The following is a 72,089-nucleotide window of genomic DNA, read 5'->3' on the forward strand; positions in this document are numbered from 1 at the left end:
AAATTACGTCGTCGATTAAACTCATTGTATAAAAGCATGAAAGCAAAGGAAAAATTAGGTCATTCTTCGTCGAATCAACCTCCTATTGAAGGAGAGAAACCAACTTCAACTAATGAAGTGGTAAGTGAAGATGAAGAGGAATTGAATGAAGGAGATGGACCAGCCTCCCAGACTCCTGAGATAACAACAATAAGGTATAAATCGAAATATCCACTCTTTAGTTAAGCTTTTTATCGATCTTTCATTAAGTTTCGAAGATTTTAGGTCTGAAAAAACAGTTTCAGAAACTGTTTACGACTGGGAGTTCTTTGTTTCCCAGCCGTAAATAAGTATCACGGTTAGGATATGTTTGTTTCCCAGCCGTTTATATGTATCACGGTTGGGATATCTAAGAACTCCCAGCCGTTTATATTCTCACGGTTGGGAAATCTAAGAACTCCCAACCGTAATTTAGTCGATGCGTACGAGATAGAATAATCCCATCCGCAACAACTTAATCACGGCTGGGACATTCCTAGCCGTATATATCTCTGTGTTCGAATTCATGTTTCAGCGGTAGTGGTTACGTCTAGGTTTTACTATCCGTAATATGAGTAAGAAATGAGAAAATAAAACTCCCCAGCCGTTATTGTTTTTACGGCTTGGTCGATAAATCAAAATACCATCCGTTATTTTTTTTGCGACTGGGACTTTTCACTTTTCCTAGACTTTTTTTGATTACGTGTTGGTCGTTTGATAAGTAACCCATCCGTAACTGTGTTTTCGTCTGGAACTTTGCATACATCCTAGCCGTTTTTATGTTGTCGGTTGGGTTTTGTCAAGATTTCTCAGCCGTTGTGACTTATCTTCTTTTGCATTCTTGTCTGGTTTGTCTTTGAACAGAAACAAAAAGAGGAAGAAAAGATCAACAGAAGTAACACCTTCTAGTGAGCCCACTCCGCAACCTCGTCACGGAAAACCATTGGGTGCAAACGCGAGGAATACAAGTGAAGTTTGAGTAAGTGAATTTGTGCTTGCTGTTAGTGGAGGAAATGAATGTGGAGTTGCAGGAGGAAATGATGGTCTTGCTGTTACTGAAGGAAATGAAGGTGAAGTTGTTGTAGCAAATCAAGGTGAAGTTGTTTTAGGAAATCAAGGTGGAGTTGCTGTAGGAAATCAAGATGTAGATGTTGTTGCTGTAGGAAATTAAGGTGTAGATACTGTTGTTGTAGGAAATGAAGGTGGACTTGCTGTTACTGAAGTTTCCACTTCTAGTGCTGCTCTTGATCAAGGTGTAGTTGTTACTGAAGTTGGTAGTTCTAGTGGTGCTGCTCTTGATAAAGGTAAAGCAGTGGTTGAGGAGGACAAGAAGGATGGAAAGAAGAAGTATCCACCAAAGAATAATGCAAGACACATCATTGATGCTATGAAGTTTTTACCTAAAAAGAAGAATGGGAGACTTTGGGGTTTGCCAAGAGATCGTTCCGTCTTGATTGGTTACGAGTCATCATGTGCTGATAGAGTCTGTGCCACAAAGGTAATAAATCAAACTTAATATATGTTGTTTTCATTTTATTACGGATATTCAATCGTAACAACCAAAATTTTATATTATTTGTAGTTTCCCGATAAAACGGTTCCTAAATTAAAGCACCAACAACCAAGGTTTTGGACGTTGGAGGGTGAGAATCCAGAGCATCCATATGTGGTAGCTTCGGGGTTATGGTCCGGAATCGAGGCGCTGCAGAAGTCGTATGATGTTGTGACAGTTTGTAATTTTAAAGAAAGATTCTGGGCCGAAACCATGACTTTCCAACTCCCATTCGGCGAGATGACTATGACTTCGGATGATGCAAAGGAAATCACCAGTCTTGCTTCGGAAGATGGTGGTACGTATACTACTAATTATGTTTATAAATATTTATTTTTGTTGATTAGCTATGAATAAGTGTATTTGATATGAAAAATAGGTTGAACGAGTTAATTGGGTGTCCAAGGATATCACCCGTATGATTGATTCGGGAGAGAAGTTAACCGTCACTGAACTAAGATTACTTCGGAATCGAGTCCAAGGCATAATACTCCCTGAGAAAGGAGGTTTATATCCTCAATAATATGACCGATCAAGGAGAAATAAGAGGGCTAGGTCTCCTTCTTCTAGCGACGACTCGGATACTCCCCCCCGTGAGCAAGCTTCATCAAATCAAGGAAGGGGCGACAAAAAAGGAGGTCGTGCTGTAACAAGTGCTCGAGGTGGATCAAGTGCTCGAGGTGGAAAAAAAGAAGGCCGTGGTGGAACAAGTGCTGCTCGAGGTGGACGTGGTGGAGGTAAAAAGACTCCCACTCAAGATGGTAAGGGAAAATGAGGTAAAAAAGTTAGAGTTGTAGAACCAGTTGTTGAACGGGATCAAGAGGACGATTTGGATTCGTTTTTACTAGAGTCTTCTGGGGAGGAATCAAGTGAATGACAATCTACTCGCTTTTTAGTATTTTACTTCATGAATATTTTGTTATCTAAGCCTTTGACATTTTACTGTTTTCGTTATTTGGTTAAGAATTGAGATGGATGGATTTTTATAACTTTGCATTTATGAATTAATGTTAGTCTTTCAATGTGTTTAATCTAAGAAAAATGAGGAAAAAAACAACACCATTGTTTTTTTCAGGCATTTTCGGCTAGGTCGTTGCTTCACAAAACCTAGCCGAAAATGCTTTTAAATGTTGAAAAATAAACTTTCATAGCCGTAAAAATGAAAACGGTTAGAAAATTCCAGCTGTAAAATGCACCACGGTTAGGAAACCCGTCCGTGTCCTGTTCACAGTTGGGAAAAACCTAGCCGTTGTTTGGTCTAAATTCCCTGAACTACAATGAGTCTTGCTTACGGCTAGATACCCAAGCCGTGTTCAAATCACGGTTAGGTCTTGTATCCGTAAATAAATTTACGTCTTGGTCGACCTAGATACTTCCTAGCCGTTACGTTGGAAACTGTTCGGAAACCCATCCGTGACAGTTTGCGGTTGGGACATTCCTAGTCATATAGTACTATGGTAAACCAAAAAAAAAGGACTCCTAGAAACGACTACATATCCAAGACGTAATTTCCAGCACAGAAAGGAATCCCAGCCATTGTTCTGGCTAAAAGTAAAAAATCAGGGTTACGACCAGGAATCCCAGCCGTAACTCTGACAGACCACCAACTCTGCATGTCATACAAAATTACGGCTTGGTATGCCTAGCATTTCCCAGCCGTAATGCTCTATAATTTCACTTGTACCACTTTAAATCAGCTAGTTTTTTGAATTTTGAAAAATATATCCGTTTGAAGACTAATCTATAGAAGGTTCTAGCTGTTCAACCACCTATTTAAACTTGAAATAACTTGTTCTCCTTATCTCTTTGACAAAATTTTGTGCTATGCTATCCAAAGAAGGGAGAAGAACGAAGGAATGGTGATGTACCAAGTCAATCTTATTGGAAGAAGATTTTTGAAAATTTTTGTAGTGAAACAGGTAACCCTAACAACCACGATGGGATTGAATTGTATCTTCGATTCTCAAACATACGCAAAAAAGTGGAAGAGTATATGGATTTACTTCGTATGTGCAAGCAACTTCGACTTAGAGGTGAGACTGATGAAGAAGTCGTAGCTCAAGCTAACAAGGATGGAGAAATGGAAATGTTATAATTTCAACTTCGAAGCTCAAATGACCATCATCAAAGATTTCTTGATACATTAGAAGGGATGTTATTAAAACCAACTTTGTAATGGGGATATATTAAGCATGTAATGAGTTTCATTATGGTCTAGTTAATGAAAGTATTAGCAATTTTCAATCGTATTAAGAATTCATGATGAATCAAAAAAATTCTCAACTTTCAAATCTAATTACGCCGAGAGTGTTTTCTAAACCCAGCCGTTTTGCAGACTCGGGTTATTCAGGAAAGAATAATGGCAAGAAGTTCGTAAATTCCTGTCCGTTTTCTATAATCACGGCTGGGAGTTCCTAATTTCCCAACCGTTTTGTGGTGTTACGTTTGGGAATTTCTAATATCCCAACCGTTGTGTTGATTTTCGGCCGGGTCGACAAGTTTACCCAGCCGTTACTGCAGAAAATTCCATATATTTTTCAGACTTTCGACGGATTTGAACTGATAAAATTGATGTTGGGAGTTGATTATAAGGTTATCTTGAGTTTTGTGATGAAGGGTTTCGTCATTTGTCAAAAAAATTTGTCAAAAAAATTTCACCAAAATCACCATTTTTCCTTCTTCAAAACTCAAAAAAATCAAATTTAGATTTACAAAAAATTAATGTTTGGATTAGTATAATCGATTCACTAAGAATGATTAGTTAGCTTAATCAATTTAATTAGCACTAATCAAATTAAGGGTAAATTAGACATTAGAAAAAAATATAGATAAGGGGTCAAATAGATTGTTATTTCATGACCCAAAAAGCCCTAAAAACCCACCATTTTTAAGCCCAGTAATAGGATTCAAAAGAAAAGTTATAAATCTTAGTCTAAACAGAGATCAAACAACTAATTGAAGGTCATACCGTACACCATATATGACATCTATTCTATGCATCAAAAAAGAAAATACTCGTTTTGAGACATGCACATCAAGAGCTAAATGTCCACTGTACTAGTTAGGCTAACCCACTTAATGAACGAGAAGACGCATGATGTGGGACCAAACACCCACCCCTATAGTTCTTTGGTGGGTCCCAGGGGCTCGTGTGAGCCGAGAAATCCCGATCAGTCTATCATCACTCCTAAGTGAATAAGTTTTTTTTTTTTTTTTTTTTTTTTTTTTTTTTTTTGCTTATAAAAAAAACAAAAATAACAGGGGTGTTTTTTCCCGGGGAGTGAATTAAAGTTTGGTGCAACTTGGTTTTTGAGTTGGGTGAAAATCTTATGGACATTTAATTGGCCACATCTCCCGCCCAATTCAGTCCGTATAGAAAGCAATAACGGTGGAGCTATGATAGACCTATCGAGGTTGTGCGCCGTGATGTGCACTGAGAGGGGATTGGTCGGTTGTCAGCCAAGCAAAAATAATTTAAGTTCTTTCACTTCGTAATTATATATAATAGTATAGTTATAAGAAAAGATTCGTTCCACAGGGAGATATGGGATGCTTAATTGTTTTTGAAAACATAAGTAACCTGTGGGGTTTTGTTGTTTTTAAAAACGAAAGATAAAAGTGTTTAAGAAGTATCAGAGGAAAAAGTTGGTTAAGGAATTCGCCATCCATCACTACACATGTTACTCAATCAAGCATTCATATTATCATTCACACACTCATATGTCACCAATAACCCTAAAGTATACCCAATCGGTGTATATACTTCGTTACGTCTCCACAAATCAACAAATAATGCAATCGCAATTATATGAATTCTTTTCCAACAAATAACCTAATGCTTATCGCTAGAAGATTCAACTTGAAGAAAGCTTTAAAATCTATGAAACGAGTTATTCATAGGCAATACAAACACAATCGTGGTATATTCAACCTAGGCCATGTTCTACTTGTGACTTCCTTCACGATTCACACTGCTAGCGATCACAAATTACTACTAGTTATTAGAATTTTTGATAAAATTACCTAAGACTTCTAATTAGCGATAAACTAATTATTATGATATTTAATTCGCGACTTAAATATGCAAAACAACTAATCATATTATATGAACAAAATCATATAATTTTTATGCTTAGTAAAACTTGAACGATAAATAAAAAAGTGAATGAAAAATCAATACACTAATCAAATAACAAGTCTGTGATTTTAGGTTACATCCCTAACCAATTAAAAAAATTAGCTACTCATACTTTTTAGCAATCAAAGTAGAGAAAAGATAGAAATCAAACTACGGTCGCAGAACGGTATTAGCCGCTGCCGCTATAGTTGTTGGATCTTCAGCTACTGCGATGATGTTGCAAGAGACATCCAGCTACTACTGCATAGGATGAATTTCTAAAGCTTCTGTTTTTCTCTTGGGACTTTCTGCGAACAGGTAATGGGCGTGAAAACTAGGGTGAGGAGGTGACTTCTGAGGGTTATTCGACCCTCTATTTATATATGTTTGCTCCTCCAAATTCGAATCTGATAAACACCCAAGTCCAGTAAACTGACCTAAACCCTAATATCGTGTTTATCCTCCACCGTTCATCTCATAAATCAACGGCAACAAGGTCACTTGGTGACTACTTTGCCGACTGCAACCTTATCAAAACTCTTTCTCCAGCTGAATTATCTCGCAAGTCTTCAGTTTAGATAACTACGCAAGCTTCCTTAATCAACATAGACTCTTATTAGCACCTCTTAATCCTCACCAGTCATCTCCATTCAATAGCAGCAACGAGTTATTTATTCCCTGGATTTTCGTTGTAATACTCTGCCAAAACCAGATCAGCTTGAGCTCGAGCTTCAGCAGCCATTATCCACAACAGCATCTTCTGCCTCGTAATCCTCTATCAACCACAATCGTAAAACCACAGCACCATTACCGTTACACGATCATTCATCATGACTTCAGTGCCAAAGTCGAGCTCAAGCTTCCATCATCACTATTGCCAATAACAGCAACCCATTAATGGCAGCAATCACCTTCAACTTACGTACTCTTTCGTCAACCACTCACTCTCTCCATTTCTGTCATCGATCACGATCATCATCTTCAATAGTTCATGGCTAACCTTCCTCGAGTTCTTCTTTTATCATCCGATAATGGAAGCACAGCAAACTCGGACTCCAATGGTTATCAGTACACTCCATCGCGGACAATATGATCACTGCCATCTCCATTAATACCAATTGCCATTAACAGCTCCAACTCCATCGTCATTAGCAGCATCATCACTGAACCATGACCATCGTGATCATCATTACAACCGGTGGAACTGGCATCATCAACAACACCCCTCCTTGTATTTTCTCGGCCACACTGTGTCCCCATACTTCCACCATCTTACTTGATAATGCAGCGTCATTATTTCACGTACATCTCCTCCAAGCTTCATCGTCGTCACTGCCATCAAACTTATTGGCCATCTCTGATCATCCATCAGTTCACCTCTGTCTCCATTTCTTCCATCAATCCTCCCGTGATCATCAGCAGCACTTGAGCAACAGATATCCATGCAGAAGTCTCGTCGGGAAGGAGAAGAAATACGCGCGCCTCTTTTGAATTTGAAGATGGCAGCCCCGAGTACATCCGTGACTGCCCTTAACAATATTTAGAATCCAGGTTTCCCCTTAACAGAGTGGATTCCCCTTAACGAACGATGGTGGTGTCATTAGCCTTTTCCACTAAAATGATTATCTTGCCCTTTTCTTTCGGATTCTTATTTTGCTCGTAACTTTTTCATACGAATTCGGAATGACTTCGTTCTTTCGCCATTGGTTTCGTCCTTTCGTCCTCTTCACTGAGAAATAGAAATCTTGTACTTTGAACGTGTTCCAGTTGGTCTTTGGCCCTTCTCCTCTTGTAGCTAGCTTCTTTTATTGCACAATTAAGTGCCAGTTCACTTCTTTTGGATGATTCACCTAACAAAACACAAATAAGAGAAAACAGGCGTAATATACAATAATTTGCAAGAAAACCAACAAATACTAACATGGAATTGACACCAAATATATGTGAAATATGCACTTATCAGGGATCGGATAGTCCAGGATTCCCTCTCAACATTGGGATAGGAAGTGGGGCAGGAGTGAGCTCCACCCTCCTCTCACACGGTGCACAAATCATTTTCATATACGGTGCATAATAACTAATTAAAAATATCTATTTTTACAATCGTTCACAAATATTTTTAAGAGTTATCATTTAAATTTTAAAGGGAAGGATCCGTTGACATGGTTATAATTACATAATCTTGGCATTTTGGCGTCATTTTCTCTACCAAACCCTACCAGCAATAAATTTGAAGCAAAAATTTTGGTGACATGTTCCTCGTATAAAATCTACATTCCCATAAAAAATGAGAGTATTCCAAAATACGAAACTTCACCATCCACAAATTTTAATTTTAACCGTTAATCTTCAACAGTTGATATTTAAAATGGTAGATGGTGACCTTATACATCTCGAAATGCTCTCATTTTTGATGGGAGTGTAGAGATTTATGTGAAGAACATGTCATCAAAAAATTAGTTTCAAATTCATTGTCGGTTGAGTTTAACAGGAAAAATGGCGCCAAAATATCAAAATTATGTTATCGTGACCATGTCAACCGATTCTATTCCTACCCCAATTTTAAGATTCAGTTTTTGGTCAAGTCAACTACAGAACATTCTAGTATATAACTAATTGGTAGAAAAGTATTTACATGTTTAGAAAACGATTTTCCTTACAATTTTGCGCGTTCCATCTGTGGCTATTACAATTTATTTGAACAAATTAAAGAAAGACTACAGGTAGGAGCAGTATGTGCTTAATGCCTTTTAAGTAAGTGTCCGTGGAAAACGGTGTATTGTACTGTAAACAACAAAGACTTTAGGCGCCGTGTGAGAAATGTGTAGTCCACGTCCACTTAGTGGGAATAGTATACAGTGATTTTGGGGGAGACTCGCTCAACAACCAAATGCGACTGTGTACGTTTCCATATTCTATAAAAACTAACGAACATCTAAAGCTCTAATAGCCATCATTGAAATTTCAATCTGTGTATCTGGATTATACTTTTCCAATCAGGATTGTATTTTCAGCTTCTTCTCTAGTTTGAATTTCTTCATCTTCTTCATTTCATATATATCACTTCAGTTCATTAAATTTCTGTATCAACTCAAGTCCTTCTTTAAGTAAAGCTTCTCTGGTATATATCCCAAATGCCTCTTGCTTAAGGTTTCACTTCATGTTCACTCCATACACTTACTCAAATTAATATCTTATTCATCTTCTTCATTTCAGGTCACTGCATTAAAATTTGTTTTTAAGAAAAGGGTAGATGCTGTGGTTTCATTTGCTGTGGGGAAATTGGGTTATTGGTGAAACATTTTTCTTACTTGGTGTCCGAAGGCAAGTAGAGGAGCTACGTGATGAACTAATAAGGATGAAGTGTTTCTTAAGAGATGCAGATGAAAGGAACAACAAGGAGATGAACGTGTTCGGAATTGGGTGAAGGAAATTAGAGACGTTGCTTACGATGCTGAAGATGTTATCGACACCTTCATAGTTAAAGTTCATTCCACCCGGAAAACTAAAGGAATAAAAACCTTTCTTACTAGGAAGGCTTTGATGGTTAGGAATTCGGGACATCTCCAAAGGGTTGGCAATGAGATCCTAGCCATCCAAGCTAGACTCAAGGCTATATCTAAAAGTACGACCACATATGGTATTAAGGACTTGCACAGCAACAAAGCTTCAAGTTCTTACATAGATCAAAGGATAATTCAGCATCCGCTAAGAAATCGCTATCCTCGTGTTGAGGATAATAATGTTATCGGCTCCAAAAAACGTACAAAGACACTACTGGCTGAGTTGATGAAAGATGATGAAGAGCGTCGTGTCGTGTCGATTATCGGTGTTGGAGGTCTAGGAAAAACCACTCTGTCCAAGAAGATATATAGGCACCACACAGTTAAGAGTCATTTTGATTGTTGGGGTTGGAGTTCTATATCTCAACACCTTAACCTGAAAGATGTTTTGGTTGAAATTATGAAAAACTGCATGTCATTAACGGCTGATGAGTTGCAGATGAGTGAGGTAGATCTTATGGCAAAACTTTACAGCTACCTCCAAAATAAGCGATACTTTGTAGTCTTGGATGATGTATGGAAAGTCGATCACTGGCATACTATAAGTCCTGCCTTTCCAAATGGAAAGAGTGGAAGCAAAGTACTATTAACAACTCGGAACAAAGGAGTTGCTTTGCACGCAGATCCATGCATGGAGCCTTCACTTCCAACCAGAACTGTTAAATGATGAGGAGAGCTGGGAGTTGCTTTGCAAGAAAGCATTTCCCAGGAATATGGTAAATGTCAGCTGCTACCCAGCAGGTTTTGAGAAGTTGGGAAGGGAGATGGTGAGTAAATGTGGTGGTCTTCCTTTGACGATATGTGTGCTTGGAGGGTTATTAGCAACCAAAATGTCAGAAATCAAGCAATGGGAACTTGTCCATAGAGATGTTGTTTCTTACATTAATAAAGCCGAAAATGGAGGTGTCAATGCAATATTAGCATTGAGCTACCACGATTTATCATCTTACCTAAAACCATGTTTTCTCTATCTAGGTCTCTTCCCTGAAGACTGTGCAATTCCGGTAAAGAAACTGATACAGTTGTGGATCTCCGAGGGGTTCATACCACATACAAACTAAAAAATACTTGGAACAATGGAGGATATTGGGAAGCACCAACATTTAGCTGAGTTAACTCAAAGGTGTATGATTCAACTCGGCAGGGAATATGTTTCAGATAAGGGCAAAATCGGAAATATACTTCGAGTGCATGATCTTCCTTTTTTTGAAAAAGGAAGGATATATATTAAAAAGAAAAGGATATGTACGGAATTTACAAGAGATCATATGATTTCTAGAGAATCCACAAAAAATCTAAAGGAACCTATTACAGAGAAGCTATAGTGTCCCATTGAAACAAAACTTGATTAACAGAGTAATCTTTGAAAATATCCTTTACTGAACCCCACAAATAAGACATATTTCTTCCCCCATGAACTCGCACATTCCTCTCCTTCCAAACCTCCCAAAAAGATTGCGTAGGGAGTTAGGTGCCAAATAGTTGATCCCCTCTTACTGACTTTGTAAAGTTTCCGGCTCTCCAACACGGTTTTAAACATCTCTGGGATAGTCCAGTTTACCTTTAAAGAAGATAAGAAAAAAAATCCCAGAAGCGTTTTGTCCACTTACAATGAATAAAGAGATGCTTTAAGTCTTCCTCCTCCTCGTTGCGTAACACACACATGGTGGAAGGGATATCCATTCTTCTTTGTCTTAGCATACATCTAGTAGGTAAAGACTCATGAAGTGAAGCCCACGTCAGAAACAAAACTTTTGGCGGAATGAGTTTGTTCTCTAACAAACCTGCAAAGTCCACATCCTGTGTATCCTCAATAAGCTTTTCATACGCCAACTTTGTCGTATAGTCCCCTGCAATAGCATCTTCTACCCCTTCAGTTAAAGCAATATTCCTCAGATCATGTCTTAACTCCAGAAAGTCAATCCTTTCTGTCGGGTTTAAAGGTCTTGTCATGTTACTACCCAAAATATCTTCCACCATCACAGTCTTTTGTGTGCTTAACTTGTACAATCTTGCATACTTATTCTTTAACTCATGATTCCCAATCCAGCAATCATGCCAAAACCGTAAATTTCTTCCATTCCCCACTTTAATATCAACCACGGCAAGGAAATCTTTACTAGCTTTCTCAATAGTAAGCCATATACTTTTCCCAACAACCTCATTAGTAATTGCAGGAATGATACAGCTTTCACTAGAATTAGTCTTTTCAGCCATAACTTTTCTCCAATAGGAATCCTTTTCTCTAGCATACCTCCAATGCCATTTCGACAGCAAAGATCTATTAACGTGTCTCAAACTTCTTATTCCAAGCCCTCCACACTTCTTTGGTTTACAGACTTTCTTAAAACCTACCCAGCTCATCTTTTTTCTGTTTTCATCTTCCCCGCACGAGAATTTTCTCATAATACTATTGAGTTTCTTCTCGACTGTAACCGGCAACTCAATCAGAGACATAAAATATGTAGCCAGACTTTCCAGAGAGGTTCTAATCAACGTAATCCTCCCAGCTTTATTCAAGAATCTTCGTTTCCATGGAGACAATTTCTTCTTCATTCTTTGAACAACCACATCCCAGATAACAATACTTCTTCTGTTTATTCCAATTGGAATTCCTAGATAAGTTATAGGAAGAGATTCTACCCTACACCCCAGCTCTGCAGCTAAATCATTGACAATCCCATGTGCCCCTATGCTCACTATCGAACTCTTCTCCAAGTTTAATTTTAGACCTGTTAACACTTCAAACACCATCAACAACACATGTAATCTCCTCACCTCAATTCTATCTGCATTCATTAAGATGATTGTATCGTCTGCGAATTGCAAGTGTGAAATAATAGAACCGTTTTCAGCAACTTGAAAACCACCTAATCTCCTATCCTCTACAACACCTTTCAACAAAATGGATAAATCTTCCACCACTAAGAGGAAAAGTAAAGGCTACAAAGGATCGCCTTGTCTGATGCCCTTAGAAGGTCTAATTCTTTCCGAAGCAGCTCCATTGATAAGCATAGAGAATTGTGCCTCTGTAACACACCACTGTATCCATTTTATCCATCTTTCTCCAAAACCATTTTTTCGTAAAATTGTGAAGAGTGTCTGACGTTGTCAAACGCCTTCTCCATATCAACATTACATAAGATGCCTGGTTTCTTTTGCTTAATCCTGCTGTCAATGCATTCGTTAGCAATCAAAATTCCATCTAAAATTTGTTTACCTTTAACAAAAGCACCTTGAGCATTCGAAATAAGGGTTGGCATCACAGTCTTCATCCTCTCTGCCAATAACTTTAAGATTATTTTGTAGAAACTACTAATCAAACTTAAGGGTCTGTAATCCTCCGGAGTTGCTGTATCTTCTTTTTTAGGAATAAGTCTCATGAATGACATATTGAGCCGCCAATATGCCTTACCATTGGAGTGGAACGTTTGAATAGCCTTCATCAGATCCTCCTTCACAATATTCCAGCAAAGCTTATATAATTCTAGAGTGAATCCATCAGGCCCCGGTGCCTTGTTAACTCCAAACTTTTTAATCGCATCATGCACTTCCTGCTCCTCAAAATCTCTCTCAAGCCAAAAGCTTTGTTGCGCATCAATCTTCCTGAAATCCATATTTTCAAAGCTGGGAGAAATATTTTCTGTAGCAGTGAAAAGAGTCGAGTAATAACTTTGTATTTCATGCCTTATCATATCCTGATTAAACACATATGTTCCTTCCACAACCAACTTAGATATAGTGTTCTTCTTTCTTTTATAATTAGCTATTCTGTTGAAATACCTTGTATTTTTATCCCCCTCCTTGAAACCTTGAATTTTTGCCCTTTGATAACTCATTCTCGCCCTTGTTACCTTCAGCCGATTAAGATTTACCAAAAGTTCAGTTCTTGCTGCTTTTTTCACTTCTGTGAGAGAAGTGTTTTCCTCCAAAAGATTCAACTGCCTGATCTTCTCTTTCAGTTCCTCCTCGTTTTCTTTATATTTCCAAAAGTTTCTTTGCTCCACTTCTTGAGAAAAACTTAAGATTTTGTAATTTCCTAAACAGGACGTAGTTAGGAGTACCAAAAAATGTCATTGAATTCCACCACAGCTCCACCTTCTTACAGAACTCTGGGTGTTTTAACCAATGATGCTCAATTTTGAAATAAGATTTGAACTTCAGATCCGGCTCCAAATCCAACAGCAGTGGGTTGTGATCTGAGATTGTCCTCACCAACACGTTTTGAATGGCAGAATTAAAATGCGAATCAAAGCGTGAACAAAAAAGAAACCTATCCAACCTACAGAGTAACGGGTTGTCATGCTTGTTACTCCACGTATAAGCACCACCATTAAGCGGAATGCCAACCATTTCCAGATCAATTATAAAATCATTCAGGAATTGCATATTCCTAATATCACCACCTATCATATTTCTTTCAACATCCGACCTGACAGCATTTAAATCACCAACCACACACCAAACAGCATCATGCCAGTTCTTGACTTCTGTTAAGTCTCTCTAGAATTCCTCTTTGAGATTGTAGTCACATGGTGAATATACATTCGTGATAACAAAAGAAAAACCTGATGTCTTGCACCTTAGCAGTAAAGAAATTGAATTGTTACCCTTTTTGGTATCCAACAATTCGAAGAAAGCAGTGTCCCAAATGGTTAAAAGGCTACCGCTGTTTCCATTACTTCCTTGAGAAGGTATGAAATCCCATCCAAAATCTGAGTCAAACCAAAGTTGTCTCACAAATAAAGGAGACATATTTAACATTTTAGTTTCTTGAATTGTGAAAATAGCGCTCCTGTGTAGAGCAATTAACTCTCGAACTGCAATTTGCTTATCGTAAGCATTTAGTCTCCAAAGATTCCAGTTTAGAAACTTAGTTCCCATCAGTTACCATGTTCTCCCTTGAAGAAATTTCGTCTCCCATTGCATCATCAGTTTTGTTTGATTCGCAGCTACCTTCAGCGTTCTCGCCTGCAGCAATTGCCATGTGACGATCTCTATATTTGAAGAGAATTTCTTCAATAACTGATTTTGCTTGCCCTTCATCCTTGGAGTGAATGCCTCCCAGTTTACAAGCAAACTCAAATACCAGTTTTGACGTGGAGAAAACCACTTCATTTGAGTCTATTTTTGCAGCTTGTAAATCTCCAAGATTGATAACAATTTTGTTCTCCAAAATATGAAACAATTTAGAACCTGTATCCACTTGGAGAAGTAATGAATCCAAAATACACTATGGAGAAACACAATCTACTCTATTCACCAATTGACCATCTTGTAGAACCAATTGCAGGTCGTCAGGCATAGCTGAGGAAGTAAACCTATGGTTCTCATAAATGTTCAAAACAGACTCATTAACTCCAAAAGTGTTAGGCACCTCACCTTCACTTCCAACACTTCCATGAGTTAACGAATCCTGACTAACTGCAGCTAGAGGAATGACAGGTAAGTTGGGAACTACACCTGCACTTCCAATATTACACTGCAAACCCACAGCTTCAGCAGCCAAAATGCTGTCAATAAATTCCAGTCTATCTGTTGTGGGAACACCATCCTCACATCCACTAACAGCTAAACAATGGAATCTATTTCCAGTATAGTTGATTGTTCTATGATGAGATGGAATCCCCACACCTACATCATTCTCAAACACAGAATTATCAACTACCCTCTCAGCAGCTCGAACGATTTCACTATCATTCGCAACTCTAGAGCTAGAGATTTGACGTTCACCCTCTTGAACATATTCTCTAGGGAAAGAGCCACCATACAACATCGAATTATGCACATATGTTAACTTATCTCCCAAGTTGAGATAATCCGTACCTCGATTCGCCTGAGTCGACTCAACCGAGACCGAATCAGAGACGCGTAAATTCATCCCTGAAGAAGCTGTATTAGATACGTTTGAATTTGAAACTTTTTCAATCTGTTATCAAACTCATTAATCAGCCGAATATACTCCCCCATTGAAGCCTTATTTTCAGGATCATATTTGAAATCCCATTCAACTGATACCGCCCATTTTTGGTCTCCTTCTTCCACCGTAAGAACCGCTGGTATTGCTGAAAAGTCTCCCTTCACACAGATTCTGAAAAATCTTTTATTCGTCAGCTTCAAGGAACTTGTATCAATATCAATCAGACCTCCCAACGAATTACCAACGATCTTAAAGAGGTTATAATTCCAAAAATTATGTGGAATGTCTTTTATTTTTAACCACTTCCTAAACTTTGACAATGCCTGCAAATGAATAATATTATCCCATTTTTGAGCTTTATAAGTCTCCTCCCCGACAACAGACTGTTGTTGGACTTGAAATCTCTCCTCCCTTGCACGTGATTGAGTTAAATGTACTACAACATTATCCACCATGATCTTTTGTGGCTTCCAAAGATCCAACCAACATTCCTTGTCTAAAGTGATTTTAGCATGATGTTCATCTATTATCTCAAAATCAATAAAAGATTCCCATTGCATTTGGTTTCTTAATTCTCTCGCTACCCTCTGCCATCGAACAAACCCACCTACTTGAATAAATCCAGTAAAATGTTGTTGCACAACCTTACCAGGCAAAGTTGTTGTAAAATCTGATACTGAAGGCAATCTTTGAGCCGGCCTTTTGATCAAATTATTCTCTTTCAGCAAAGTGCTGATCTCCTTGCATAGGACCTCCCAATAATAACTGTTATCTCCCGTTGGTACACATAAAGCAAAAGATCTAGATGCATCTCCCCTTCTAACTCTTGAAATTCTGAGGTAAACCCCATCATCATTTTCCCTCACCTCACATGGAAATGAGGATTCTCCTTATCTTCTATCCACTTTTTCTTTTGACAAATCGGATCCCGCACTTCCTCTAATACCTCGACTAACCATCTTGCAATATCCACTAGAAAAGTAATCCATGAAGAAAAAACATTACTTTTCTTCTCTTCCAATCTCAAACCCTGTGAATTAATGGCTGCGAAAAAAATAATTCTCTCTAGGTAAAGCGGTTTTCTCGCTCCTTCTCTCTCCATCTTAATTATGTTATCCCTTTCGAGTGTATGATCTTATGCGAGACCTTTTCTTGTCAAAATGGAAGGATATGAAATTCCTTGATATTAATCTCCAGCAACATCGCATTGGTGATATAGCATCATCATCTACTAATGCCACCTATAGGAAACCGCGGAGGTATGCTATTCACCTTATGAATGATCCCATATGGTATTTCTGATTTCAATAATAATTCAGATAAAAAAATTCGTACTCTTCTCTTCTTGGTCCCTATGGGTGTTCTTAAAACTCCATTGAATTGCCAAAACTATAAGATGCTTAGAGTGTTAGATCTCGAGACGTTAAGAACGAGTTTAAAAAAGTGTATAACAAAAAAAGTTTCCAAATTCATTCACTTAAGGTATTTATCATTAGGGCCCGACCACGAAGTTTCAATCTCGTCCTCCTTAGGTAATTTGCGAAATTTACAGACGCTAAATTAAGTTACTTAGCTACAAAGGAAACCTACCTGAAAGTATCTCAAAGTTGGTACAACTAAGACACCTACACCTCTATGGACTAGTGGATAAGAAATTTCGATTTGAGAATCTTAAAAACCTCCAGACAATTTATGATATACAAGATGGAGAATGGATAAGAAAAGGTTCTTTTGAGAAGATTTTAAATCTTCGAAAACTGTATGTACATAGTACCTCGCGGTTGCAATCTGAAATAATTATAAATGAAGTGGCTGGGATGCGAAGTTCACTTTCTTCATCATCGTCATCAACGTTGTCCGATAACCAGTATCAGATTCCTATTCGATCTTTGTGTATCCGTACCAAAGAAGGATTTCCCAACTCTATATTTGATTCACTTTCTTGTTGTTATAATCTTCACGCATTAAGCCTGGCAGGTAAACTAGATACTCTCAACCTCCAAAAGTACCCACCAAACCTCACCAAGTTATACTTGGAAGACAACTTCTTTACAGAAGATCTGATAGCTTCTTTACAGAAGATCTGATGGCAATTCTTCAATATCACCCAAACTAAGGAATTTAAACTTAGCTGATTATGGATACGAAGGGGAGGAAATTGTATGTTCTTCAAAAGGATTTCCTCAGCTCCAATATTTATCCCTGCAGTTTTTTAAAAATGTAAGGGAGTGGAGAGTTGACGAATGCCCCAACTCAAGGAGTTACGTATATCCAACTCTCTTAAGTTGAGTATGCTTCCTGAAGGATTAAGGTTCATCACTACCCTAGAAAAATTGGAGATTATGAGAGTGCCATTGGTCATGGAAAGGGTTAAAGAAGGAGTAGGAGAAGACTGATACAAAGTTCAACATATACCCTTCATCATCACCAACTAGTAGGATAGGGAATTTTTTCCAGAGTTGCATATGGTATTATTTTGTATTAAGGTTGTAATTTTATTTTTTGATCAAGTATTTAGTAATAGTCATACGAAGGATGGAATTATTGGAGTTCAATCCAATTGAATTTATTATAAATTACTTTAAAAAAAAAATTCTCTTGGTGTGGTTTGATCTTCGGACCTAAGGGTCCTATGGATACTCACTCATTTTATTTGAGTAAATGAATCTCTTTAGTCCCACATTTGGCATACTAGAGAAGGATGTCCACTATATAACCATTGTCTTATGAATGAATTGACAACGAGAGAATATATTGACAACGAGAGTGGAACGAGCGGGATAACCAACACATGTTCCAACCCATGAAATATGGGGGTACCATGTATGTAGTAGCTTCTAGGTATATTTCGCGGCGTGTTCACTTCCGGGGTTCAGCAATGCTCATCTCGAGTGTACCGCGAACTAATGTGTTAAGGACAACTTGTTGAATCTGTGATTCTGACCTCGTCAAGTAAACATGATAGTCAGTCTTCACTTACCTTTGTTGATGAAGTTCTCGTTTATGTCGTCGTGTAATAGTTAGTCTTCAACTTCCGAGGGCGTTTGGTGTATTCTGAGATTCAACTTCCTGAATCTAATCCTAATCTGAAGCTGACTTTAATAGGATATAAATCAAGATATAGTTTTGGTCAACTAACACTGTCAACAAGCTTGACATACCAACATCTGTAGGTTCAACCGACTAGTGCTCTAACAACCACCAATTTACCTAAGATACATACTTGATATAATCAAGTTGATCATACCTAAGGTGAAAGTCGAAGTATGTTCTATTTTTGCTAGCATAACCACGAATGTTAGAATATTTAGCCTTGAGTGACGAAGGTTTCATTGGATCATGAACTTACAGATACAAGTTGCGATTTCGGGCCTCAGAAGTTTCAAAAGTGATTCCCTAATGAATTGAAAGTTATATTGATAGATTCAACTTTTAAACTCTAGGTAATACAATTCCTGAAACCTTGACAGCGAGTAAAACATGGTTGTTGGCTAACTTTCGAAATCAAATTTGCTTGGTTTCTGAAAGTATGACAGCGGGCACTAAAACACATTCATTGTCTAATTTATGAAATTTAATTGTCTTAGTTTCTGAAAACAAGGCAGTGAACATGTGTTTTACTTAGCTCATCCATTTTCGAAAGGTCATAATTTCTGCATTTAGAAGATATACAATTTCCAAAGGTTACATTCACTTGTTTATGAAAGTTTAACAGTAAGGACTAAGAATGTTTTATGTTCTCCGACTATCGGTTATTCGAATGTTAGGGAAGCCTATGTTTGAAACTCAGTGAATCACTAGAACATTAATCTTGTATTTCATTCATTAGTCAGTTAATCAATCCCGATGATCAAATCTTTTGTACTAAATCAAGATCTTTCTTTGATACTTCATTTGGTTTTGATAGACGGATAGATAGAGAGAGAATCATTGTAAAGAAACCAAATCTTCAAACACCAACCTTTGATAACGGATGATATCTCTGTGTAATTTTCACTCTTTGTCTTCAATTCTTCGGGGGTAGCTCGAAGATTCCATCCTACACCTTTACAACCTGAGTTTAAGCTAATTTGACGTCCCACTTTAGTAAGTGAAGCTTGAGTTTTTGCATCTAAACTTGATAACAAACTTGACATACCAACGTATGCGGATTCAACGAGCAATGATTTACAAGATCAATCTAAACCTCGATTGAGAAAAGAGTAATTGAGAAAAGGAAAAAAATCGACGTCCGACTTTAGCATGTGAAGCTTGAGTTTTGGCATCTAAACTTGATAACGAACTTCATATAACAAAGCCTGCAGATTCAACGAACAACTTTTTACAAGATCAATCTAAACCTAGGTTGACAAAAGAGTAACTGAGACAAGGCAAAAAAAATCAAAATTTAGAAACCAAAAAAAGTGAAAAACACAACAGAAAGAGGAACAACCACAACTTAAAAAAAGTAGATGGGAGCAGTAAAAATATTTTAGCTGAGGCAAAGATTTTCCCCCCAAGAGAAAAAATCTGAGCCAGCTAGTTAGATTTCCTGGATTTCACTTGGTCAATTATTTTTTTGAACTGTCGGCATATGTACTATTTTATTATGAATTTTATTTGTAAACCAAAAAAGTAAATAGATAAAATTTCTATGCTCAAGAGATGTACTTTAATTCTTAAAAAAAGAGATAGACTTTAATCCATAATAGAATATATAATCCCCAATATAATTATGATCAAGCATTTGGGTTACTAGTTCATTTCAATGGATTAAAAGGCTTCTAAATTTTTGAGCGGGTTAGACAACTGAGATTTATGGAGAGATTGAAAGAATTTTAGAGACTTTTGAAATCTCTTGTTAGTCAATAGAGAGTCTTTCAAAATCTCAAGCAATCTCTGTTATTGGATCATGACTTTCTTAAAGTCTTCAAAATTCTCTGTTATTGGATTTGGAATTTGAAATCAATGATTTATGGTTTTGAGAGACTTGTAGAGACTTTTATTACAAAATCTACCATAAAAGGCTAAAACAAAATCTCTCCAAAATAGTTGATATTTTGAGATATTTTTTTCATTCTTTTTTCTTTAAGGATTAAATATCAAAAAATTAAAAACAATAGCTACATTAAAAAAAATGCTATCTTCCAACAAAATAAGTTCACTAGAGATTCAAATGCATTATGTTCGTCTTATTTTGATTTTTTTATTGACAAAATGGTTACAATTTCTATTATCCATGCACGGACTAATACATTTCCATTGAATTATTCATATATTCATCGTGTAAAAAAATAAATATACTACTTGTTTTACGCGTGTAAGGTGAAATTCATATATGTTTTATTGCCTCTATGAATCACCATAATTCCTAAAAAATCATTCAAACACTTAGAGAGTCTCCCAAAATCTCTAAACTCATAAAGAATCACCTAAAATCTTTTGCATAAAAAAACCTCTCAATGTCTCTTCTAATCCTAAATGACTAACCCCTATTCAAGATGCATGTTGGTGTTGGAGGTTCAAGGAAGATAGTAACCCCATATTCTACCTACAATGAAATGGAGATGAAAATATCTTTCCACGGAATCTTGGCTGGTAGTATATAAAATTGAACACCAAAAACAACAAAACATCGTCAAAATTATCATACATACCACCTAAAATTCTCAACAATGTACAAAAGATAAGATAAATGTCAAAAATGTCAAAACAGAATAGTTGAATGCAGGGGCGGAACTACCCTTGGACTAGGGCTTGCTTAAGCCAGCCCCAACAATACAAAAAGACATTTTTTCAAAGCCCTTTTTGGGTTGGGCCATAATATGCATGTAAATTTTACCCTTAAGTCAGGCCAAAAAAGAGACAAGTCCTCCCCATAACTAAAGTCTAGTTCCGGCGCTGGTTGAAGAGTCTGACTTTGTGCACCCCGGATTTAACCGACGTGCACGTTCCTCCCCTCATGTTTTCTGAAGTTATCTAAAGGTTTCGTACTTTTCTTTTCTATTTCTTTAATAAAATAATAAATGCACCTATCCGAAATTAATTGTGGTATTATTATGTACATCTTCCAAGAGATCTCCATTATTGATAGACACATTTTTGTGTCCTATTTGTCTCGATTCTATATATTGTTAGGGCTCATTTTTGTACTTATTATGGTGTTTTATTTATTATTAGGTATTTTTGGCCAATAAAAATTTTTGGAAAAAATTGGCTCGAAAAGTTGTCATAAAGCACCCGGAGGACACTTTCTATTCGGACCCCCGGTTTGGATAAGGGGCACCCCCAGTACATCCCTTAAGGCAGCTGCTAAAGGCACCCCTACTCTGGATAGGAGGCGCCCTTCTTCTTCACGGTTTCAAATCCTCAAAATTGGCGGGAAAATTTGTGGCAGTGAAGAACAGATTAGGGTTCTTGATTTGGAGGAGTTTGATGTCGATTGAACCTCTGATTTTCATAGGATAGACTCCTTATGGGTCTAGGAATCTGATATGGGTGTTGAAATCGATTAGACTGGGCTCAATCGACGGATTTTTATCACAACAAAATATATGGAAAGTCACGTGTGTGACCTGTTTTAGGGAATTTTAGAGAGATTAAAGTGCTATGAACCTTCCCAAAGATTTGTATCTATCTAAGGAAGAGTTTAGAATAAAAAGGAAAGCTCAGAAACGTGTAGAAATTCTAAAACAAGAAATTTCCGCAACTTTGTCATGAAGAGAGAGGAAGAGATTTTGGAAGATTTGGGAGAGACTTAATCGGTATTTTTGATATAAATAGATTATTTCGGTCATATAGAAGGCAAGTCGAGAGTTGGGTGAAGTTTAGAGAAGAACAAAGAACGAAATCAAGAGTTGCAGGAAATTGTTTCTGCTGGTGCACAAGGAAGAACACGAAGAACAAAAGGCCATTGAAGACAGTCGATTCTGGGGTCTTAAAATCAGCGACAATGCAACAGTATTTACAACAGTTTTCTGTAACAGTTCTATTGTAACAGATGTTTTGTAACTCCGATACACTGTTGCAAACAATCTGTGTTATTACTTTTCACTCTTTTAATCATCTTTTGAGCAACAAACACATATTTTGAGACCAGATTAATATGAGGAGCTAAACCCCATTGCTAAGGCGATAGAGGAAGCTATTTTTCCAACAAAAAGTGGTATATTCTATTTTATCTTTTTATTTGCAATAATTATATGATTATTTGCCTTGAACTATTATTGAATATGATTTTTATTTGAGTGATTATGATTTATTTTGATGGAGTATGCTTAGTTTTAAGACTTTTGATGCTTCATACTTGGTATTTACAATTACTACTTTTGAAAATCTACTTGTTGCAATATTTTAGAATCAAATTAAACGAGAAAATTGCATAAATATAAGTATTGGTTTAATCACTTTGAACTTGGAAAATAGTGGAATCTTAGCTTCAGTGTTTCTTTTAATATTGATATCATCTTTGATTGAGTTTGCTATAATTTTCAGTGAGTTTTCTATTTTAATATTAGAATTTAAGTCTAATTAATATCCTTCACAAGTCTGAGAATCGAACCACTTTTACCACTATCTACAAATCACAACAATTTTTGGTGCCGCCGACGCGGACTTGTTTTTAGGGTTTTAGATTTTTTTATTTTTTTTTATTTTTTTATGTTTTTGGGTATTTATCTTGTGTTTACAGGTTCTGGATCATAAAGAAAATTGATCCAAAAAGTTTGGTGATTTCATAAAGACTTGGAGCTAAAGATTAAAGCAAAAAGAACATAAAAGAAGACAATTTTATTTTAGACAATTTTAGTTTAGGGTTAAAAAAAATTGTATTAGGGTTTATTATTTTTGTAATTTTTCTTTACTTTTTGGACTTTGGGACATTATTTTTTTTATTACCCTGCGGAAGGGTACGTTAAATATAAACTGTTTGCAGAGAAGGAGGACAATTACGATATTGTCTCTGCACCTTGGGTTCGTACACTAGACATCGGAGTCAGTGGCCCGAGTCGACTACAACTGATTCATCCCCCGTCTGGAACGGGAGGTAAGATTCTAAACACTCGCGAATCCCCTGTCAGCGAGTTACTGGACTCCTTCGTATGCATATATGTTGAGGACTGAATACGGAAATTTATTTTTCTAGTAAAGGGCAAGGCCTGGCCATACAAGATAAGGGTTCGGATTTCATCATCGTTCTCTCCTTGCCCGCTTTAGGAACACATAACCTACGCGAACCTAAGCCTAAAATTTTGACTAGAACGAGACCGATAGGGTAACGAGATTAACAGGAAAGTCATTCAAAAAATATTGGTTACTCTTTTAAGCATACTTCGAAGTTCTTGACGGTTTCTGTAAGTTGAATGCGTGACTGCGCCGCCTTGTAATACCGGTGAGGCCTTGGGTATCAAATCTCCACCGAGCTTCCCTCGCCTCTATTCAACTTACGTTAACTCGTATTGATTCCAGAGGGGTTTTCTTAAATTGTAACGAATTCCCGTTCGAAGGATTAGAAGCTGGTATAGAAACAATCTAAGTGGAGCCATCATGCTTTTTGTTTGCTAGAAATCAATAGGTTTGATTTGGTTGAGTCGGCCTTGATCTGTGTTTTCTTACCCTTCCAGTTTAGAAAATTCTATTGTATGCCTGAACGTAAAAGAGACGCACTAGGTAGATTTGTTAAAGAGAAACATAGTAGTTCGAAGCATCTCGATTACCTTAATATAGAGAGTCCGACTTTTGAAGAGTCTGTTTTTGAACGTCCTTTGACTGAGGAGAGAATCCCTGTTGCTCCAATAGCGCCAGAAATGGCAACTTTGAAAGCTTTGTTGAATCCAACTAGGACTACCGTCCTTCGTGTATTAAGTTAGCTGAAACGGAGGCACCCTATGAACTGAAACCTGGGACCTTACAGATGCTCCCAATCTTTTTAGGGAAAGAAAATGAAAACCCTTATTACCATGTTAGGGATTTTGAGGAAATTTGTAGTACTCTAAGAATTAGAGGCTTAGATGATGATGCTTTGAAACTTAGGTTATTCCCATTTTCCCTGAAAGATAAGGCCAAGTCGTGGCTATAGTTTGGACTCCGAGTCAATTGAGACATATGAACAACTTACATCTGCCTTTTTCAATAAGTTTTTCCCTAGGCACAAAACATCGTCTATTAGGACGCAAATATGCACATTTTCACAACAAGAGGGAGAATCTTTATATAGGTATTTGGAAAGGTTCAATGATTTATTATCCCAGTGTCCTCATCATGGTTTAGAAAAGGTTAGGCTAGTTCAGATCCTTTATGAGGGTTTAGATTATTCCACAACGACCATGGTTGAGTCTCTATGCACTGGTGGATTTGAAAACCAAACTGTTGATGCGGCGATGGAATTTTTTAATGAAATCGCCGAAAAAACCCAGCAATGGGAAAATAGTAGGGCACCCCAGAAAAAATTCTTTTAAGTAGAGGAAACGTTAATAGGGTAGAAGGAGGCTATGAATCAGATGCCAAAATTGCTGCTATAGCAAAAAGGTTAGAAGCCTTAGAAGTGGGCCAGACTAGTGGTAGAGTGGAGCCTTTTTGGGAAGGCCAGAATATTGAAGAGCAGGCCAATGCTCTTTATAATAACACTAGATTTGATAACCGTCAAAAGATTGACCCATATTCAGAAACCTATAATCCTGGTTGGAGAAACCATCCGAACCTTTCGTGGTCTAAGGGCCAAAGTCAAGGTCAGTTTAGTAATTCTAATGCTCCCCCAGGTTTTGGCTATACTAAGAATCCTTCAGGACTAGCTCAGTTTCAGAATCAGTCAGATAAGAAAATCCTAAGTTTAGAGGAATCTCTCGCCTTGTTAACTCAGCAAACTGCAAAATTCAGTTATCCGTAGAACAGAGTCTACAAGCTAGTAACAGGATAGGACAAGAAAATAGTCAGGCTATTTCCGAGTTAAAAACCCAGGTTGGTCTGATAAGTGATTCTTTGAGAGAAAAAGGTAAGTTTCCTAGTCAAACACAACCCAACCCTAGAGGAGTTCATGAATTAGGTGCAAAACCATCGAATCAATTGAATGCTGTTAGAACCCTTAGAGTTGTAGACAATAAGGTAACCATGCCCGATAGTGAACATACTGTAGTTCACCCCTCAGGATCTCACCTCTCAGGACCAGTAGCTGAAGAGACTGATAAAGTTTCTGATGATGTGAATTCGGTTCCTGAAAGGTCTGATTTTAGGCCTAGAGCCCCATTTCCTCAGCTATTAGTACCAACAAAGAAGGAATCGAACTTTAATGACATAGTGGAGGTTTTTAAGCAAGTTACCATAAACCTTCCTTATTAGATGCAATTAGGCAAATTCCTGCTTATGCCAAGTTCCTTAAGGATATGTGTACGCGAAAGCGAAAACTTAGCGTCCATAAGAAAGCCTTTTTAGCTAGTCACGTAAGTTCAATCATTCAGAACACCACAACTCCAAAGTACAAAGACCCAGGTTCTCCTACCATTGCTTGCACAATAGGTAACTTCCGGGTAGAAAAAGCTTTACTTGACTTAGGAGCCAGTGTGAACTTACTGCCATTCCATGTATACTTACAGCTAGGACTTGGTGAAATGAAACCTACTCAGATGACACTGCAGTTAGCTGATAGGTCTGTTAAAATCCCTCGAGGTGTTATCGAGGATGTTCTTATTGAGGTCGACAAGTTTATTTATCCAGTGGATTTCGTGGTCCTAGATACCCAACCTGTCCCTGACCCAGAGAACCAGATACCTGTGATTTTAGGTCGCCCATTTTTAGCTACGTCTAATGCGATCATTAACTGTCGAAATGGTGTGATGAGTTTATCTTTTGGTAATATGACTATGGAGATGAACATTTTTAATGTCAGTAAGCAACCTCATGAGCTAGATGACACATGTGTTGAGAGGTGAACATGATAGAAGCCTTAGTTCAGGAGTCATTACCAAACATTTGTCTGAAGACCCATTAGAAAGTTGTCTATCCCATTTTGGTTTAGATTTTGACGACGATAGCACTATTGAACAGGTGAATGCTCTATTAGATTCTACCCCTGTGTTAGACACTGATAGATGGAAAGCTAGGTTCGAACCGTTACCAGTTTCTGAGACTACCCTAATTCCTTCTTTAGAAGAGCCCCCAAAGTTGGACCTTAAACCACTACCCGATACTCTAAAGTATGTGTTTTTAGGCCCATCTGAGACTTTACCTGTGATTGTAGCTTCCATTTGGATAGTGATCAGGAAAGTAGGCTAGTAAATGTACTTCAAGACAATAAGGAAGCTTTAGGGTGGACTATAGCAGACATTAAGGGTATAAGTCCTACTGTGTGTATGCATCAGATTCATTTAGAGGAAGACTCCAAACCTTCTAGGGAGATGCAACGTCGACTGAACCCTAACATGAAAGAGGTAGTTCGAAAAGAGGTGCTTAAGTTGTTAGATGCGGGTATTATTTACCCAATTTCAGACAGTAAGTGGGTCAGCCCTGTTCAGGTTGTCCCCAAGAAATCAGGTATCACTGTAGTCCAGAATGATAATAATGAATTAATCCCAACCCGAGTGACCACGGGATGGCGTGTGTGTATTGACTATAGGAAATTGAACAAGGTCACAAGGAAGGATCACTTTCCCCTTCCTTTTATCGACCAAATGCTAGAGCGATTAGCTGGACATAGTCACTATTGCTTCTTAGATGGCTACTCCGGTTATAATCAGATCGTTATTGCCCCAGAAGACCAAGAGAAAACCACTTTTACCTGTCCCTTTGGTACCTTTGCGTATAGACGCATGCCTTTCGGGCTATGTAATGCCCCTGCAACTTTTCAGCGTTGTATGATGAGCATATTTTCTGATATGGTAGAACGGTTCTTAGAGGTCTTTATGGATGATTTTTCAGTGTTTGGTTCATCTTTCGATGAGTGCTTGCATCATTTGACATTAGTGTTGACTAGGTGTAAGGAAAAAATTTAGTGCTTAATTGGGAAAAATGCCATTTCATGGTTAAATCAGGAATTGTCGGGAGGGCAAAAATTGACCTTATTAAGACTTTACAGGTCCCAAAAACCGTAAAAGATATTAGGTCATTCCTAGGGCATGCAGGTTTTTACCGTCGATTCATTAAGGATTTTAGCTTGATTTCTAGACCTCTTTGCAATTTGCTTGCAAAAGATGTTAAGTTTGTCTTTGATGATGCTTGTTTAAGGCTTTTGAGAAGCTTAAAACTTTACTCACTACTGCCCCGATAGTCCAGGCACCTAACTGGAACCTACCCTTTGAGATTATGTGTGATTCTTCAGATTATGCTATAGGCGTTTGGAGGTCAGCGAGAAAACAAATTACTCATGTGATTTACTATGCTAGCAAAACTCTGAATGATGCCCAAATGAACTATACAACTACCGAGAAGGAATTGCTAGCCATCGTGTTTCCTTGGATAAGTTTAGATCCTATTTAGGTTCTAAGATCATAATCTATACTGATCATGCTGCTTTGAAATACCTTTTATCTAAGAAGGATACCAAACCTAGATTGATTAGATGGATCCTTTGTTACAAGAATTTTCCAGACATTAGAGACAAAAGGGTGCAGAGAATGTAGTAGCAGACCACTTGTCTAGGCTAGTTGTTAGTTCCCCTATAATTCCCTTCCTATAAGGGACAGTTTCCTGATGAACAATTGTTCTCTGTTTCCCAATCACCTTGGTATGCAAATATAGTGAATTATCTTGTTACTGGTCGAATGCCTCAACATTGGGGTAAGCAAGATCGTTCTAGGTTTTTAGCCGAGGTTAAGCATTTCTTTTGGGACGATCCTTATCTGTTTAAGTATTGTCCGGACCAGATTATTAGGAGATGTGTATCTGAGAGTGACCAGTCTAGTATTATCTCCTTTTGTCATGAACATGCATGTGGGGGTCATTTTAGTGCTAAGAAGACTGCTGCTAAGATTTTGCAGTGTGGATTTTACTGGCCTTCGTTGTTTAAAGATTCCCATAGTCATTGTGTTTCTTGTGAGCGTTGCCAGAAGTTAGGAACCATTTCCCGTAGAAATATGATGCCTTTGAACCCTATTTTAGTGATTGAGGTCTTTGATGTGTGGGGCATTGATTTTATGGGTCCATTTCCTATTTCGTTTGGTTATCTTTACATACTTGTCGCTGTAGACTATGTGTCTAAGTGGGTTGAGGCGGTTCCGTGTAAAACGAATGACCACAGGGTCGTAGTCCAGTTTTTGAAAGAGAATATACTTACACGTTTTGGTACGCCGCGAGCTATAATTAGTGATGGAGGTTCACACTTTTGTAATAGACCGTTTGCTCTTTTATGAAACAATACGGTATTACCCATAAAGTAGCAACCCCATATCACCCTCAGACTAGTGGTCAGGTAGAGGTTTCCAATAGGGAAATTAAACGTATTCTAGAGAAAAGTTAATCCAAAAGGAAAGACTGGTCGTCGAGGCTTACTGATGCCTTATGGGCTTACCGTACTGCGTTTAAGACACCCATTGGAATGTCACCTTATCGTTTAGTGTTTGGCAAGGCATGTCACCTGCCTGTTGAGTTAGAGCATCGAGCCTATTGGGTATTAAGAACTTAAACTTTTCACTTGACAAGGAGGAGCTCAAAGAAAGCTCCAGCTCAATGAGTTGGACGATTCGTAGAGATGCATACGATAGTGCTAAGGAGTATAAGAACAAAATGAAACTTGTGCATGATAGGAATTTTTACGAAAGTCATTTTCTCCAGGTCAAAAAGTTCTTCTGTATGACACTCGTTTGCATCTATTCCTCGGGAAGTTGTGCTCTCGGTGGACCGGTCCTTTTGTGGTCCGTACTGTTTTTCCTCATGGCGCTGTTGAGATTGAGACATCAGATGGTAGTATTTCTTCGAAGGTTAACGGTCAGCGATTGAAGACCTTTTTAGAGCCTTTTCCTACAGGTGATGTTGAGGAGGTCCCTCTGGAGGACCCTATTTACCTTGATTGACCATCGAGGCGATTTTGTACGTTGTATAATATTTTTGTATGTTTTTGGTTACACTTCACCCAAGTACTATCTTTCCGACTTCTATCTTTACTATTTCCTCATGTTACTTATATTTTTGGTACTGTTCTTTAATTAGAAACATTGAGGACATTGTTAGATTTAAGTTTGGGGGGTGGGGTAGAACTTTTTGTTACCTTTTCGTTGCAATAAATAAACTCCAGAGCCTAGAAATTTATCCATATTAAGGATGACACTAACCAATCTAAGTGGATGGAAGCATTTTGGTTGTAGGAGTTGAGGAACCAATCTGACTAGATGGCAACATCTAAAGAGTCTATTCATAAAAGCACAGAGCTCAGGTGTTAGAAATAACATGATAGTTTCACCATATCTCGTTGAGTCCTTTCCACTTCTATTTTTATTTTGTTTTATTTTTAAACTATGTTTCTCTAAGTGATTAGGTGGGGCTCACGATTCAAGTTGTTACCAATGCTAGGGTGAATTAGAGTGATTGAGATCAAAAAAAAAAAAAAAAAGAAGAGAAGAAAAAGAAAAAAAAAACTGAGACCAGACCATCAGACCAACTGGAATAAATTCAATAAAGTCGACCACTGGAACCCTTGTATATGCCAGTTATGTTGACCTAGAGTTAGGATTACCAATCACTGGTTCCCTTGTATATGACAGTGTGTTGATATTAGTCAGACTAGTATCTCAGTCCATTAGGATAGGTTCATTTTAGCGGAGGCCTTCAGACAGATATGAGAAACACCGTTGACCTAGTAAACATCAAAACCATCTATGTTTTTCTCTATATCCATCTTCTTGATCTATCCATGTGATTAGTTTCGACTCCGGATATTGATGTCCATAGTGCAACTATCTGAGTAGAGCTCTGTCACTTATATATAAATTTTAGTATGCTTGAGTGCAAACTCGTGTACAACAATTGGAATTTCGCATCAGGGCACTTCCTCCTGTAGTCAATAAGTATGCCAACCAAGGAGATTCTTTAGTGCCTTCCAAGGTTCTGTGTAGATAGCTAGGGTCTGGAGTATAAAGGTTTTGTGGGTATACCTCTGGTAAGCCCTCCGGAGACAACACTCCGCCACTAGAAACACCTAGGGGTTTAAAGGCTTATTGCATATGCTAAATGCAATCGACGATGCCTGCGACAGTGAGTTAGGATTTTATTTCTATTTTATTTTTGCTCGAGGACTAGCAAATAATAGGTTTGGGGGTATTTGATAGACACATTTTTGTGTCCGATTTGTCTCGATTCTATATATTGTTAAGGCTCATTTTTGTACTTATTATGGTGTTTTATTTATTTGTAGGTATTTTTGGCCAATAAACATTTTTGGAAAAAATTGGCTCGAAAAGTCGTCGGAAAGCACCCGGAGGACACTTTCTATTCGGACCCCCGGTTTGGATAAGGGGCACCCCCAGGACACACCTTAAGGAAGCTGCTAAAGGCACCCCTACTCTGGATAGGGGGCGCCCTTCTTCTTCACGATTTCAAATCCTCAAAATTGGCGGGAAAATTTGTGGCAGTGAAGAACAGGTCAGGGTTCTTGATTTGGAGGAGTTTGAGGTCGATTAAGCCTCTGATTTTCATAGGATAGACTCCTTATGGGTCTAGGAATCTGATATGGGTGTTGAAATCGATTAGACTGGGCTCAATCGACGGATTTTTATCACAACAGAAATATATGGAAAGTCACGTGTGTGACCTGTTTTAGGGAATTTTAGAGAGATTAAAGTGCTATGAACCTTCCCAAAGATTTGTATCTATCTAAGGAAGAGTTTAGAATAAAAAGGAAAGCTCAGAAACGTGTAGAAATTTTAAAACAAGAAATTTCCGCAACTTTTCCGTGAAGAGAGGAGAAGAGATTTTGGAAGATTTGGGAGAGACTTAATCGGTATTTTTGATATAAATAGATTGTTTGGGTCATATAGAAGGCAAGTCGAGAGTTTGGGGAAGTTTAGAGAAGAACAGAGAACGAAATCAAGAGTTGCAGGAAATTGTTTCTGCTGGTACACAAGGAAGAACACGAAGAAGAAAAGGCCATTGAAGACAGTCGTTTCTGGGGTCTTAAAATCAGCGAAAAAGCAACAGTATTTACAACAGTTTTCTGTAACAGTTCCATTGTAACAACTGTTTTGTAACTCTGATACACTGTTGCAAACAGTCTGTGTTATTACTTTTCACTCTTTTAATCATCTTTTGAGCAACAAACACATATTTTGAGACCATGATTAATATGAGGAGATAAACCCCATTGCTAAGGCGATAGAGGAAGCTATTTTTCCAACAAAAAGTGGTATATTCTATTTTATCTTTTTATTTGCAATAATTATATGATTATTTGCCTTGAACTATTATTGAATATGATTTTTATTTGAGTGATTGTGATCTATTTTGATGGAGTATGCTTAGTTTTAAGACTTTTGATGCTTCATACTTGGTATTTACAATTACTACTTTTGAAAATCTACTTGTTGCAATATTTTAGAATCAAATTAAAAAAGAAAATTGCATAAATATAAGTATTGATTTAATCACTTTGAACTTGAAAAATAGTGGAATCTTAGCTTCAGTGTTTCTTTTAATATTGATATCATCTTTGATTGAGTTTGCTATAATTTTTAGTGAGTTTTCTATTTTAATATTAGAATTTAAGTCTAATTAATATCCTTCACAAGTCTGAGAATCGAACAACTTTTACCACTATCTACAAATCACATCATATCACGTGTCTTTCTTCTCTCTTCTCAACAGCAAAGAAGATGAAGATAAAAATCTAAATCATAGAATTTCTTTGATAGTTATTAAACTTATTAAAACAAACTACGTAATGACCGATCACTTTGTAAAAGATTGATCCAGTTAGTTGAAAACTCTTGTGTTCTCCGTGATCAAGTTTCAAAAAAGTGGAGAACTATTCTTCCTTACTAGTGTTTGAGGGTGAAAACGATTTCTGCTGATTTTGGTAATTTTGGGTGTGTGGGTGAGAAACGAGTTTAAACCCTAAAAAATGTACTGCAAGGGAGTACTTTATATTCGAGAGATCAATCTGTGCAAATCCGGCCTAAACCAAGAAATGGTCGTTCCAGACTTGCTTCGGTCACAAAGTGAAGGAGAAGGGTTGGTTTTGGGGAGGGAAGCGAAGAGAGTGTTGAGACCAGAATAGTTGATTCTGGAAGAGTAGTTGTTTCACGACTTGTATTAGAAAGTGGGAAGCTAACAGATGGAGAGCTAGAAAATATTTTCTGAGTGTTGTATCCTCTTGACCTGAACTTATTATTCAGTGGAAATAGGTAAGACCTATTTATACAAGTCAAAGTGAAACGTACTCTGGTCTCGTAAGAAATGGAAAACGAATCAGTAAATGGGAGGAGGTGGTAACCGGTAAAGCCTGCAATTGATGTTCCATAAAAGAAAGTGTTTCACCATTACTCCCTATATTTACTAACCGCCTCATCCTTATGACACTGTCTTATAACGGGCATAGTGTACGCCACACGCTGTAAACCGCCAAACCAATACCTAATGAGCATCCCCCAGTTTGTGACATGTTTTGATGTCTCGAGTGTTTTCGTGAAAAACATGTAGCATGTTGTTGTTCGGCAAGTTGATATTGGGAGACTTGCCGGCTCGGTGGTGACCTTCGATGGTCGAGATTTTGCATCTTGAGAGGAAGGGTAGTCGTCGATTATTGCAACCCTTCGTTTGGTAGCTAGTGGCATGAAAGCATGTCCCGTACGGCTTTAATATGGCCTAGTTTAGGCGCGGCCAAAAGTTAGGGTTTTGGCTTTGTTTGGGCGCGACCAAACTATGGCTTGGCGTCGGGCCAAAGGTTACCATGAGTTAGCTGGTAACCTTGGACGTCTAAGATCTACATATTAGATGGAAAAGTGTTCGTTGATATTCGCAAGCCTTTGTTTTGATAGCCGCATAGGGAAGGCCGGCATGGTATGGCGCGGCAAGGTGGTTGGCATGCCATTAGCACATGTGGCATGGCTGGCATGCCTTGGCGCGGTTTGGGCGTGGCCAAAACAAAGGTTTTGGCGTTGGGCCAAAGGTTACCATGCGTTGGTTGCCGACCTTGGACGGCTAAGATTTGCATCTTAGATGGAAGAATGGTCGTTGATCGTCGCCAGCCTTTGTTTTGGTAACCGCATAGGAAAGGCCGGCATGGTATGGCGCCGCAAGGTGGCTGGCATGCCATTGGCACATGTGGCGTGGCCGGCATGCCTTGGCGTGGTTTGGGCGTGGCCGAAACTAGGGTTTTGGGCCAAAGGTTACCATGCGTTGGTTGGCGACCTTGGACGGCTAAGATTTGCATCTTAGATGGAAGGATGGACGTTGATTGCCGCAAGCCTTTATTTTGGTAACAACATAGGGAAGGTCGGCATGGTATGTGCCATTGGCACATGTGGCATGGCCGGCATGCCTTGGCGCGGTTTGGGTGTGACCAAAACTAGGGTTTTGGCGTTGGGCCAAAGGTTACCATGTGTTGGTTGGTGACCTTGGACGGCTGAGATTTGCATCTAAGATGGAAGGGTGGCCGTTGATTGTCGCACGCCTTCATTTTGGTAGCCGTGAGGGGAAGGCAGGCATGGTATGGTTTAGGCGCGGCAAGGTGGCTGGCACGGCATGCCATTGGCACATGTGGCATGGTCGGCATGCCGTAGCGCGGTTTAGGCGTGGCCAAAACTAGGGTTTTGGCATTGGGCCAAAGGTTACCATGCGTTGGCTAGCAACCTTGGACGGCTAAGATTTGCATCTAAGATGGAAGGGTGGTCGTTGATTGTCGCACGCCTTCATTTTGGCAGCCGTAAAGGGAAGGCTGACATGGTATGGTTTAGGCGCGGCAAGGTGGCTTGCACGACATGCCATTGGCACATGTGGCATGGTCGGCATGCCTTGGCGCGGTTTTGGCGTTGGGCCAAAAGTTACCATGCGTTGGCTGGTGACCTTGTACGGTTAAGATCCGCATCTCAGATGGAAGGGTGGTCGTTGATTGTTGCAACCCTTCGTTTTGGCAGCCAGCACCATGTAGCGGGGCCGACATGGCTTTGGCATGAAATCGTGGCTGGCATGGTTTGCCATTGGCACGGTGGCGTGGCTGGCATGGTTGGCATGCCTTGGCGCGGAGGTATGGGTGGAACGACATGCCATTGGTACATGTGGTGTGGCTGGCATGGTTGGCATGCCTTGGCGCGGAGACGTGGCTGGCATGGTTTGCCATTGGCACGGTGGCGTGGATGGCATGGTTGGCATGCTTTGGCGCGAAGACGTGGCTGGCATTGTTTTCCATTGGTACGGTGGTGCGGATGGCATGGTTGGCATGCCTTGGGCGGAGACGTGGCTGGCATGGTTTGCCATTGGCACGGTGGTGCGGCTGGCATGGTTGACATGCCTTGGCCCGAAGATGTGGCTGGCACGGCTTGCTATTGGCACGGTGGTGCGGCTGGCATGGTTGGCATGCTTTGGCGCGGAGACGTGGCTGGCATGGTTGGCATGCCTTGGCGCGGAGATGTGGCTGGCACGGTATGCCATTGGCACATGCGGCTGGAATGGTTGGCATGCCTTGGCGCGGAGACGTGGCTGGCATGGTTTTCCATTGGCACGGTGGTGTAAGAATTTAGTGTTTGGTGTACGAAGGTGATGTCAGTCAATACTAAGGGTTTTACCATGGAACATGACACATATATATGTAAAAAAAAAGTACCCTGGTAATTCTTACGTAGGCGTGTTGAATGATTTAATAAATGCGCTAGTGGTCCTAGTGACGTCATCTCAGATGTAAGGTTTTACGATTTTAACCCTAAGCTAAAAACCACCATCAACATTAAGTTCCCTGCTTAGCTCGGAACAGGAGCATTGTTGCGAGGTACGCATAAGATGGTGACAGGAGAGAACAAAATCGAAATTACAAGTCGTGAAAAGATGGTCAAGAAGACCCGACTAACTTTTTTCGAGAGGTAAGGAGAGTTCATGATTCTCGTGTTGGCGGCCTTGCATATATTCTACTTGTGGTGTTGCTGGCTAGACCGTGAAGTGGTGAGATGTAGATTGTCGGATTGGAATGGGAGCCGCAGGCGTTGGTCGGCTTGGAATTGGAGGAAACTGGCTTCGGTCAGCGGAATGGTGGAAACTGTCTTCAGTCCGCAGAATGGTGTAAACTGGTTTCAGAACTTCGGCTACCAAACGATGGTGATGACGCTGAAACTTCGGTTATCAAATGGTAGTGATGGCGCCTGGAAACTTTGTCGAAATCAGGGTTTGGGATGCCGAAACCGTAATTAGTGTTCCTTACTAAAATCGTTGTAGAATTCTCGTACGAGCTGGCATGGTTGGCATGCCTTGGCGGGGAGACGTGGATGGCATGGTTTTCCATTGGCACGGTGGTGCGGATGGCGTGGTTGACATGCCTTGGCGCGGAGACGTGGCTGACATGGTGATGCGTGTCGTAACCACAACAAAGTAATTAATATTTTTCTACTTAATTAACAAGTAATATAGTGTAGTCAAGTTCGTTCCCACGAAGAGTAAGAGGTTTTAGTTGTTTAGTTGTCACAAAAAGGGGGGATTGGTTTTAGATTTTAAAAACGAAAGAAAGTAAATAAAGTAATTAAAAGTTTAAGTTGAAATCAATAAGAGAGATTAGATCAAGGAATCATTCTTCGTTGCAAAACAATGATTCAAGTTATGTTCTTTTCCACTTTTTATTAGTTATAGATTATCACCAACCGTAGGTAAAGCAGCTAGCTCAGTGCTAAACCCCTAAATCCCTAGTATCACCGGATACGGAAGTTCTCGACTACCGGATTCTATTCACCAAACCACCTAGTAGTAGCTCACTCAAGATGTAATTTAGTTAAACGCATTAAGATTTATGAATTTATTAGGTTGATATTAGTAGTTAGACTCTTAGATCAAGGTTTACTTGCTAACGTTGTTTCCACACACAATTGCTCCACGGAATCCCTCCGCAAGGTCTCGTGTTTTCTACTTATCTAAAGAGTCAAGAAACGATTACTTATCCCCTAACTTTCACTAGCTTTAGATCAATTAAAAAATCAATTTAGTTGGCTACCTAAACAATCTATCAATCAACCATCAATGTATAAACATTCCTATTAGTAAAAACAAACGATAATCATGTGAAAAACTTCAAAGTAGATTTAAAAACTCAAAACATGTTAAGAACTAGGAATTCATCCTCAATCAATAAGAAAATTAGCTACTCATGTTTTTGAAATTCACACAAATAATTAAAGGAAGAATTTTTAAAGTTCACACAAATAATTAAAAGAAGAATTTTGAAAGCAAGCAAAAACACAAGTGTTGTGTGTGTCAAAAAGTGTGTATAGAAAATTAAAGAACTTCTCTATTTATAGGCTTCAATTTGCTTGCAATCCTCTTAGGAATAGAATCCCTTTCCCTTTATAACTCAACTTCCAATCCAAGTATTTCTCAAATCTTCCATCTTCTCTTTCCATATTCAAGCCAAATTCTTCATCTAATTCCAAGTCCAAGTCTTCACACCACATGAGAGAGACTCACACAAAATTCTGTTGTTTTGGATCGCCAGAAAAGTCCCTGGTATCGCCGGATTTCAGCCGGAAAAATCACTGCCGGCAACTTGAGATTCTTCACCGCAGAAGGAATATACCGTCTCTGCTCTGTTAAAGTTAACGGTCTTACTGGTCTTACTCAACGAGTCACTGAGTCAACTCGTCGGACTGAAAAACCGACAGAGTTCCTTTTGATTTCTGGCTATTCCCGGCCAATTTCAGGCCTTTCTTTCTTCACCTATTACAAGCCTAGCATACATCTAACATTATTAAATCCTTTAATTCAGCTTCCACCTGCATACAGTTCAACCCACATTCACAACACCATCTTTTGCATATCAAACCCTAGTTTCATCAACCCTTGATAATTAGCAGCATCAATACCCATCAATCTATGGTAACCACAAACAACTATCTCTGGATTTCACTCAATAATCCATCTCAACCCATTTAAAACTTCACCCATCGTTTCAGAGACAAACTCATCTTCTTTATTCAACAGAGATCCCCAATTTCTTCTCAGCATCATCAATCGATTCAACAGAAACCAATTCAAACCCATCTGCAGATACCCATTTCTAAATTCTTCGAATCCCACCTATCTAACTTCAATTCAAGAACAACAGATTCATCTTCTACAGCTACTAACCATCTCCATCATTTCGAACACAAATTCAGCCCCAAAATTCCTCCATTGATCAATTCGATCCAAACCCCATCTCTGATTCTTCTTCTTCTCCAATTTTTTCTTCCAATCCAGATCCCCTTTTGTTTCTTCGAGAACACCAACCCTAATTTCTAAATCCATCCATCTGATATCTACTTCATCTCCGTGTCTTGCTCGAATCAACAACACCAACCACCACCACATCTCATCAATTCTTCTTCAATCAGTCTTGATTCAACAACATTGGCTTCGATTTCTCTCAACTCGGTTCAAGTAGCAGCAGTCGCTGCTTTAATTTCAGGTGAAATAGGGATTGTGAACGAAAGACGATGTCTCTCGTATTTAGGGTAGGTTGGATTTGGGTGAGATTTAGACACCCAACTGTAGAACCACCCAGCTGGCATCCCCTTAGCCTCAGCTGGTCTGTATTTAATACACCTCCAAAAGAGTTGTCCCTTATCCTTAACTGGGCTCCAGATAGTGTTCTCCCATGAAATGACAAGTTTTCCCTTTTCGTACAAATTGGGTGATTTCTTCTTCTTTTCCTCCGTGCGACTCCAAAATACATAAAACACTCAAAACAAACGTAAAATACAAAATTCACAAGAAAAAATAGCAAAGAAAGCATAACTACTACATAGTCTTTGGTTGTTGTTAATACTTGAATTGATATTCCTATTTGATATTCCTATCCGAAAACCACATCATTATGCATAAGCCAAACAAGCCACTTCTAGTTCCTAGTTCCGCCCCTGGATAAAGGTTAGGGTTCTGCTTTAGCGATTGAGTGAGAGATTGGGGGTTAGGGTTCTTCCGTTAGCTGCTGATTGAGTGAAAGAGAGAGATTCAGGAGTTGGGGGTTCTTTTGTTAGTCTCTGATTGAGATAGAGAGATGGCGGCAAGAGCAATCGTGAAGAAGATTTATGGGAATCCTCGGGCATTATCGATGATCCATGCTTTTGTATCCCCCTGGAAATAGAACGGCTAATATATTGTCTTACTCTGAAATGGTAAAAGTGGATGGAAGAACATCTATTAAACCTGGTAGCTCGCTGCTTTGTGATCTTCATTGAGAGTTCACGGACAGAGAGAAGACGGGAAAAGAAGAAAGAAGAAAGAGTTTCGGAACTTGTGTTCCTTTTTTTCCTAAAAATAATTATTAAAGAAGTTGTTATAACCCCGTTAAAACCCAACAAATAGGGAGGGGAGGAATGTGCACCCGCAGGTGCACAAAGTTACACTCCTGGTTGAATAAATGGATTGTAAGATCTCAGTGACATAGTTTATGAGATATTTAAATTTTAAAGGAATATGATATTCGTATCATTTTAATATTTTACTATATTTGTTCAATTTTTCTTTCTAACTTTTGTTTTTAAGTATAATAACTCCAATTAACCCTGTTTATTGTCATTGACAGTTAAATGTCATTAAGAGCATCTCCAATGTTAGGGGTGGAGGTCTTAAATAGACATGACACATAGGATTTAATACTTTTTCAACCAAAAATTTGTCTCCAATGCTAGATGGAGGTTAATAAATGACAATGACATGGCTGCCATCTCACAGTCAAGGGTAAACCAGAAAGTCATATTTTCACCCTCTCATTGACCCCAAACCCAGTGACACGTCATCATTTTTATTCCAAAAAAAATATTTTTTTTCTTAAATTAGACGTATTCGGCGACAATCTCAAAGATTGCATCTTCTTCTTCCTTTCCTATCGAAATACTTTTCTTCACTGTGAACAATCATCTTCGATTGAAGCTTCTGGCTAAGGTAAAATCTTGATCATATTTTTCTTCTTTTCTATACCTGATTTATTTGTTAACCTCCCTGTTTAATCTAATAGCTTGATTGAACATATATCTATATGATAAGAAATTGTTTTCATGTCCTTCACAACGAACTATCAGTTCAAAATTTCTTCAAATGGTCCGCCAAATCTATTGGAATTGATCAATTAAGCATCATATTAATTCAAATTACACAAAAAGATAATTTAAAATATAAACCCAAGTACAATTCCTATTTCGATTTTTTCTAACTGATGGTTAAATCATTCTTAGTTGCTTGATTTAGGATGTAACTTTTGTCAAATCGAAATAAAATGATTTCTAATCAAATTTGGGTTACTGCAGTAACAAATACAGAATAAGCAAATTACACATCCAATTGACATTTGTGGGTAAAACCAATTTGGGTTATTTAACTGAAGTATGATCTTGATTAGGTTTGTTTAGTTGGTATTTATAACTGAAGTATGCTCTTGATTCCAAGTGAAGAAAATAAAATTTAGATGGGAAGTTTTTGGTTTTGTGTTCGTTTACCAATTCAGAATGCTTTTTTTGTTTCTTTGACAACACATTGGACTCTTTTTTTTGCCTGTTAACAGGTGCACTTTAAATTATGGTTTTGTCAGGTTCAATGTACGACTCCGACAACTCAATATGGGACTCTGATGAAAGTTTAACGTCTGATTGTGATAGCGAAAATTCGTCCACTTACACCAAACGATTGTTAGACATGGATGAGGTGGTCGAAGGTGAGTTACAATCTTCTAGAAGTTCCATTGAAACAATTACTCCTATAATTTTCACAGCTGCGACAATGGATAACAAGCGACCTCATGGTGGATCTACTTTTGGTAGACGCACAATTGTTCGCGATAGGAGACGACGTCACAATCTTATTATTCGTGATTACTTTAGAGGTGAAGACTCGAAATACCCTCCACAACATTTCCGTCGTCGTTTTCGTATGGATATTAGCCTTTTCATTCGCATATTACATGATATTACAAATTATGATAAGTACTTTACACAAAGGTATGATGCTGTTAAAAGGGAAGGTTTAAGTCCTTTGCAGAAAATGATTGCAGCTGTACGGATGCTTGCCTATGGTTTGCTAGCTGATATTCTTGATGAATATATACAGATTGGTGAAAGTACTGCAGTTGAATGTCTCAAGCGTTTTTGCGATGCCATAATCGGAATATATGAGAAAGAGTATCTAAGAAAACCAAATGAAAATGACATAGCTAGGTTTCTTAAGGAAGCAGAGAGTCGTGGTTTTCCAGGCATGATTGGGAGTCTTGACTGTATGCATTGGCACTGGGAAAACTTCCCAACGGCTTGGCATGGAACACACACTAATGGTTTCAAAAGGGTCCCTACCCTCATTTTAGAAGCTGTAGCATCTCAAAACTTATGGATTTGGCACGCTTTCTTCGGCATGGCAGGTACGAACAACGACATCAACGTTTTGGATAGATCTCCTCTGTTTGATGACATTATTAATGAGTTGCTCCACCTTGTGAATTTGCAATACAAGGTAAAAAGTATAATATGGGGTATTACATGTCGGACGGAATTTATCCCAAATATGCCACACTAATTCAAACTATCTCTAACCCAAGTAATGATAGAGAGGAATTATTTTCTAAGCGACAAGAAGCTGTGAGGAAAGATGTGGAACGAGCTTTTGGAGTTTTACAGAGTAGGTGGAGAATTGTAAAGGGCCCAGCGCGTAATTGGAAGGCAAAAGACCTTGGTAAAATAATGAAGACGTGTATTATCTTGCACAATATGATTATCGAGAATGAAGAACCTCAAGGAATTGATCCGGCACGATGGGAGCCTCATGTAGAAGAAAGAGTTATGCTTGTTAATTTAGAGCATGATCATCGCTTTCTTGTTTGCAGGATGATGTATAGAATGAAACAAGTTTGAAGCACCGAAGCACATGACACACTGAAAATTGATCTTATCAACCACTTGTGGGATACACATACGAACCAAAGCAACGTCTCTACTAGAAATTAATGATATCCACTTCTGGAATTGGCTGTGTTACTAATTGGACTGCAGAAATCCTTGCAATTCTTTTTCTGTTTGTGTTGGGTTGGTCAGACAAGATTTAGTGACATCTGATTCAAGTGCTGCAATTTCTGAGACAAAATTTAGTGACATCTGATTCAAGTGCTGCAATTTCTGCTTTCAAATCAACACCTCCTTTCCTGCCAGATTTAGAATGGCCTGATATGTTATATTTTCATTTTCTGTAACTTTATCACCTTTCAGCAACAGTGCAGATTGAACTTGTTAGCTTCTCTCCTTGTAAAGTTTCCTTGATTGCAGAGAGTGCATCTTTCCTTGATCACGGGAAGAGTTGGCGAAGGAGTCAAAATTGCGTTCCAAGTAAGTTTTAGCAGACTGCGAGCGAGACCCAATAGCAAAGACCTGGTATTCGAAGTAGTTCCCACTTTGGCAATTGTAGTAGAGGTGTGCTCCTGATTCATTCAAAAGACTGACACTACCTGCAAATAGTAATATACTGCACTTTTACAAATACTGTAGAAAATACAGGGAATCTATGGAGCCACACACAACTGCAGGTAATCCAGGGAGCTAAAATGAGTCTGCAGTTGATAAAACAGACGTCTGTAGATACTGCAGAAAGTATATGAGCATAAAGACTGTTTAAAATCCTTGCTAAGGCTGAATACTATGAACATTAAATTCAATTGACTAGTGCCAAACAACACATACGACTAACCGAAACTCGCTGAAAAGGGATTTTCAAAACAAAGAAGGTAACATAAAAGGCTAAAGAAAAAACACAACCAAACAGAATTGAAGTACCAAAGTAAAAGACACCAACAACTAGAGTTGAGTTGCATCACACTACAGAGTGGAAGCAACTGTAACCAAGACAAAAGGTAAAAGAACCACAGTGCAAATATTCAAATTAACCTACTTCAAGTTAAAACTTGGTACTTGTTCAAATAGATGAGATATCCGCACCGCCGTTCATGACCTCATCACCAAACAAGCCTTCATTCTCCCATTCTTTCAATATTTGAGCTTGCATTTTTTCATATGCAATTCGCAGTACAGGTTGGAGTTTTTCAAGGTTAGTGTTCAAAATTCTTTCTTGCTCCTTTCGCTTATAGGCCTTTTGCTTACTCTTTTGAGTCTCTTCTTTCAATTTCTGAGATTTTTCTCGCAATTCAAAATCTTATTTAAACATTTGTTCCCTCCATTCCATATTTTGTTGATTTATGGCATGTTGTTTTTCAAGAGTACTTTTATAACTACTCAGCATATCAACTACAGCTTTTTGATCATGCATTTTCTGGACATTCTCTTTAGCTTTCTTCCTTCCAGGACCTCGATCAACCCCATCAACATCTAGATATTCTTCTTCATTGTTAGGTACAGATGCAGTTCCGGTGTCAACTGAGTCACCATCAAGTACCTTCGATTTCTTTGAAGAATTAGCTAAGGTGAGTTGTTGAGAACACCATTTTGGGTTGGCTTTCATTATTTCCCAACAATGTTCATACTTGAATGGTCCTTTATCATTTCCCTCAAACAAAAACTTAGCTTCCATTACCTACACATTACATAAAATACAATGGGAAACGATGACGAAATGAAGCTAATAAAAACATATTGAATAAAAAAATTATTATACGCAAATCTTACTATGTCCTGCAATTTGTTTCCACTTGGGGGATGCCTCTCCAACATTTCGTAGATACCATGGAACTTGCACACTTGTGTTTGTATCCCTTTCCAGTGACATTTTAAGGCGTTCCACCCTCGCCCATCGGGATTCACCATGTTGTCTCTCCAAACACCCCAAATGCGATTCCACATTCTATCAGAGGGCTGATCTCTTCCGGTTATTGCATCTTGGGTTACATACAACCACGCCTTTGTTAGAGCAACATCCTCCTCCATTGTCCAAGTAACACGGGAATTGGAATGTTGGTTTGGTTGAGGAGCTTTAGTGTTTTTTGTAACTTTCTTTCTGGGTTTCTTTTGAGAATTAGGAGTTTCAGTATTCACCGTAGTTACTGAAGCATCAGAATTTTGAGAATCATAAGGAAAAATTGGAGAAGTTCTCATAAAACCCTGATAAGGTAATCTAGTTCCATAAAATTGCTGAGCAGGGTAAGGAGCATCAACTCTATGCAAAGCGAAGTTCGGATGTGTTGGTGGACATAGGCTAAAGTGGTTTGATTGTAAAAACCCATGATAATTTTGAGCTTTTACACTGGGTGTTGAAGAGGAGTTATGGTTTTCGGTAACACCATTATTGTTCACTCCATTAGTTTGAGTGCTGGATAGGTCAGAGTGTCTGGCATCATCATCAGATGTTGAATCCATGAACAACCGTGTTTATCACCTATCCATACAAGCAAGCCAAATATTAATGAGTTTAGCACAAGTAAATACATCATACAAGTTACTGAACATTGATCAAACAACTAGTATGCATTCTTTGAACCTAAATAGTGTGATGGAAGTACAATAATCATTATGTATACCAAATGGATATAAATCTCTGAATCTTCCTAAATATTGAAGATTGGGCTCAACAAGATAAAATTTAACTAAGCAGGAATCAAAAGAAGAAACTAAAATCAAAAGATTTTACCGTAATAGTTGATAACAGTGATGATCAATCCTCTATCTGAACCAATATTTTTGCTCCAATCTATCTCAATCTCAAACACCTAAAGGATTTGGAAAAGTGAGAATAGGAAGAGGTACCGATCTGTAGATTTATATCAATCTAATTTTCTCTGGAGGGAAATTTCTTGGAGGGAAATCTGTTGGAGGGAAATTTCCCCCTGGTTTTTATCTAACCTAAAAATTGTTCATATTTCGAGGGGAATTTGTCTCCAATGCTTTTTTTTTATAATGAAATTTTATTTAACACGTATGAAAAATCAGAGTAGCAAGACATTGGCATTGGAGATGAAACTTTTGGTAAAAAAGTCTTATTATTGTTTTTCTTAGAGCATCCACAGTGGGCGAGTATAACCAAAAATTTGGGATGAGATCGTAACACAGTGGGACGGAGTAAAGATCAAATCCCAACCAAAGATCAAATTCCAGACCAAATATGGTCGCGACCAAATCCCAAATTCTAATATAGTCGGGCGTAAATTTAAAGTACGCTTGTTGCTGGGCGTAAATTTAAAGTACGCTTGTTAACGGGCGGAGATTTAAATTACGCCCGATGAAATTTTAATTAAATTAAAAAAAAAAGAATGAGGCGGACTTTTAAAGTCCGCCTGTTAAATTTTACAAAGAATGGGGCGGACTTTTAAAGTCCGCCTGATGGAATTTTAATGGGGCGGACTTTTAAAGTCCGCCTGATGAAATTTACAAAAAATGGGGCGGACTTTTAAAGTCCGCCTGATGAAATTTTACAAAAAAAAAATGGGGCGGACTTTTAAAGTCCGCCTGACGAAATTTTAATCACGTACCGTTGCGTCACAACACGGACTAAACCCAAATTTTGGTCTTTTTTTTGATCTTTGATCTTTGGTTTTGATCGCACCACTGCAATTGCTCTTAGCCACATAGGAATGACCCATAAAAAAAAGTCTTAATATCACCTCCAGATAGGATGACCTCCACCCCTAACATTGGAGATGCTCTAAGTATAACTCCAATAAATCCAGTTCATTGTCGTACACACACAGTTAAAGAACAAAAGATAAGTCAAATTTGATCCATCATATTGACCGTGAGTTCCCCATCCCAAGTCTTTGTTCTAATCTAGTGGAGTTCTCGATGCAAAGTTTGAGATGTAAAATTGAATTATCAACCTCCTCTTGCCAATTCAAAGTCCTTTTAAAGAGAATAACTGCCAAAGAGACTGAGAGCATGTTTGTTTTTTTTTCTTTTGCCGAATCGGATCTGGATTTAACTCGGTCCCTAACTTGGATATTAGATTTTTTTTTTCTTCTTTTCAGTCAGATTTGACTTGCAATATGAGTCAGACCTAATTCATGATTTGGACCCGTTTAAGTCAGGTAACAAAATTTCTTTGACTTATGGGAACAAATCATTGTCTCATATTTTTTAGTTAAATGAGCCAGATCTAACTCAAAAAAGAAAAAACATATTGAGTCAAATCCAGATAAGTCAGGTGATTTCAGTCAGATCCAAATAAGTCAGATGATTTCAATCAGATCCAGTCGAATCAGGTGAGTCGTCAGAAAAGAAAACAAACCAGGTGTAACACCTTCTTTTTCCTTTTTCTATATTTTTTTATTGCTTTAAAGAAAGCTCTCCAAAATCCTAAGATGAATGCAGTTAAAAAATTGTCCTGCAATTAGGGATAAAATTAGCGCTTCAATATATATTTTCTTATAATAACACATCATCCCCTTGTCAATCATGGAGTGTTTTGGTGGAAATTTATATCATGACACGATTCCCAGTTGTACAAGACTGCTAAACTGAAGTAAAAGGTTAGTTATCGCTCATGTTATAATTGGGCCCACCAATCGGAGGGCCGAAGGGAGGAAATCACTTTTATGACCATTTTTTTTTGTAAATTGAAACCTAACAAAAATGTTCAATTTGATAAAAAGATTGAATTTGGTGAGGCTTTTTCACATAATTCCTTATATATCATAGTTTTTGCTTATGTATCACTAGTATAACACGACGCATGCGCGATGCTCCTGCCGCTCTCCCTGCTCTTCCTAAATAAAAGTCGACCCATGAGCCAATCAACAAACACTTTAGCAAAACCTTTATTGTCGATCACATAAAGTATAGGTGAACCTCATACCAAAAATTTTATAGTGCTGATTATATAGTTCCATTCATTTATTATAGCCAAGGTTTACAAAGGGCGTGAATGTATTCAGAGTAGACTTTATAAAATTGGGTGAAAAATGTACCTACTCAAAAGGACGTAGTATATGTATATAAAAATTGGCAATACTTAATATAGAAGCAGAGACATCTTTCCACTAGACATGGTTAGTTCTCGTATCAACTGTTTTCATCATAATATCACCTTTTACTTCCGCGATTGTGTCACACAGCTTCCATAACAATCTGCAGGTCTTGTACCACCTTCTTTCATATTTTAGTCATGTTTCAGTTGTGCAATGCAGTAGCAACAAACCCATTTGCCTTTTGCATTGATATCAACTCACTGCTACTCTTCTCATTCAGCCTAGAAAGCTTATCGAGTTCACTACTCACAACTTTCCAAGGTTCTTAAAACTGAGCTATGATGCTGCTGTAATACCAGCTCAAATTTATGAGAAAAGAAGATAATGTGAGCATTAAGATTAAGGTTAAAAATTCAGTATATCAATGAACATTTATTCGGAATTAGAATCTATAATGACTTAAAATGCACTGAATAAGAAGGACAAATAATTTGCCAGCAAACATAGAATTAGTAAATAACTCACATGATCAAAACAAATGGGAAAACAGACAAATCATCACCACAGTTGTTATATCGATCGGTTGTACATTCCTACGGTCCCAAAACAGGTGTCAAGTGTTTTTAAAATTCTTTTTTGCTAAGATTTAACAATTAACCCTCGATGGCAGTTCGAGTTATGGTCCATTAATAAATTAACGAAATCGTAATCATACAGTTAGACAGTTTATGTTCGTAATGCACATCTCCAGTTAATGTTGCGTTCATAATTTAGCTATGCCAAAGGATCAGAGGACGATTTGAAATCCGAACAAAGTTAAAAGAAAACCGAAACACCGGTTGACATTTCTACTAATTGAAGCATGGATATATGCAATCACACAAAGGAGATTTTGAACGCTTACCTATTCGCTTTTGTGCTCCCAAAGGTTCTGGTGTCGGGCATGAACAGAAAACCTAAGTAAAAGGGACGAATTTTTTTGGACTTTGACGTGGATGAGAACTGAAGCTTTACCCTGTAATGAATCCATCCACAAATCAAAACAAAATGTAAACTAAATTAGTCAGAGTGCCGAATCAAAAATGAATTCACAAACTAAAATTAAAGAAGAAATATTTTTCTAGGCATTTATGCAATTTACAAAGTCGCATTGAGAGTGCACCAAGAGTCGGAGTATCAGAGAGTCGAATTAGAGTTAACATGAACATGAACTGAAACCGTTCAGGGAGTAAATATAAATAATTTTATAACATAAAACATAAGCAACCAATACTATTAATCATTCTACAGCAAAACACCACTGGTAGGATATGATAAATGATGTCAGGCAGAAAAGTAACCATGACATCTGACATTTAGATAGTCATATTTGCTCAAATGTCATCTTATATATGCATGCAATGGGGGTATGTAACAAACAATACCCGCAAGTGTGTACTAACAACAAACCCAGTGTTAGTGCAGACTTCACAGCTCAATATTAAGCTACTTGCGATGCTCAACATCATCAGTAGCAAAGTTGATTTCTTAATCCAGGTATCTGTTACATTAGCACAACCAAATTTTCACTATGAAACTACAACACTTATATGAATTTACTGTAAACTATACCATTCAGATGAAACTAAAGTGTCATTCATTCTTTAGTTCTTTCAAACTAAATGGGGATCCAAAAGTTTAGCACATTTTCAGTTACTATGCAATATTGCCAGGGGAAAGAAATTAAAGATGACCTAACCTCAAACTTCGCAGTTCCAAGTTGGAGCTTCTACTTTTCTTCTTTTAAGTACATAAATACATCAAGCTCTATGAGTTGACAAAATTATATCTATTAATTCCAAGTACTGAAGGAAATAAATCCATTAAAAATGGCACGCGCTGCACATATTATCAAAAGCAATGTTGAGATAAAAGTTTTCTTCTGCACATATAAAAATTTTCTTCTGAAAGTTTCTTTTTTCATAGTGTAACCCTAGAAGTTGAATTGAAATTATACTATCAAAACCAATCTTGTGCTAAAAATTGGCCCTAAACAAACCCTAGAATTTGAAATTACACAATCAAAAGAAACTTTCAGAGACAAATTGGCCCTAAACTAACTCTAGAATTTGAAATTAAACATTCAAAAGAAATTTTCAGCCACAAATTGGCCCTAGATCATGTCTGACACTTACTTGAGAAATTTCTTCAAAGTTTCGTCGTTTTTTCTTGTTCATCTGATCCCACCTTTTTCGTGGATGATTGGCGAGAGATTCTTCGGGTTGCTTTGTTTTTGTTTCAATGAGGCGTTAGGTTAATTGAGAAGAACGGAGAAGATGAATAATTTTTCTGTTGTTCTCCTCTGAAGATAACAAAGAGAGATTCTAAAGATACGAAAAGAAAGAGAGGAAAGGTAAAAAAACAGAAGCGAAAACGGAGACAGCGGGATTCAAACTCGGATTCATTATGTCGCTATTTTACATATCTAACCTCTGTATATTTCATTTTTTACGTAAGTTTAAAAAAAAACTCAAAAATTCGAAGGGGTATTTTTACCATAAGAAAAAGCTTCACCAAACAATTACCTCTTTTCTTTATATTAGTAAGATATTCTTTGAAGGATATGATTTTAAAGCAAACTTTAATATAACATATTTAAAAATCCGTGTTTTGTAAATTTACAAATTTTATCTAGTTGGAAAGGTAATATCAAATTTAGAGTTTTTGCAAAAAATTCGGAAGTGTTTATCATTATAGACACAATTTTAAAAAATTAAATGTATATCAATTATGCAAACCACCACAAATGATACATAATAATTTATATAGCCATATTGGTTTATACATCAACTAATTTTCCGTTGCAACTAATAAAATGTATGTACATGCTTCAAAAAAAAAAATATGTATGTGCTCCCTCCGTTTCAAGAAAAGGGATACTTTCACTTTAGATATAATTTTCGGAAATTGAATACATACTCATTATGCAAACCACCACAAAGGATGCATAACACATCATGCAACTATATTTTGGTTTATGGATTATCTAATTTTCCGTTTCTGGAAAAGTGATAATTTCACATTCCGTTTCAGGAAAAGTGATATTTTCGTCTTGTTTCAGAAAAAGTGATACTTTCGATCAGTTTCAGAAAAGCGAAAGTATCACTTTTTCTGAAACAAGGCGAAAGTCTTACTTTTTGTTAAACAGGGCAAAAGTATCATTTTTTTTGAAACTGCGCGAAAGTATCACTTTTTCTGAAACAAGACAAAAATATCATTTTTTCTGAAACGGAGCGAAAGTAGTCGCAGACATACCCCATCTTCAGATTCTTCTTCGGTCGACCATCCCACCATGACAACTGTTGTACTGATCTTAGGATGTTGCTCTGAGGACGTGAATTCTCAAATTTGTCACATGTCGCTGTTGTGAAATACGGGTTTCTTGGGCACAATCTTTTTATTTCGACATGTATATTGGAAAGATGCGAGTTCTTTTTCCTGTTAAGGTTAAGTATTATCATAGTCGCCGTAGATATTCACACCTTTCGGGCACTTTAGGACGAAACTGCTACACTTCCCCACTCATTTTCCCCACTCCTTTCTCCCATTAGATGGCGTTGTTTTTAGCCTTGATCGCCTGGATTGAGATTAATTAACAGGGGATCCCATTTTCATTGGATTTAACTCATGACACATAGGTGAGAGAAGGGAGTTGGGGTAGAGAGTGGGGATATATATATCATTTTCGACTTTAGGAGCGCCTGCCTGCCTGGCACTTGTTGCTGTGAAGGCGTGAAGTTTTGTTTTTCCTTTTATTAATACAAAGGAAAAACATTATTGATTAAGAGATTTGATTACAGCTTATAATATATGCACTTGCTCGGTCAAATATGTCTTGTGGGAAGTGAATTGTATACTCAAAATCAATGGCACTAATTCTAGCCTTTTTTGCAATTTTGTCAGCAACTTTATTCTTAAGTCTGTTGTTGATTGACTGACACTTAAAATACTCAAAACTCTAAAGTAAAAACTTAATATCAAGGATAGTTACTTGATTTAACCAGTGAACATAATAGACTTGTTCATTTATTGACTTTACTAGGACTTCATTGTCAGACTCTAAGATAACGTGACTGTAGTCTCTCGCAATTGCAAACTCCACTGCAGTCTTCGGCGCAAGACATTCCAGTTGCTCCACCTCCTGATCAGCAATCGTTCCTCCATTGATGAAATTTTCTTTTGTTCCAAGACATGTCCCTGCAAAATCTCATACCATCAGTCCAATCCCTCCCGTAAGTGTTTCATTCATAAAAGAGGCATCAATATTAATTTTAATCAGGTTCCTATCTGGAATATCCCAATTTTGATCATGCACCAGCATATTGACATTAGAGATATTAGCAGTTGGTCTAGATGGTCTGCAATTATCAATCATAGTGTAGATACCACTGATAGATATCATTCTGTTAGGCTTCATATTCTGAAAGATTAAAACACATTTATCCTTACAGATATTCCATAAAGTAATCATATTTAGCCTATATTCCTTGTCAGTAGGATAGGTACCAGCTTGTTTGTTACCTGCATCAAACCAGCTTATAATCCATTGCATTAAACCACCAAATTCAGATAAGATATTACTCGCATTATTATTGACACTAAGCCAGAGTGACCTAGCGTAAGGAAAGTCAAGGAATAAGTGATCAGTAGTTTCCATACTAATATTACATAAATTGCAATGAGTATCAATGTCCATTTTATATCTAAAAATCTTGTCTCTAGTTGGCACAATGCATTTCAGGCATTTCCATACAAAAAGTTTAACCTTATGAGGGGATATACATCTCCAAAGAGCTTTCCAGACAACATCGGAGACAGGTTGATTTATTTCATTAACAATAGTTTTCCTACTAAGAACCTGATAAACACTTTTGACAGAAAATATGCCTTTCTTATCAGGTAGCTAAATAAGAGTATCAGATGCATAGCTAAAATTTTAGTGGAAGATTCAACAGAGAAATAATCATGAATGAGTTGAACATTCCAAACCCTAGTTCCAGGTAAAAACAGCTCATTCACTAAAGTTAAATTGGAAGCAGAAGAAGTACATACAGCAGGATCAGGTGGATGATCCAGTCCTATCACCCATTTACCAAGACAAATCTTTACTTTGTTTTACATCAAACAGCCCAGCAACTGTTATCCTTAATGAAATCAATGCATCTAAAAATGCCCTTTCAAATCCAGGAACTATTATCATTAAGTTTAGCTAAATGAAGAATATTATTATCAAGAAAATATTTGGCTTCAAGAATGTTGATCCAGAGTTCATCTTCTTGAGAACTAATTTTCCAAGCTAACTTCATAATCAGGGCCTTATTGAAAGTTTCTAGGTTCCTGAAACTTAAACCCCCTGGTTCCTCAGGTTTATTTAGAATAGTCCAAGCCAAGAATTTAATTCCCTTAGTACCTCTATGTCCCCACCAAAATTTTCTCTATAGGGTGTCTAGTTTGTTAATGATTGTGGCAGGGATTTGAAAATATCCCATTTGATAAGTGGGTAAAGAGTTTAAAACAACATTAACCATAGTGGTTCTACCTGCTTGGTTGAGATAAACAGTAACCTAATTTTTGAGCCTAGCTTCAAAGGATTGAGCAATACGATCAAAAGATTTAACTTTGGAATGACCTAGGATAAGAGGTGCACCTAGGTAAGTTCCAGAGTCTTTAACAATAGACATGTTTAGATTCATGGCTAAGTACTCACAAACTTCAGGGCTAAGATTACCACTAAAATAAACACATGACCAAAATTCAAAGTTTGACCAGAGACACTACTAAACCTGTGGAGAATACTAAAGATACTCTCTACGTTATGCATATCATCTTTTGCAAAGATGAGAATGTCATCTGGAAACAAAAAGTGAGAAATATTTGGAGCTCTTATAGCCACTTCGATACCTGCAATATTCTTGTTAGTCTCAGCACTCATTAAACTTCAATAAAGAAATTTCATGGCCCAAATAAACAAGTATGGAGTAATGGATCTCCTTGTCTTATTCCTATAGAAGGAATATAATCTTGACAAGGTGAACTATTGAGAAGCACAATGATGCTAGAGGTAGACATGCATTGATGGATTAAGTTAAAAAAATTCATTATTGAAAACAAATTGAGCTAAACTTTAAAAAAAAAAAAGACCACTCAAGTTTATCAAAAGCTTTAGATAAGTCCAGTTTTAAAGCCGTAGTGCTATCAATACCTTCTTTCTATTTCATTGTGTGAATAAGTTCATGGACAATTATGATATTGTCATGAATAGCTCTACTAGGCACAAAAGCCGCCTAATAAAGGGATATAAGTTTCTTAAGGAAAGGTCTGATTCTATTAGCAAGAATTTTAGAAACTATCTTATAAGGAACATTACATAAACCTATAGGACTAAAGTCAGCAGGATTTTTAGGGTCTTTAACTTTAGGTATTAGACAAATATTGGTTTTATTCAAACATTTTGGCATCTGCCTTGACTCAAATACATGAGACTGGTAGAAACCAGCTTGGAAACCATCATGACTAGGAGAACTCCAAGATGGCATATACTTAACAACATTAACAATTTAATTAGCAGTTGGTATAGAAACTATAATAGAATTATCAGTATCAGAAATAACATGAGGTATATATGATATCAAACTCAGCATCCGTAAGAACAGGATTACTAGTGCAAGCAATAGTACTAAAGTGAGTTGTAAGCAGATTGGCAATGTCATCCATGTCCCTATACCAGGTACCATTAGCATCACTAATAACATTGATGTTATTTCTATGGAGTCTCTTATTAACCAAAAAGTAAAAATACCTTGTATTATTATCCATATCAAGAACATTCTTATCCCTAGATTTTTCTTTATAAAAGCTTGTTTGGATATTGTACCAGTTCTCAAGGTCTTTATGTGAAAAGACGAGGGTACCCAAATTTACTTCAATCTAAAACTTTTCCACCTATAAGTCCTTTCTCCGAAAGTGATTGTCTATGGACGGAGTCGAGACAATACAACGAATCGGTTTACACTTCGTGTGATCGTCTATGGATACGAGATCGATACAATACGAGAACAAGATAACTTGCGTGATTTACTATGGATACAAGATCGAGATAATACAACAACGAAGTATGATTGCTTGATAATAGGTTCGGACTTAACCAAACACTATAGGATTGCTATCAAGTAATTAGGAATTAACGTTTGTGTATTTTACTTCTAATTATAATAAATTAATTATAATTGCGGAAATAGAAAAGTAAAAGACACAGCAAGATTTTGTTAACGAGGAAACCTCAAATGCAGAAAAACCTCGAGCTTGTCCAGAATTTAATACTCTCAGAATTAAGACGCTATACAAAATCTAAACCAACTTCGTATAGTTCAGACCAAGCAACTAAACCTATAGTTCACCTAGTTTCCTCAGTATCCATGTGCCTCCAACTTGCAATAAGTCACGCACTTGGAACAATTCCTTTGGTTCGTATTCCAAACAGTAAAGGAACAACAAATCTGTTCGGTAACAACTCTTTTTAAACAACGTGATATGAGTTTGAAAAAAGGATCTTCCGTTTAACCAATAAACTCCTTTGTCGGGTTCTAGATCAATCTATTCAACAACTACCAAAGTAATTGTTTAGACTATGCAATCAATACTATGAATCACAAAGAAATGCATTGATGCCGATCTACGCAACTAATCAATCCAATCTATCAAAAGATAAACCGATTATAGTTAGATTCCCAGCTGATCAAATTTTGTGCAAACCAAAGAAATGCATTGATGCCGATCTATTTTCCCTCCAACGGTACTCTTAGAGCTTCTCAATCCCAAAGAAGTCTTTAAAACGAGCGGTCGTAAGAATTTCGCCCAATTAGGGTACTTTCCTCTCCGAATAGACGGATCCACCAGTAACAACACAACTAGGTAGTTTTGCTGGCTCTTAGGATTAGTTTGATCGAAATGCAAACTTAGGTATTTATAGACAAAGGAAGTTTCGACACCAAGGAATTTCCAAAACCAAATATTCTCAAAGATATGCAATAAAGCCCAAATCGGTTTTCATAATTTATGGAAATGTTCTGTCCAAATATTGACCGAAATCTCAATAGAGAATCTCCAATTAGTAAATGCATATTACCAATTTTTATTTTCTAAAGATATGCATTTAATTGCTGGAAATTAAAAGCATATAAAATTAAAAACCTTAATTAAAAGATTCTCAATTTATTTCGATCCGGGATTCTCCTTTAGTTATTAAGGAATATCTTTGAACAATAATAGATAAGAATTACCGTACATGTTCAAAGTATGTCGACATCTTTTTATTTGTAAATCCTTTTTTATATTTACGATCTTGGAATCGATTTTCCACACTTCCAAACGAGTTTAGAATTGGTTCATCTGATTTCCAAGAACTATGTGATTGATCAAATATCAAATCAACAATCATGGGTTTAACGGTTCTACCGAACACAAGTTTCGATTCTACCTCCAATTGGCTACTATGACCGGTTACAATAGTTTCCAAAACTTTGTTAACTAAGTACCAGAACCGGTTACCACAATCTCATTGTATTACTTGTGATCGGTTGCACAAGTCATAGGATCGGTTACACCAATTACTAAAACTTGTTAACCTACTACAAGGATCGATTACATATCTTGTGATTAGTCCTATCAAGTACTAGGATCGGTTACCCAATGACTAGGATTGGTTACACCAATTACAATATCGATCATACCATCTCAGGTGATTACTTAAGATTGGTTTTACTAGTAAAAGTCATACCGATACATAAGTCAGGCATTGTAAATAGTTGTACCAAGATACATAAACAAGTTATGAGCGGTTATACTAAACACACATATTGGTAATCCAAAGATTTGCAATGAATAACAATACCAATAAGCCTAGCGATTTTCCTTTCGATTCACAAAACGAGTTTATGAATTGTACTTCCTTTAAACGAATGTAAAACATTGTTTCCTATGACAAAATATTCACCCATACCCATACATAATCACAATATCATTCATACGATTATATCGATGTCTTATATACGAAGTTCAAAAGATAGGGGTTATACTTCGTATTATAATTCCTTAATACGACGTCTAACTAGATGGTAATCATTCACATCTTCGAAGTTATGTTTTCAATATAGCATGACTTGAAAGATACCTTAGGAATGAAACAGTTCAAGTCAAAATATTACTAACCTCAAGAGGAAGGATGATGTCGTCGATGCAGCTCTTTACTTCTTCGCATTCTTCAAGTCTTCGAGTAATACTTGTATGTCTCATATCCTAATAAATTTCTAGCTAACCTATACGAAGTTGACTCTAGTAAATAATTAAGTGACTCTTTAAATGAGTTTTGGTTCACTAAAAATGACAACCAAACTTGACATACCAACGTTTTGTGGGTTCAACCGAGCAATGCTCTAACAATCTCCCCCTTTGTCAATTTTAGTGACAAAACTCTTACATCATATGGATAAACAAATTACAAGCATTCATTATACATACGCCTGATTCCAAGTTTCAACAACACAATAACCTGTATATATTCAATCCATAAATGCCACTGTTGACATTATAATAACAAAGATAATACTCCCCCTAGATTTTCAATCCGCACATCTTTGTTATTTCCTCTTGTAGTCCATATAACTACAAATCATCGTATGATATGTTTCTCACCCGTAGTCAATGCTTTACTCTTTCGTTAGATATAACGTTTTAGCACCATTGTCCTTTCCTTAGTGAATCACATCACTTGTTTACTCCATGTATTTCTCCCCCTTTTTGTCACAAAATGACAAAGGTACGAGCAAATATAGGGCAAACCTAAAGGATCTTACAAATCTAAAAGACTTGCATAACCTATAAGAGTTAAGCACGAAGGTTTCACATACCATTTTAGATAACCAATATCAAAACCGAACTACACAGTAATTTTATTTTGATATGTTATCAAGAAAACAATTGCCGGAAGCAATTTTCCCTAATAGTTTAGCAAATTAAAAATTGACTAAGCACCTTAGTTATTTTTCTAAACCGATTGCACAAATACAATTGCTTATTTGATAAGACCAAAATAAAGATTAGAATTAACTTTATTTTTCTCATCAAGTTCTAATTATTCGAATAATAACTTAGACCTTTCAGTTTAAACAAGACAAGTACTATGTTGGTTAACTTGTATTTATTGTTAAGGCTCGATTAGACTTGAATAACCGAATCTTCCACTTTGATAAGTCTAACTAAGATCATAATTAACTTAGTTTCTCTTATTCGGAATCATAATTAATTTTTAGTTCAATGCAAAAATCATAATAGAGTTGTTGTAATTAATTAATAGAAATATATCACTTTTACCGAAACAACGGCTTCCTCCATAGCCCCAAGGATTGGGTTTAGCTCATCATGATGTTGGAAACACGCTCAAAAGTTGATTTCATTGCTCAAAGTAGGTGTACAAATGATGAAATGGAGAAAATGATGAAAATAGGGTGTTTGCAACGTTTATGATTGTTGCAAAACACTATTACAAAGAACGATAAAAAGGAACTGCTATTGATGTATCTCTGCGACCCTCGTGTGGCTGTCGTTGTCACTGTTGATAAACGACTGCCTCTGGTGGTCTTTTGTTCTTCGTGTTCTTGGTGCACCAGCAGAAACAGAGTTCTGAAAACTCTTGATTCACGCCTCTTGAGCTCTCCTCTCGACCCCAAACTCTCTATCCCCCTTCTATGTGATACCAGAAGCCTATATATACCCACAGAGGCCTTCGAATATCACCCCATTACTCCAAATAATCCTCATAACTCCGGCAGCAAAGAAAATATCCTGGGAATAGTTTCTTCCCTGATTTAGCTTCTCACGATGTTTCCCCACGCCAAATTACTCTCAACGCATCGAGTCATTGTCCAAAAGTGTTCCAACATGCAGCAGCCACGCGATAATCTCTTGGTCACTCAATCAGGACTCGAAATGGAAAACCAACCCGTGATGCTCTGATTTCATATCTTGGGTTATCTAGCCAAATTTGATCGAAACAAACACCCATACCAGCTCTGTTAGAATATATCACAACTACCCATGAAGTTTCAGCGATTGAATCGCACAAAAACTCCTCCAAAATCCGAACGAAAAATCTTCCTGTGAATGGAAATATTTTCCCGCCAAAATATTTTTTTGAAATTTTTATAGATGAATTGCTGATAGACACATTTTTGTGTCTAATTTGTCCTCAATGTCAGTATTGTTGGAACTCTATTTTTGTACTAATATTGTGTTTTTATGTATTTTTAGGAAATAAACATTTTTGGAAAATTTGGCTCGAAAAGTTGATTTTGGTACCCGGAGGACAAGTGTTATTTGGACTCTCGCTTTTGGATAAGGGGCAACCTAATTACTAAGGGCACCACCAGAACACCTTCTTCTCAAATTCAAATTAATTTTTTTGGCGGGAAAAATAGGTTCATCAACTGGCAGATTTTCAATCGACAAAATGAAGGTGTTGTGGTGCGATTCAATGGCTCAAACTTGGTAGGAAGATGTGATATAGCTTAAGAAACACATTTATGGCATCTAATTCGATCGGATTTGGCTGGATAATCACCAGGTGATGAAAACATCAAGAACAGTTTTGGCGGAAAAAAATTGTCTTGAACTGCCGTGACTAGGGTTGATGATTCGAAGGTGTTACAGTGAGATTCAATGGCCCAAATTAAATGGGTTTGTTCCTAGGGCCTAGACAGAGCTGGTATGGGTGTTGGATTCGGTCCAATTTGGTTAGATAATCGGTGGGAATCAAAACAGGGAAGATATTCTCAAATAAGGAAGATATCCTATTTTTAGAATTTGTGGATGGAAGAGACGTGCATGGGTTAACTCTATTGGATGGAAACTTCTCCTACAACTCAAGGATGACGCGTGAGAAGAGATAAAACATGGAACAATCCGTAACAAATCAGAGAATTAAAGAAAAAAATATCGGGAATATTTTCATTCACTACCGAGTAATGGGAAGATTTTTTGGATTAATGGAGGAGATTCAATGGTTCAATTACGTATAAATATGTTCCTAATGTTCTACAGAGAGTCTGTCGAGAGTTTGGGGAGGTTTGGAGGCGAGCAGAGAGGCGCAGGAGGAGTTGCAGAGAAGTTACCTGCTGCTGCTGCTGCTGCCATTAACACGCCTGAAGAACACGAAGAACGGACTCCCAGAAGCAGTCGTTCTTCAACAGCAACATCGACTGTCCGTTGTGGGTCGTAGTTCTTCAACGACAACAGCACCTCATCTCTGTCGTTGATTCTGGACGCCTTCTGTGGGTCGCAGAGTTCTGTTTTACATCAATTTCTTGTATTTCTCTTCATTGTAAAACACTTTTGAGCATCAATGAAATATTTTGAGAGCATTTTTACTATGATGAGTTAAACCCAAACACTGGGGCGACGGAGGAGGCCGAGCTTCATAAATGGGTAATTTTATTAATTCTTTTTAAGACTTTTGCATTAAAAATTAAGTGAAATATGATTTGATTAAATTGGGTGTTATTTGATTAGATGGGTCATGCTTAGCTTAGGTGATTTGATGTTCCATGCTTAACATTTACAACCAATGTTTTGAGAATCGACTTTGGCAAAATAAGAGTCCATATATGTTTTGAGCTATTATTGTTGAGAATAAATCATTAAGCCTTATGTTATGAAGATTGGCCGAATCATTAGTCCCAGTACCTCTCTACCAATTTGTCAATATTTGTATATATATTTATTTTCTAAAAAATTATCCTTCACAAGTCCGAGAGTTTGAACCTCATTATTACAACCACGGAAAATCTTAAATCAATTGCCCCTATCCTTTTCTGGGGTGCGAATAGCAGATGGGTGTTGAAGACAAATTTGGGTGCTGAGGATGAATTTGGGCTACGCATAACCTTGGGTGTCCCTTAGCCAAATCTGGGGTCCGTATAGCGAATGTCCTCCAGGGGTCCAAATACCACTTTTTGAGCAACTTTTTCCGCACAAGTGTATTTCTCCAAAAACACCTACACAAATATAAAAACACCATAATAAGTACAAAATCAAGCACTATCAATAGAGACACTGAGGACAATTCAGACACAAAAATGTGTCTATCAAATACCCCCAAACTTATTATTTGCTAGTCCTCGAGCAAATCTAATAAAGAAAAATAAAAATGACTACACTTAGCTCGTTCAGCAAGCCATTAAACCACTAGGTGGACCTAGTGGCGGAGTGTTGTCTCCGGAGGGTTTACCAGAGGTGTACCCACAAAACCTTTACCCAAGACCCTAGCTATCTACGCAGAACCTTGGAAAGCACTAAAGAATCTCCTTGGTTGGCACACTCTCATTGACTACAGGAGGAAGTACCCTGATGCAAAATTCCAATTGATGTACACGAGTTTGCACTCAGCATACTAAAATTCATATATAAGTGATAAAGCTCTACTCAGATAGTTTCTGTACATCATAACCGGAGTCAACCAATCACATGGAAAGATTAAGAAGATGGATAAAGAGATGGTTAAAAGTGAACGGTGTTTCCCATATCTGTCTGAAGGCCTCTTCCAAGGTGAACCTATCCTAATGGACTGAGATACCGGTCTGACTAATATCAACACAACTGGCATATACAAGGGAACCAGTGGTCGATAAACCTAACTCTAGTTCAACACAACTGGCATATACAAGGGCACCAGTGGTCGACTTTATTGAATTTATTCTGGTTGGTCTAATGGTCTGGTCTCAATTTTTATTTTTATTTTTATTTTGTTGTTATCTTAATCACTCTATTCCACCCTAGCAAAGGTAACAACTTGAATCGTGTACCCCACCAAATCACTTAAAAATAAAAACAGAAGGATTAGGATTCAACGAGATATGGCGAAACTACCATGTTTTTTTAAAAAAAAATCTAACACCTGAGCTTTGTGCTTTTATGAATAGACTCTTTAGATGTTTCCATCTAATCAGATTGGTTCCTCAACTCCTACAACCAAGATGTTCCCATCCACTTAGATTGGTTAGTTCCAACCTTAATAAGCATAAATTTCTAGGCTCTGGAGTTTATTTATTGCAACTAAAAGCTAACAAAAAGTTTCTTCCCCACCCCCAAACTTAAATCTAACATTGTCTTCAATGTTTCTAATGAAATAGCAATACCAAACAGTAAAGTAACATGAGGAATTAGTAAAGAGAGAAGTCGGAAAGATAGTACCTGGGTGAAGAGAGAAATCAAAAACTAATATACAACATACAATCGCCTCGATGGTCAATCAAGAGTAAACAGGGTCCTCCAGAGGGACCTCCTAAATATCACCTGTAGGAAAGGGATCTAAAAAGGGTTTCAATCTCTGACTGTTAACCTTCGAAGAACTACTACCATCCGGTGTCTCAATCTCAACATCTCCATGAGGAAAGACAGTGCGAACAATAAAAGGTCTCGTCCACCGAGAATGTAACTCCCCGGGGAAAAGATGCAAGCGGGTATCATACATAAGAACTTTTTTACCTGGAGAAAATGACTTTCTTAAGATTTCTATCATGCAAAAGTTTCATTTTGTTCTTATACTCCTTAGCACTATCGTATGCATCTCTACGAATCTCTTCCAACTCATTGAGCTGGAGTTTCCTATGGGCACCTGCCTTGTCAAGTGAAAAATTTAGCTGCTTAACAGCCCAATAAGCTCTATGTTCTAACACAACAGGTAAGTGACATGCCTTGACATACACAAGTCGATAAGGTGACATTCCAATGGGGGTCTTAAACGCAGTACGGTAAGCCCATAAGGCATCAGTAAGCCTAGACGACCAGTCTTTCCGATTAGGATTAACTGTTTTCTCTAATATACGTTTTATCTCCCTATTGGAAACTTCTACCTGACCACTAGTCTGTGGATGATACGGGGTAGCTACCTTATGTGTAATACCATATTTCTTCATCAAAAGCCTAAAAGGTCCATTACAAAAGTGCGACCCTCCATCACTAATTATAGCTCGCGGTGTACCAAAACGTGTAAGTATATTATTTTTCAAGAACTCAATCACAACCCTATGGTCATTGGTTTTACACGCAGCCGCCTCAATCCACTTAGAGACATAGTCTACAGCGACAAGGATGTATAAGTTACCAAAAGAATTAGGAAACGGACCCATAAAGTCAATACCCCACACGTCAAAGACCTCCACAACTAAAATAGGGTTCAAGGGCATCATGTTCCTACGGGAAATGGTTCCTAATTTCTGGCAACGTTCACAAGTCACACAGTAACTGTGGGAGTCTTTAAACAACGAAGGCCAATAGAATCCACACTGCAATATCTTAGCAGCAGTTTTCTTAGCACTAAAGTGACCCCCACAAGCATGATCATGACAAAAGGAAATAATACTGGACTGGTCACTCTCAGGTATACATCTCCTAATAATCTGGTCTGGACAATACTTAAACAAATAAGGATCATCCCAAAAGAAGTGCTTAACCTCAGCTAAAAACCTAGAACGATCTTGTTTACCCCAATGTTGGGGCATTCGACCAGTAACAAGATAGTTCACTATATTCGCATACCAAGGTAATTGGGTAACAAAGAACAATTGTTCATCAGGAAAGCTATCCCTTATAGGAAGGGAATCATCAGGGGAACTAACAACTAGCCTAGACAAGTGGTCTGCTACAACATTTTCGGCACCCTTTTTGTCTCTAATGTCTGGAGAAAACTCTTGCAACAAAAGGATCCACCTAATCAATCTAGGTTTTGTATCCTTCTTAGACAAAAGATATTTCAAAGCAGCATGATCAGTATATATGATGATCTTAGAACCTAAGAGATAGGGTCTAAACTTGTCTAAGGCAAACACAATGGCTAACAGTTCCTTCTCGGTAGTGGTATAGTTCAACTGGGCATCATTCAGAGTTTTGCCATAGTAAATCACATGAAGTAATTTGTTTTCTCGCTGACCTAGCACAACACCAATAGCATAATCTGAAGCATCACACATGATCTCAAAGGGTAGGTTCCAGTTGGGTGCCTGGACTATGGGGGCGGTAGTGAGTAAATTCTTAAGCTTCTCAAAAGCCTCTAAACAAGCATCATCAAAGACAAACTTAACATCTTTTGCAAGCAAATTGCAAAGAGGTCTAGAAATTAGGCTAAAATCCTTAATGAATCGACGATAAAAACCTGCATGCCCTAAGAATGACCTAATATCTCTTACGGTTTTTGGGACCTGTAAAGTCTTAATAAGGTCAACTTTGGCTTTATCTACCTCTATACCCTTAGAAGATACGATATGCCCTAAAACAATTCCTGAACGAACCATGAAGTGACATTTCTCCCAATTAAGCACTAAATTTTTTCCTTACACCTAGTCAACACTAGTGACAAATGATGCAAGCACTCATCGAAAGACGAACCAAACACTGAAAAATCATCCATAAAGACCTCTAAGAACCGTTCTACCATGTCAGAAAATATGCTCATCATGCAACGCTGAAAAGTCGCAGGGGCATTACAAAGCCCGAAAGGCATGCGTCTATACGCAAAGGTACCAAAGGGACAGGTAAAAGTGGTTTTCTCCTGGTCTTCTGGGGCAATAACGATCTGATTATATCCAGAGTAGCCATCTAAAAAGCAGTAGTGACTATGTCCAGCTAATCTCTCTAGCATCTGGTCGATGAAGGGAAGGGGAAAGTGGTCCTTCCTAGTGACCTTGTTCAATTTCCTATAGTCAATACAAACACGCCAACCCGTGGTCACTCGGGTCGGGATTAACTCATTGTTATCATTCTGGACTACAGTAATACCGGATTTCTTGGGTACAACCTGAACGGGGCTGACCCACTTACTGTCTGAAATGGGGTAGATAATGCCTGCATCTAACAACTTAAGGACCTCGTTTCGAACTACCTCTTTCATATTAGGGTTTAGTCGACGTTGCATCTCCCTAGAAGGTTTGGTATCACTCTCTAAATAGATTGATGCATACAAACAGTGGGACTTATACCCTTAATGTCAGCTATGGTCCACCCTAAAGCTTCCTTGTTGTTTTGAAGGACGGTTACTAGCCTACTTTCCTGGTCACTATCCAAGACGGAAGAAATAATCACAGGTAAAGTCTCAGACGGGCCAAAAACCTATATTTCAGGGAATCTGGCAATGGTTTTAGGTCCAACTTAGGAGGCTCTTCTAACGAAGGAACTGGTAGACTTAGAAACTGGTAGTGGTTCGACTTTAGGTTTCCATCCATTACTAGTATCTAACAAAGGGGTTGAATCTAACAAAGCATTCACCTCATTAATCACATTATCATCATCAAAATCAATCCCAAAGTGAGCTAGGCATTTCTCTAATGGATCTTCTAACAAAGTGTTTGGTAATGACTCCTCGACTAATGTTCCTATCATGTTCACCTCTTCTATGTTCGAGTCATCTAGTTCAGAGGGTAGCTTACTAATATTAAAAATGTTCAGCTCAATAGTCATATTACCAAAAGACAATTTCATAATACCATTTCGACAGTTAATGATCGCATTGGATGTAGCTAAAAACGGGCGACCTAAAATTACCGGTATCTGGTTCTCTGGGTCAGGGACAGGTTGGGTATCTAGGATAACAAAATCCACTGGATAAATAAACTTGTCAACCTCTATGAGAACATCCTCGATCACACCACGAGGAATTTTAACGGACCTATCAGCTAACTGAAGTGTCATCTGGGTAGGTTTCATCTCACCAAGTCCTAGCTTAAGGTACACATGATATGGTAGTAAGTTCACACTAGCTCCTAAGTCAAGCAACGCTTTCTCAACACGGTATTTACCTATTGTGCAAGAAATGGTAGGGGACCCTGGGTCTTTATACTTAGGAGTAGTGGTATTCTGAATAATAGAACTCACCTGACTAGCTAGAAAGGCTTTCTTCTGGACATTAAGCTTTCGCTTTCGCGTACACATATCCTTGAGAAACTTGGCATAAGAGGGAATCTGCTTAATTGCATCTAGTAGTGGAAGGTTGATAGTTACCTGCTTAAAAACCTCCAATATATCATTAAAATTGGACTCCCTCTTAGTTGGAACTAGCAGCTGTGGGAATGGGGCTCTAGGGACAAAGTCGGGCTCAATATGACCCTCATTGGTCTCTTTAGAGACTCTATCAGTCTCCTCAGTTTCTGGTTCAGAAGGGTGAACTAAGCATGTTCACTATCAGGCATGGAAACCTTGTTGTCTATCACTCTACCACTCCTAAGGGTTTTAATAGCATTCACATGATCAGATGGTCTTTCACCTATTTCATTAATTCCTCTAGGGTTGGGTTGAGTCTGACTAGGAAACTTACCTCTTTCTCTTAAAGACTCATTTATCTGACTAACCTGGGTTTTCAACTCGGAAATAGCCTGAGAGTTAGCCTGACCTATTCTCTTATTTTCTTCTAAACCTTGAGCAACAGATTGCTGAAACTGCACAGTGTTACGAGTTAACAAAGCAAGAGACTCTTCTAAACTCATAATCTTCTTATCCGAAGGGTTCTGAAACTGTGGGAGCTGAAGGATTCTTAGTATAGCCAAAACCTGGGGGAACCTGAGCATTACTAGACTGACCTTGATTCTGGCCCTTGGACCAAGAAAGGTTTGGATGGTTTCTCCAGCCAGGGTTATAGGTTTCTGAATATGGGTCAAACTTCTGTCGGTTATCAAACCTAGTGTTGTTATAAAGAGCATTGGCTTGCTCTTCAACAACATGGCCTTCCCAAAAAGGCTCATTTCTTCCACTACTACCACTAGAATGACCTAATTCTAAGGCTTCTAACCTTTTGGCTATAGCTGCTATTTTGGCATCTGACTCATGAGATCCTTCTACCCTATTAACATTTCCTCTACTTAGAAGAATTTTTTCTGGGGTTCCCTACTATTTTCCCATTGTTGGGTCTTATCGGCGATTTCATTCAAAAATGTCATCGCTTCATCAACAGTTTTATTCTCAAACCCACCTGTGCATAAGGACTCAACCATGGTTGTTGTTGAATAATCTAAACCCTCGTAGAGGATCTGAACTAACCTAACCTTCTCCAAACCATGATGAGGACATTGAGATATCAAGTCATTGAACCTTTCTAAGTACCTATATAAAGATTCTCCCTCTTGTTGGGCAAAAGTACATATTTGTGTCCTAATAGACGATGTTTTATGCCTTGGGAAAAACTTATGTATAAAGGCAGAAGTAAGTTGGTCATAGGTTTCAATTGACTCAGAGTCCAAACTATACACCAAGATTTGGCTTTATCTTTTAAGGAAAAGGGGAATAACCTAAGTTTCAACGCATCATCACTTAGGTTTTTAATTTTCAGAGTACTACAAACTTCCTCAAATTCCCTAACATGAAAATAGGGGTTCTCATTCTCCTTCCCTAAAAACATTGGGAGCATCTGTAAAGTCCCAGGTTTCAGTTCATAATTTGCCTCGGTTTCAGCTAACTTGATACAAGACGGACGAGAGGTCCTAGTTGGGTTTAGCAAAGCTTTCAAAGTTGCCATTTCTGGCACTACCAATAGACTAGGAGTACTAGAGGTACTTTCCTCACGAAGAGACAGATTCTCAAAACTGAAGTTTCCAAAAACGGGGCTCTCAAAAGAAGAGTCTTCGAGCTCCCCGCCTTCACAAGAAGAACTACTAGGTTTGTCACTAATCAAATGACCTAGAGTGTTTCTTTTCCAAGCCCGTTTGAAAACTTCGGGCATACACTAGAAAAACAAAATCAAAAAGAAAAGTCTTAAGAAGTAAGGGATGTTCTATGCAAACACAAACAAGGCTGACTCCATCACAGAAAACCTACTGATTTCTAGCAAACAAAAAGCATGATGGCTCTACTTAGATTGTTTCTATACCAGCTTGTAATCCTTCGAACGAGAATTCTTTACAATTTAAGCAAACCCATCTGGAATCAATCCGAGTTAAACTAAGTTGAATAGAGGCGAGGGAAGCTCGGTGGAGCTTTGATACCCAAGGCCTCACCAGTATTACAAGGCGGCGCAATCACGCATTCAACTTACAAAAACCGTCAAGAACTTCGAAGTTTGCTTAAAAGAGTAACCAATATTTTTCGAATGACTTTCCTGTTAAGCTCGTTACCCTATCGGTGTCGTTCTAGTCAAAATTTTAGGCTTAGGTTCGCGTTTGGTGTCGTTTTCCTAAGGCGTGCAAGAAGAGAACGATGATGAAATCCGAACCCTTATCTTGTATGGCCAGACCTTGCCCTTTACTAGGAAATTAAAGCAGCCGTTTTCAAGTACTCAACATATATGCATACGAAGGAAGACAGTAACTCGCTGACAAGGGATCCGCGAGTGTTTCGACAAACTTACCTCCCGTACCAGACGGGGGATGAACCTTTGTAGTCGACTCGGGCCACGACTCCTATGTCATGTACGAACCCGAGGGGCCGAGGTGATATCGTAATCACCGTCCTTCTCTACAAACAGTTTATATTTAAACTACCCTTCCGTATGGTTTAAAAAATAATGTCCCAAAATTTAAGTCCAAAGTCCGAAAATATAAAGTGCAAAAGAAAAAGAAAGTCTAAAAAAATAAAATAAAAATCTACAAAAATAAAAATGTCTCTCTTTTTTTTTCTCTCTTTTTTATAAAATAAAAAAATCTTCTTCTTTCGCTCCTTTCGCTTTGCCTTTCACTCGAAGTCTTTAAGTGTTCACCAAAAACTTTGGCAAAATTTTCTTTCGCTCCAAATTCCTAATTCTGTAAGAAAAAGACAAAAACCCAAACACGTAAAGAAGAACAAATAAAAATAAAAACCTAAAAAAAAATCTAAAAACTCTAGCCTAAAGACAAGTCCGCGTCGGTGGCGCCAAAAGTTTTGTTGTGTTTTCAAAGTTGTTGTAGTAATATGATTCGTTCAAGACTTGTGAAAGCGGATTTTTAGATTTTTTTAACAAATAAAAATAGCGAACTAAGTTAAAAAGATGTTGTGAAAATTATGGAGAGAATGGGGCTAGGATTCCACCATTGGTTGATATTAGTGATTTAATAAAACAATAATTATGCAACTCAACATTCAAATTGATTCTAATAGTATTGCCTAGACATGTAGATTTCCAAAAGAATAGATGTTAATCCAAGCATAGAATATCAAAACCCTAAAGCAAGCATATTCTATCAAGAGAAAATACACCTAACTAATCGAAATCATATAAACAATTTTTAGTTCAATGCAAAAATCATAATATAGTTGTTGTAATTAATTAATAGAAATATATCACTTTTACCGAAACAACGGCTTCCTCCATGGCCCCAAGGATTGGGTTTAGCTCATCATTATGTTGGAAACACGCTCAAAACTTGATTTCATTTCTCAAAGTAGGTGTACAAATGATGAAATGGAGAAAATGATGAAAATCGGGTGTTTGCAACGTTTATAATTGTTGCAAAACACCGTTATAAAGAACGATAAAAAGGAACAGCTGTTGTTGTATCTCTGCGACCCTCGTGTGGCTGTCGTTGTCACTGTTGATAAACGACTGCCTCTGGTGGTCTTTTGTTCTTCGTGTTCTTGGTGCAGCAGCAGAAACAGAATTCTGAAAACACTTGATTCACGCCTCCTGAGCTCTCCTCTCGACCCCAAACTCTCCGTCCCCCTTCTATGTGATACCAGAAGCCTATATATACCCACAGAGGCCTTCGAATATCACCCCATTACTCCAAATAATCCTCATAACTCCGGCAGCAAAGAAAATATTCTGGGAATATTTTCTTCCCTAATTTAGCTTCTCACACTGTTTCCCCACGCCAAATTACTCTCAACGCATCCAGTCATTGTCCAGAAGTGTTCCAACATGCAGCAGCCACGCGATAATCTCTTGGTCACTCAATCAGGACTCGGAATGGAAAACCAACCCGTGATGCTCTGATTTCATATCTTGGGTTATCTAGCCAAATTTGATCGAAACAAACACCCATACCAGCTCTGTTAGGATATATCACAACTACCTATGAAGTTTCAGCGATTGAATCGCACAAAAACTCCTCCAAAATCCGATCGAAAATCTGCATGTGAATGGAAATGTTTTCTCGCCAAAATATTTTTTTGAAATGTTGAAGATGAATTGCCCCTATCCTTTTCTGGGGTGCGAATAGCAAATGGTGCTGAGGACAAATTTGGGTGCTGAGGATGAATTTGGGTCACACATAACCTTGGGTGTCCCTTAGCCAAATCTGTGGTCCGTATAGCAAATGTCCTCCAGGGGTCCAAACAGCACTTTTTGAGCAACTTTTTCCACACAAGTGTATTTCTCCAAAAACACCTACATAAACATAAAAACACCATAATAAGTACAAAATCAAGCACTATCAATAGAGACACTGAGGACAATTCGGACACAAAAATGTGTCTATCAGTGCCCCGGAGAGGAATTTCTTCGACCCATTTGGTAAAATACTCAGTAATTGTGATGATATATTCATGCTGCTTTGAAGATGATGGATTGATTTTTCCGATGATATCTAGTCCACAGCTATAGAAAGACCGTGGACTGCTCACGGAATATAATGGAAGACAAGGAGTATGGATGAGATTACCATGAATTTGGCATTGATGACATCTTCGAACATAGGCGGCTGCATCATCTTCCATGGTTGGCCAATAATATTTTTCATGGATTTGGAGAAACAATTTCTTCTTTCCTTGGTGTTCACCTTCGTGCATCTCCTTCAAGATTGTAGGAATTTCATGCTCAGTCAAGCATCTCAGGAGGTTCCCACCAAAACTTTTGTGATACAGAATCCCTTCCAAGTAAACAAAACGTTTGGCCTTATGGATAAGTTTGATTGCTCCCTTCTTCTCTGACGGTAGATCGTTGTCACGAAGATATTTTATGTAAGGCTCTCTCCAGTCCCCAGTGTGATGAATTGTTAGAACCTCCAAATGATGAGGTGGTGTCTGACAATTGGGACATGAAACTTGTAACTTTCTCGACTGAGCCTCCATAGAAGGCCAATAGTACCCAAGCCTTTGAAGCCTTCTGTAAAGCGTGATTACCAGGGTCTGTCCGCATACTTCCTCATGTATGCGTTTGATTTGCTCGCTTGCTTCCTCGTCTCCAAGGTATCATGACAAGGATCCATCAGGAGTGCGATAATATAATTCTACATGCAGCAGAAAAAAGTTCTTCAACTCCTTGAGACTGATTTTTCCTTATGTAAGAGAACTGCTCAATTGATGAATGATGGGTGTCCGCCAGTCGTTTGATTGAGTGTCTTCGACTTGAGTAAGACAGGTGGAAGATACAGAACGTCTTTGCACAGTGATTGATTTCTCTGACCCTTCAAACTGCAATTTGGACGCAAGAGTCGCCAAGCAGTCAGCGTGTTTGTTGTTGGTGCCGCCAGTATGCACAATTGTTGCATCGGAGAAATGAGTTAATAATCTTTGTGCTTCAGCTCTGAATGGAGCGAGTGTTACTTCTTTGAGAGAGTATACACCATTCATTTGATTGGCCAACAACTTTGAGTCTCCTTTTATTTCCAGGTGGATCGCTTCCACTTGCTTGGCAGACAGTCCCAAGAGGAAAGCTTCATATTCTGCCGAATTGTTGGTGCAGTGGAAATCCATCTTGAAGGAATGTGAGAAAACTTCACCGTATGGAGATACCAACACAACTCATGCTCCTCCAGTATCATTATTCGGAGTGGCATACCCATCAAAGTATAATAGCCATACCTCTTCCTGGATGACTGAGATTTCTGGAAACTCACCGGGTACTTCTTCGTGTGGCATTGTAGTGTCTTCTCCGGGGAAAGAAGCAAGTAAGTCTACAACTGCTTGTCCTTTGATTGCTTTAGGTGGGACACATGATATGTCCAACTCTGACATCTGAAGTAGCCACTTTTCCGGCCTTCCAATTAATGCAGGTGTTTGTGGGTGAAAACGGTTTCTCCTGATTTCAGTAAATTCGTGTGTGTGGGTGAGAAACGAGTTTAAACCCTAAACAATGTACTGCACGGGAGTACTTTTGATTCGAGAGATCAATCTGTACAAATACGTCCTAAACCAAGAAATGGTTGTTCCAGACTTGCTTCCGTCACAAAGTGAAGGAGAAGGGTTGGTCTCAGGGAGGGAAGCGAAGAAAGTGTTGAGACCAGAATAGTTGATTCTGAAGGTGTGGTTGTTTTACGACTTGTATCAGAAAGTAGAGTTGGCTAGCAAAATAGAAAGCTACCAGGTGATTTCAGGTGATTTCTGAATACAGTGTTGTTCGCCGACCAAAACTTGTTATTTGGTGGGAATAGGTGAGACCTATTTATACAAGTCGCAAATAAAACGTACCCTGGTCTCATAAAAGTGGAAACGCTTGAGCAAATGGAAGAAGGGAGTAACGGGTAACGCCTGGAATTTATGTTTCCATAATGAAGGATACGTTTACGCTACTACTTCTTTCCATTACTAACCTCCCAGCTTTATGACACTTTCCTGTAACGGGCGTATTGCACGCCGCACGCTATAAACCGCCAGACCAATACCCTGATGAGTATCCCCCAGTTTGTAACATGTTTTGATGTCTCGAGTGTTTTCTTGGAAAACATGTAGCACTTTGCTACGTGTGGGAAAGTTAAAATTGAGAGGCTTGCGCATAAGTAAATAGCATGTGATGCGCTCGTCTTGGCTGGTCACCTAAAACTTGCTACATGCTTGCCGGCTTGGCGGAGAACTTCGATGGATGAGATTGCATCTTATGAAGTAAGGGTAGTTATTGATCGTGTCCACCTTGCGTTGGCGCCTGGCGAGTTTGGCGGCGCGGCCAAAGGATTTGGCGTTGTGACCGAAGAGTTGGCATCGTGGCCAAGTTGGTGTCGTGACCAAAGAATTGGCATCATATCAAAATTAGGGTTTAGGCGGCACAACCAAGGATTCGGCATTGTGGCTAAAGAATTGGCATTGTAGCCAAGTTGGTGCCGTGACCAAATAATTGGCATCGTGGCCAAATTAGGAATTGGCATTGTAGCCAAAAAGTTGCCACAAGTATTTCAGTTTGGTGGAGAACTTGGACGGCTGAGATTGCATCATAGGAGGAAAGGTAGCCGCTGATTATGGATACCTTTCGTTTGGCATGTGCGCCTTGTATGCGCGTCTGGCATGTTTTGGCATGCATGTTTGGCATGTGCGCCGAGTATGTGCGTCTGGCATCTTTTGGCATGCGCGTTTGGCATGCGCACCAAGTATGCGCGTCTGGCATGTTTTGGTGCGTGCGCCAGGTATGCGCGTCTGGCATGTTTTGGCATGTGCGCCAAGTATGCGCGTCTGGCATGTTTTGGCATGCGCGTTTGGCATGTGCGCCAAGTATGCGCGTCTGGCTACGCCAAAGGAACTATGGAAAGGCCGTAGTGTGGAAACGGCCATAGGAGTAGGGATTGCCATGTGGGGCTATTTATGGCAGGTTTCCACGAAGTGGCATTTTACCGCGGCAAAATGGCATGTTGGCATGTTACCGCGGTAGAGTGGCATGCCGGCATGCCAATCAATATGTTGGCTCGAAAGGGTGCATTTGGCCTTTAATGTATGGTGGAAAGTTTAGAGCAACTTGATTGTCCAAAAAAAGGGGGGTCGGCCAAACATAAGGCGCGGCTATACTTCTGGTGAGAGTGTGGCAGCTTTAGAGCGACCTGATTGGTCGATCAAAAGAGGGTCGGCCAAGCATGGGCCCAGCCATAACTTATATGCGCGTGGTGAGTTTAAAGCAACCTGATTGGTCGAGGGAAATAGGGTCAGATTAGAATGGGGCGTGGATGCTAACAAGTGGCGCCAACTTGCCTAAAGCATGGCCACGCCTCACTTTGCTACTGCGGCTCCCTGTTTTTCCTGATTCTGGGCGAGATTTTCCACCTGCTAATCCATGGCGGATTAATTACCTA

General features: G+C 38.2%; 1 protein-coding gene, 1 long non-coding RNA gene and 1 pseudogene across 2 annotated transcripts; 1 reads left to right on the forward strand and 2 right to left on the reverse strand.

Moving 5' to 3' along the window:
- Positions 1-24,314: 24,314 nt before the first annotated feature.
- LOC113292130 lies at positions 24,315-24,414 on the reverse strand (annotated as a pseudogene).
- A 15,395-nt stretch (positions 24,415-39,809) lies between these two features.
- LOC113291345 lies at positions 39,810-41,131 on the forward strand. Its single transcript, XM_026540890.1, has 2 exons — positions 39,810-40,641; positions 40,734-41,131. The coding sequence occupies exons 1-2, from the start codon at positions 39,810-39,812 to the stop codon at positions 41,129-41,131; spliced, it is 1,230 nt and encodes a 409-aa protein (XP_026396675.1).
- Positions 41,132-46,009: 4,878 nt separating this feature from the next.
- LOC113286070 lies at positions 46,010-48,524 on the reverse strand. The gene is made up of 3 exons (XR_003329090.1): positions 48,291-48,524; positions 47,021-47,131; positions 46,010-46,463 (listed from the first exon to the last, which is right to left on the reverse strand). It is a non-coding gene; the product is annotated as an uncharacterized LOC113286070 (long non-coding RNA).
- Between the last annotated feature and the right edge of the window lie 23,565 nt (positions 48,525-72,089).

This window comes from Papaver somniferum, chromosome 6, assembly GCF_003573695.1.
Source record: "Papaver somniferum cultivar HN1 chromosome 6, ASM357369v1, whole genome shotgun sequence".
Taxonomy (NCBI): Eukaryota; Viridiplantae; Streptophyta; class Magnoliopsida; order Ranunculales; family Papaveraceae; genus Papaver; species Papaver somniferum.

Coding starts and splice junctions, on each gene's coding strand:
- LOC113291345 (XM_026540890.1), top strand. CDS start 39,810: ATGGTTTTGTCAGGTTCAATGTACGACTCCGACAACTCAATATGGGAC. Junction 40,642..40,733: donor CGCTTTCTTCGGCATGGCAG/GTACGAACAACG, acceptor TTGCAATACAAG/GTAAAAAGTATAATATGGGG.